The sequence below is a fragment of the Rattus norvegicus genome, chromosome 14 (genome assembly GCF_036323735.1).
Source record: "Rattus norvegicus strain BN/NHsdMcwi chromosome 14, GRCr8, whole genome shotgun sequence".
In the NCBI taxonomy this organism is placed as follows: domain Eukaryota; kingdom Metazoa; phylum Chordata; class Mammalia; order Rodentia; family Muridae; genus Rattus; species Rattus norvegicus.
Window position 1 is genome coordinate 71,999,462 of NC_086032.1, and position 72,089 is coordinate 72,071,550.

The window sequence follows — 72,089 nt, forward strand, 5'->3', positions numbered from 1 at the left end:
TGGTTGCTGGGTCGCAGTCTGTTATGTCTTTACTAGATTGTTGGGAGTGTGAACAGAGTTTGAGACAAGCTATGCAAGGCTATAGAATGCTTGGGGCTAGTGTGGCATGGGGCCACGATAGCATGGCCCACAGGACGTGATAACAACCGACAAGGGGACAGTGTGTGAAAGCGGTAACAGAGAAACAGCAAGAGTGAACGGATCTGTGCAAAGTGAGAATTCACTGGAACCGGGACGTGCACCCTTTTTAATTGTACCGCAACATGTGAGAGCTAGGTGCAGAAAGGGGCATGCGTACAAGCATGGATGATACAAAGGGTTCCCAAGCTGAAATACTGAGGAATTCTGCGCTTGTTCCTAGAGTGTCTCCCACCCTCACCCTACACTGTGGAGTGGTTTGAGCTTCTTAAGACATCGATGCCTCTGAGTAAATTATAATTTCCACTGCTCCCACTAGTGTGAATGGTGTGAATTGTAGAATAAGAATTCACAGCTATGCCAATAACTTAATAGTTTATTAGTCAGTCAACAATATTACAAATATTTAAAAATGACTTAATATAAATAGTTGGCAGCAAACTATTCCATTACAGAGTTAAATTACCAGTACAACAGACAGACTGGAGATTTAGACACCTGGAAGATAACAATAAAATAAACTAAATTATTTAACAAAAATTTTAAGCTGAAGGCGTTTTACCTAGTGTCCATAAAAGCATGGGTTCTCTTTTTATTTAGAAAAAAATAAAAAACGGCTTTAACACCCCATTAGGAATATAAAATAAAATCAACTGAAAATATTAATTTGCATATCAAAGAACCATTTATAGTTACAATCCAAACACTCCATAAACCACTTGTGCGATTCTATACAGAAACTGGGAATTAGAAACTAGTTGCTTTAATATTACAAAGATTTCAGCTCCAAAAATAATTCAACATAAAATAAACTTTAGCAATTAGTGTCATAAAATTATATATTTTCACATAAAAATACAAAATAATATTAATGACAAGAATATGAAAAATTATTCCAAGTATTTTACTACTATTAAAATAAAATAAAACCCAAAAAAACAAAATAGAAATATGCATGAAAAAAGTCTCTCCTTTTGTTAGCAAAACACTATCCAAAATAACTACAATCATTTACATCAGTACAAAGATTTCTGGGTTTAAAAAATAGTTGCAATGACAAAAGGGGCATCTTTTCTGACAGTAAAAAATGACACTGTGGATAAAGTCTGCAAAATATGCAATGAAAAAAATAAATTTGCATTAAAAAGGTTTACACTGTATCTTTATACAAACATTAGAAACAGTATTGCACATCACAACACAGAATCGAGGTTAGTCAGCCTTCCAAAATGTGTTATATTCAAGTTTTGTGGCATCTTTGAGGAGAGGCTCGTGCAGCCAGATGCAACAGGGATAAAATATCAAGTGTTTTCCATACACAAATATATAAATGCTAAATGTTTCCTTCTTAACAAAAAGTGTGGATTTTTAAAGTACTTTTTCCTCCACAGTCATTCATACTTTTGGGCAGCAATATGAACATTTAGGGAACACAAATGAAAAAGCTTTGAAAATACAAAAATACAATCAAAATTAATAATTTTCTACAAAAATAGTAAAATAAATATGATCTGTAAATTAAAAAAACTCTAATACAGTGTTTAACAGTTAGAAAATAAGAATGTAGTACATAAAAGGAAAAGGAATCCCCAAACAAACAGAAAACGAAACAAATCAGAGGTAGGGGAGAGGCAGGGAGGGACACAGTATTAGACCAATGAGCTTTGCCCTAACAGGAACGAAGGTGACACAAACCAGCATTTCCGTCACGTTCACCCTGGTAGGAGAAGGTGTTTCTCTTGCATTTCCCTTCATTTCAAATATTTACTTCTGTTTAAGAAGGGAAAATGATTTTCGGCATCTCCAATTATTTTATCATATAATTTATTTTAGAGTTCATTATTTAATACATGAAAAGGCTCTTCAATTTTAAACATTAAGCAGAAATTATGAAAATAAAGTTAAAAATCTGCGAAATTAAATATCTAAATAATTAACATTGCAAAACTACTGATTTCTTTTCTAAATTCCAAAAATTGAGGTATAGCAAAGGAGATGTCATCAGTCAAAAAAAGTGTGCCATAAAATAGCTGACTGTTGGAAAAATCTCTCACAGAGATATAAAAGTAGTGCATAACAAATGTCAAAATGGATCAAGGTCTGGCAGGGTGAGGGTAGAAAAGAATGCTCCAGAAACTCTGGAGGGTCGTGGGGAGTAACAGGTTGGGACACGGACAAATAAATTAGTAAAGAGCTCCTCTGAAAACAGCGTCAACGTCAAACACTAAAAACTTGAGCCACAACCACAATAAAACAGCAGAGTTAGACATGAACCACGCGTTTTTACAGTACAAAAAAGCATACCATCGACAACCAATGTTGAGATCAGCACTTTGCTCATGTGAAGGATTGTCCCAAGGGTTTGCTGCACAGGCCATACCCTTGCAATTTTCTCTCTTTAGAGTCAAAAATCTTAGTTCTGCATTAAAAAAATAAAAAACAACAACAACAACAACAAAAAACAACATTTACCATGTGGGGTGCTTTGCTTAGACTGCAGGGTAACTCCTACATTATTAACACAGCGGCTAGCTGCTGTTAGGATGCTCTAAAGAGGAAAGCCACCACAACGAACCATGTTCTAGGTCAGAACCGTGCATTTTTCCACGCAACTCCCTCAATAAAGAAAGAAGAAAAAAATGCAAGCAAAGTCATTACTGAAATTCCTTCATCAAAGTTAAAAAAGCAATTCTTAACCATTAAGAATAACAGTGCTCCATGCAACAGTGACCCCAGTTTAGACAGAAGACCCCAGGTACATAGGTCAAACATGTAAGCAAATTTAAGCCAGATTTCACCATTGTCGTAAAGGTAAATTTTATGCAACTAGCCATCTGTTATATTTTCCCATCTCCATTTTGACTTCACTAAAGTTCTGTGTTCTTCTATAAAACCCTCTCTTTATGTATGGGCTTTCCATGGGTCTCACATTCGGTGACTGGTTAGCAGTGTGCTGGCCATCTTTGGTTTTTAAAGGATGTCTTAACCATGAACTATCAAAGGGGCTAAAATCAACTTTCTTTAAAATTCCTGTGTTTTTCTTTTATTCAATCTTTTATCTATACTATATCACTGCACATGAATTAGAACCGCACATCACAAAATTGCACAGGGATTACAAATATTACATCCAGTCTGCATAAAATCGAATTCCACTACTGACCAGATCACAAAATGGCTGCACTCTCTAATCTAAAACTAATTTGCATATTGTACACATGTAGGACAACATTTTTAACTTGAAGTCACAATAATGCATGCAAGTTTGCTTTTTTGTAAAGAAACAAATTTTCTAATTTGTTCATGCTACCTAGAATTCAAGAGAGCTTTTTGAACATCTGCAATACCTCACCTCATTAGTTAATGTCCGAGTGCATGCATATGGTGGACACAGGTAAGTAAACATGCATTGTTTCACATTCTAAACTATGGCAGTATCGGCCATATTGTGCTGCCTGCATTTCATCCGCAATGCAGTGTGTCTCTAACGTTTTCAATCCCGTATTAATAGGTGACATTTACACATAACATCTATATAGCAGCAAAGCTAATACAGCTTGTGATTAAAAATGTTTAAAAATAGCTAATAAATCAGATTATCTTGAGGTATTATTTCTTGCAAGTCAAAATGGAGAGCAACAAAATCAACCCTAATTTTTAGTTTATGTACACACTGAAAACAGCAACAATAAAAATAAGCATTTGTAGCAGACATATTCCATCTTCACTATTATTTTGCTACCTTTGGTAAAGTACTGGGGCAGATCTTGAAGTTAAAAACCCATGTTAAGAAATAAGTGCACGCTTCACCCACTGTATAGCAGCAGACTGTTGCCCCTACGCAAAACATTCTCATATCTAATTTTAACTTTACATATAAAAATAACTTGGAGAAAATACAAAAAAACATTTTATTTTAACATGAAAATATCACAAAAATTAGTAAGCCTGAGATGTAGGGTTTTGGTGAAAAACAAGAGGCTTGTAGTGTTTTGGCTGCTGATAACGATGCATGTCTCGGAGCTGGGTGAGAAGCAGAAGAATGCACTTATTTCTCCTGCACGCAGTGTCTGCAGCACAGTAAGCCACATGCACCCTTTCCTTCCTTGTCAGACGGAGGCCGGTTTGCTAAACTTAGTTCCAGCGGAAGTGGATCTGACGCGGGCGATCAGCACCTTCCTTCACCAATGGCTTATGGAACTCGCGTCCCGCACGAGAGTGGATATTTGCCCAACAAAACTCACAGTAATACTGCAGGCAGGTGACATTGGCACAGAAAAAGGGGGCAAATTTCCCACCGCAGCGCGCACCCTGGCACTCGTCACACATCTGGTCATCTAGCACATATGGCTTCACCTCCACCTAGAAACAGACAAGAAACAAAGCCCCTGTCGAGTCAGCTTCAGAAATAAATATTTGGAATGATTTTAAATGCTCACAGTGTTCTAGAGAACAAGAGACAGTAGGCAGTGTCATGTGAAAACAGCTTCCCCAAGAACGAGGCTAAATGCCAGCCAGTCTGCCTTTGTGCTGACGGCATTGTGAATCAGGTTTCACATTTATAACCGGCTGTGAGCTTGAGTGGTTAAACACTAATTCATTTATTTCAACATGTTTCCTTCAGGGGTGGCTAAGTGCTATTTTACTCTATTTTCCAAAGAGAAAAGCCACTTTAAAGATGTACGACATTCTCTCACTTTTGTAGCATCTTTGAAACACCTGCGTGCTAGCATTAATATTTCCAAATTGTGAACAAAACTCATAGGGGATTATCAGCCCGTTATGATTATCTCCTCATATTTTTCCTTTATCCTAGGATCATCTGTAAGGTGGTAAAACCCAACAGGCTAGGATCGCAGCAGCCTCTCACCGCAGGCCAGAGCGGTACCTTGCTTGCAACACCTGCTGCAAACACGTCAGAGCTGTGGCTAATGTGATTCCGGAAATGCCCAGACTTCTTTACAAACTCTTAAGAAATAAAGCCTCACTGGGAAGGACTGATCCAGCAAACCATGTTTGATTTAAGTGGGCTCCAGACAACAGACTCTTGACCTGTCTCCACATCTTCAAACTGAGAAGGATACTGGTGGGTGGTGTTGGGAGGGTTAAATTCCACACAGAAGTAAGCACAGGACTGGGGGTCACCGTGGGAAACGAACCTCCTAGGCTGTTGTGCCTGGCTGACTGGATGGCATCAGTGTTTTAGAATAATTATGTACAATTCACAGATTTTAGTGTGAAACAGGTACGTAAACAGGTACGTAATAGCTTGTTCTCTTGTTTGAGGTGGTAACCAGTGTTCAGTTATTCAGTAGGACAGCCTTTCTGCTCTCGTTCGCAAGACTTCGCAGTGTTTTGCGGATGACCCAATCTATGCTACTAATGGACTAATGTTTTCAATTTTAGGTTAAATGACTTACAGGAATGAATGCAGTATCTGAACTTTAGTTTTTATAAATGAAAATTAGCTCTTAACTAGCACTTCCCATGGGCCAATTTCTCTAAGCACCTGTGGACACTTGAAGTCCTTAACCCAAAGACTAAGCTGCCTTCCTCCCCACGTATAAACTGGCACACAGAGAGGTTTGCCTGAGATTAAGGCAGACATGTTGGTCCCAAGCACTTGGTCTTGGGCACAGGCTTATATAAATTGCCTCCACAGGTAGTTGGGACTTACAGGCTGATAAAAATTTTTGACATGGCTTTAGAATCATATCTACACTTTTATGTAATGCCTTAAAGTTCACCAAGAAATTTATATTTTACAGATATAACCCTAGGAGTCAGAGGGAAATACAAGTGTTTGAGCCATATTATTAACTCCAGCACCTACTAAGTAATAACTAAGCACAGATGACTTCTGGTGTGTCACTTACGCGTTTATCAATGTCACCATGCTGAAGCTGAACAAACCGAGCACTGATGGCAGCAATGTAGCTCTGCTGATTGGAGAAAGCCACTCGCCCAGCACCTTTCGGGTATTTGAGTTCTGGATCTGTATCGATTCCTGCGTAACACACACCACCATACAGCCGGTCCATGATCATAGCAAGTTCCACTTCAAAAGAAAAGACATTCACATTGCAGGTGAGAAGGCAGTAAATCAACGACTGCAAACAAGAGACTGCTAACGCACAGCAGCTGGTACGAGAGCCAGAGCTCTGCACACGACCGGCCAGCAGGCATTCTGTCACTGATACACTCTCAGCCTTAAAAACACAAAACGAGGGACCGCCAAACCACTCACACTGTCCTATCCTCTGGCGTAGTAGAACAGTGTCACCACCTTTTTTAAAGCCCAACTCTTTGGCTACCTACCTCTCATTCACTCTCTTTCTAGAAGGGCACAGCTTTGCCTACCCCCTCCTTTCTACACTGCAGCTTTTCTCTCACATTCTTTTCTACCCGCACAGGTTAAGTTCCTGAATTAAGTACAAATTTGTGGAGTTTGAGTTTCACACTCATAAACGCAACTGTCTACCAGACAACTTCTTGTGATCTCATAACACTTAGCAGGCTGAAAAGGACCACTCATAACACTATCTTCCTCTATTTCATGAAACATGTTCCAATGAGTTTTTGTTGACTCGATTGTGAAAGAGACAGAGAGAGGATCAGGTTACTTAGTCAAGATTTCTGACTTCATCATTTTATCTCCACTATACAGATAATGCCATAGAGCTGCTTTTCAGAATACAGTGAGAATCCAATCTGCTCACTTCTATCAGTCATACTCTGGTTAAAAGCTAGTATCATTTTTCGTTTGGTTTATGGAAACAAGCTTATCTGCTTGTCTTTGATCCCTCCTTTCCCATTTATTTTCAAACCATTAGAAATAATTATTTTTTTAAAACATCATACTAGACACCACACGGTTTAACTGAAATTTCAACTTCAGATTTCTGAATGGCGCCAGGAACTTCTATTGAGAACCCAGACCCCATCTCCTTTTAACCTGCCTTCCTTGCTGTTTCTCACAGCTACCTACAAGGTAAGCAGCCACCCTGTAGCATCAGACCGAAGATGGGTTCAGCCTTCTATTTTCTGCCCAAACATCAATTATCTGCTGTTCACCTGGTTCTTCCTGCCACACAAGAGCCCTTCCCATACTTACTAAAAGCCTGCTTCCCTCAAAAATAATCCGGTCATGTGACCTTTCAAAAAATATGTGTGATTCTGGCTTAAAAACTCCTCTTATTCTGGGGACAAATATCAATTAGTCTATTAGACTTGCATGATCTAACTTCTATTGATTTTTCTAATATATTTTTGTATCTCTCTTATCGTTCTGTGAATTCCAGGTCAGCCACTCTGCTTTATAAACAGTCCTTCCATGAATGCACTCTGCTCTGCACTCAAGACTGTCACCACGATGTTTGAAGGCTTTGAGACATTTGTCTGCAACACACTCTTCATAATGGTCCTACTGCGACACTCTAGACAATCTTTTTTCCTTAGCTCAGATATCTTCTAGATACCACATCAAAGCATATTCTAAACATGAACATATATAAACACACACACACACACACACACACACACACACACACACACACACACACACACACACTTCTATTCCCAATCATCATTCTTTGCATCAGCCATCAAGTTCTTTAAGCATTTATGTATGTGAATGGTTAATTCCTATCTCCCTGATTTAAAGGCTGCTTTCAGAGATAGAGATCACTAGCCTTTCAGATGGTATGATACTATATAGAATATATACACAGTAAATCTACACATCTGTAATTATATCCTACGGGATATCCTTCAAATCTTTGGTTCCTGGTTACTGAGAAACAGACCTTTATAATTCATTCATCTAAAATACTAATTAAGTTAATAATTCAAATGCAGAAAAATACATACTTCCATAGATTCCAAAGTCAAGAACTGAGAATTCAAATATTTCTGATTTAGAGATCCTACTTACCAGCCCTTAATGGCCTAGGAACACCTCCAACAAAAATTGTTTTTCGGGGATCCAAAGGCTGAGAACCATCCATGACAAAATCACTATCACTTAAATTCCAAGGACGGATTTGAACCTACAGAGAAAATTATATTTGATCTTACTCCTTTTACTGTTTAATTTTTAAAAATGGAATCTTAAATTTTTAAACAGTAACTTAAAATACTGTTTTGGAAACCTGCCTTTATGGGGCACGGCTCCGGTGGTGTTTACTTACAGGTTTGTCTTTGATAGTAGGGCTGGAGACACACAGGTAGAGCTTCCCATCTTCTTCAATGCAAGCGTCAATGAGTGCCTGAACCGAGCTCTCCTCTTGAAAGAGGAGGAAGGCGTAGCCTGGAAGAACCATGAGAAATGATGTGCATGCCCCACAAGTCACTTTACCTCAGTTTACATACTGCCCATCAAATGGGTTTGAATCATCTTCTACAGGAGGACACAATATCCCATGGGACATACACAGGCTTTGGGGACGGGAGAGGAAAGAGAGAGAAGGAGAAAGACTGACAGCAGCCCTGACAAGGTCCTATGGCAGTCAGTGAGTGTACCGTACCACAGTCCAGCCCAAAAAAACAACAATCCCTCTGGTTCCATGATACAACGGTGACTATGAGGCCAATGTAGCCTCATAGCTCTGATGCAGTACGAAAGTGCATCATTTGATAAAGTATTTGATTGCATTAAAAAAGTCATTAAACATATCTGCATCAAGAGAGACATCCATAGATAAGACTATGCAAGTTTAAAACTATAGTCATTCACAATTGGTAGGAAAACTATACATATTCTTAAAAACAATGACAAGTTTTTTTATGGAGTTAATTTTGATATAAATAAGTTTCAAAGGACTATAAATATTCTATAATAAACAACCGCTATTCCAAATACTAAAATAGTACTTAAAAGTAAAATTTTTAAATTTTGTGATGTTTAATATTTTAGTATTATTTAATTTTAAAATATCTTAAATTTTATATTTTAAGTTTTTAATATTTTGTTATTAGGAAAGATATAGCCATCATCATAATTAAATGATTATAAGTAAACACAAACATAGAACAAAACAAAAAGCATTAGGCAATATTCCAGGACAGAGGCACCAGAAGCTCATGACAAGAATCTGCTCCAGTGAGAAGTACCAGACAGACCATAGGGCTTGGAAGAGGACGAGAAATAACAGAAGCAGCTAGAGAGGTGAGATCTGGGTACACGCCAGAGGGTGGTGGAACCAACTGGAATGGCAACGTCACTGCACTGACTCTCCTAATGGCTGCACTGGTTTTGCTGGTCCCCAACAGTGAGTGAATAGGTGAAGAGAGATCTTCCTCCCCATATCCCCACAAGCATTTGCTGTCTTTGGTTTTCTTGATAATCATTCTATTAGGGTGAGATGGAATCTCAAAGTAGTTGTAATTTGCATTTCTCTGATGACTAAACTGTCACATCCTTTTAAAGTGATTTATTGGCCCTTTGTAGTTTTATTTGTAGAAATAAATCTATGCCTTCAGTTCCTAAGTTCATTTTTGGTTAGGTCACATGGTTTCTTTCTTGTTGGTCTGTTATTTTGAGTTCTCTGTATATTCTAGATATTAACCCATGTCACATGTCTAGTTTGAAGCTTTCTCTCCCCTTCAGTAGGCTGCGCCTTCATCTGCCGCTTTCCTTCCCTGTGCAGCTTGTTCATTTCATTAGGGAGGGGCCTATCTCCAGGGCGCCTGGAGTCCCATTGAGGCAGTCCTTCACATGCCCTGCCTGGGAGGGTTTTCCTACCTGTTCTGGCAGTAAAGCGGGAAGTTTAAAAACAGTACTTGACAGTGAATCATGCTACCATGGGTGCCATGCTACCATCTGAACACTTGGGTAATATGTAGAGTACTTCGGTAGTTTTATTTGTATAAAATATAAGGGAGTCATTTCATGTGCATCTAGACTCAGCACTGAAAATACTTTTCTGTAAGTTTGAATCTGCATTCCTTATAAAATAATGTTTTAGGCAAAGAAATATTCAAAGACACATTCATTCAAACTTATTAGATCATTAGAAAATTGTGAGGAAACTGTCAATCTTCTTAACTCTTAAATGGCTGCAAGTAAAACAGGAGTAGTTCTTAAAATCACTCTGCCTTGTTCAACTCAGGCTAATAGTCCCTACAAAGTATGAACTTTTTAAAAGTTCATTTCATTACTTGTGTATATGTGCATGTCAGAGAAGACCTTTGAGGAATCAGTTCTCTCTCTATATTTATGCACACCCTGGGGCAGAACTCAGGTTTGTGTGGCAAGAGCCTTTACTGCATAATCCATCTTCCAGGTTCAAAAGTCACAGCATTTATATTCAAGTCCTTACAATCAGTTCTAAAAGTAAGCCCCAAATTATTAATACTATTCCTTTTGCTCTCAGTCAACCTAGAAAATATTAATAATGCACTTCTTACCTTTTGGTGGGAAATAGGACTTGCTTTCTGCTTTATGGGGCCAATCTACTACCAAAGGTCCAAATCTCCGGAAGCTGGCAGTGATCTCATCTTAGGAGAGGACAGAATGTGCACCACACATTAGTTCCAATGATTCATCCCAAGAAATTCCATACTTCTTAGTACTTAGAAACTTTAACAACTAAAGTGTCTAATAGCTTAAGGATAATGTCAACAGGAAATATATCAAATGCTCTTATTAAAACACTATATAAAATTTATCCATTTCAATCAAAATGAATTCATTTTGAAGCAGCACACTAGACTAATGTAGTCAATGTGAATCCTAATATTTCATAGTTCACTTGAATATTAATATCTTTTAGTATATTCAATCATAACTAGCATTAGATTGAAACAAGTCATTATTATCAAGTTAACTAAAACAGCTATTGGTGTTCACAAGTAAAAGCATGTTTTTTGTTGGGATAAGGCAAGGTATACTAAAACAAGACTAGCTGTACTGTCAGTAAAGTATACCAAGGTTAACGTAAGCCAGATGGTTTCACCGACATTCAATACCATATGGTCAGTTTCAATGATCTACTCTAATATATGTTAGAATTTGCAGAATACATTTGCAGATGCATAAACCACACTGAAAATTATCTCCAAATTTAGCAAGACCTCTCTGTAGGCTCCTAACAAATGGGTAGATTTTCCATAACACTACAGAAATAGCTTAAATATTTAACGTTTACCTTAAATTACTTTTCTTTATTGTATTTTTATATATTTACTATCATTTGCATAATATTAATTTCCTATTTTATATTGTTTCTACTTCTTTATTGGATTTTGTACTGTTTCTGTATCTAAGTAAACTGCTATGACTAGAACATTGTGTCCGTTATAAAAATACTCACAGTGACATTATATATATGATAAAACTACTAAACCTTAAAAGTACTTGTTCGATTATTTTCATATTTCAACAGCTCAAAGCTGTATTTTACTCTGGTGGGGTTTTTTTTTTGTTTTTTTTTTTGCCTGTTTTTAAAGAAGGTAAACTTACCTTCATCAATATCTGGAGGAAGCCCTCCAACAAAAACTTTTCGAGAGAAGCGTTCTATTCGTTCTCCATTTTGATGAGCTGAATAACATGTTGGTGAATTTAACACACCAACTTGATCACTGTGACCATCATCCAACAAGCTATCATCTATTGGAAATAGGGAAGATCGACCTAAAATATAAGAACAAATACAAACTGACTCTCAAGGTAAAAAACAAGACAAACATAGCGATGTCAAGCTTAAAGGGTTAGACACTAAGATGACGCTGGCGTAAAAATGAATGGAAACACAGACAGTTCAGAGAGGGGACTTCAGTATGACTTAGAAATAAAGTTGCTGAGCTGCAGAAGTGGTTCAGGAGCAGATGCTTGCCTAGCATAGATGAGGCCCCAAGCCCAATCCCCAGTAACAAAAGAGTCACATGACAATAACTACAGCACACAAGAAACAGTCAATCTACAGCCCATTTCAAAGTTTTATGGATTGCAGCAGGAAGCTAACGTACAGGAAGCACTTAGGCCTGAATGCACAGCAGGAATCTTTAGAAATTGGTGGTAGAAAGGAAACAGCGGTAAGTCAAATAGATTAGAGGACACTGTGAACAAAACAAAACAAAAACACCAAGAAAGCAAGATGCTACAGTAAGCTGCAAGCTATACTTGTCTATAGTCTTTAAGTAAGTTATCATCCGTGACAATCATGACGGTGTAGAGGGGACTTATGTCCAAGTATAGCACAGTGTCTTAGGATTCTAGTTCCTATCTGAGCCCTCTTCACAGGGCACATCTAGTTCAAGCTTGTGAAGAAATGCTGATGTTAGATGTCCTGTATGCTCACACAAAATAAAATGATCTGGCAAAATATAGTACCTTTATCCTCAAGAAATTCACACACACACACAAGGTAAGCGCTATACATGTAAGGATGACACATACCTATAAGAAAGCCCCAAAATGCTTGAAGTAGAGTAGAGGAAAGCGATTGTGTACTGAATACCAAGGGAAGTTCTGAATCTCCACAATAGACTGGTACTGTTGGTAGGGATACTAGGTAACACCTGACTGCAACATGCAGAGCCAGGATAAAAGAAAAGACCTTTGAAGATAAAAGAATTTACCCTGAAGAGAATGTATTTTACTTAGTAGGGGGGTGGGTGGACAACACAACAAAATAAATAAGCAAACGACAACCACTCCCAAACAACTGTCTGGGTTCAGGAGCCCCAGGAAAAAATGTAACTTTCTATGAGGGAGGAAGTCAAACGAGCAGCTGAGATTAAGAGAGGATCCAAACTTCAAGGAAATGGAGTATGGGAAAAGAAAGAGAAGCAACAGTGGAGAGGAAAGAGAAAGAAATCCACATGTTGGTTGAATATAAAGGCGTAAATGTCAAACCCTGGTACAAAAGGGCATGCGTTAAAACTACACAAAAGCTTCAAGGGCTGACTGGGTGCTGAGAAACAAATGCCAAGAAAAGGTAGAAGCAGAGCACAGAAAAGTGATCTTTTCAGGAAAACAGATTTCCAAGAAAAGAATGTGTGCTATAACTGATGAAAATTCCAGAGCCAGGAGCAAGACAGATCCTCTGCATGCATGTAAAGCGTGGGACTTTCATCATGGAAGGGAAGACAGGAGAGGGAGGAAGCAAAACAGCACCAGGACAGAAACATCCATGAAAGATTAGGAGGGAAGAAGGAAAAAACAATCAGGGAAAATGAACTGATAATTTCAAGAAATGAACGTTGTGTTTGAGATTATCTGTGTATTTGATGGCAGCAGTTTTCACCAAAGTGTTTGGGTGTCATGCAGTGATATGCTGTATTGTGCATGTTTAGTACAATATACAGATCGGAGGAAGCCTAGTCTTCAGAAACGTATTATAGAAGGAACAAAGTTAACGATGCAGACAAGCTGTTCTTTGGAGATTAAATGAAGGATATATTTTTAGGACAAAGAGACAAGCATACATTCTATATAACATGCACCATAAGCTAGAACTACTTAAATATTAACATGCTACTATTTTGAAATATGTGACCCATGGTGATGTAATATAAATAAAGGAAATTCGGAACATGGTGTTCTGTGTAGACCTGGCTGGGGAAGGAAAGATGTGCTACACACCTGTGGCAATGAGCAAGCCAGTCTAAAATGGAGTCCCCAGGGAAAACGCCATGCTATGCTAAAGATTCTACAAAGCTGACTGAATGAGAGCGGAAAGTTGGAATAGCCTCCATGAGCCCTAAGCTAATACTATCCGTCAGACAGCATCTGAGAACTACAGCAGACACCTCTCGTTTTGCTGTAACATGCCTGTCAACACAGCAACAGAACCAGTCTATTGTGGAAAACTGGTTTCTTTTGGTCAAGCAGATGGAATCTGATTTGTGTGGATAGCGAACTCTCTAAGCTACCCAAAACATAACCAAGTTAACCTAGTTGTCAATCACCTAGCTGAAGTCCACCCTCAGGAGTACTACAATCCATTAAATCCATAAAGACATCTCCTTTAATGAGATGATATACTTCTCCTTCCCAGAAACCTTGCCCTCCTGCACAGTCTTTATGGGATGTCGTCATGTTTGGCTGGGTCTATGTACTGGTCTCAGAAAGGTGTAACTACTTCCTTTTCCTTCCTTTTCCAATGCTCACCAGACCCTCAGTACGCATTTTCTGGTACTTCAGGCTTCCTTACTCTTCCTCTAAATCATCTTTCCCCACCACGTGCTTATCTACGTTGTACTTGATGTTATGCTGCGTTAACTAGAGGTTCTCTCCTCTCATCTACTTCTCTTCCTCTAGGCAGCTGCTGAAATTAAGGCTTGGCTTCTCTGAGGGTTCTCTTTTAAACTCTAATGAAATTGTCCTCTTTGAGTAAAATTTGGTTTTGCTTGACTTTCAAATTTTTCTTGTCTTTTAATTCTTTAATCTGCAAAGAAAACAAACCTACACTCCTGAACCCCTGCATGGTACCCTAGCTGATTACTACTAGCAGTTTACTTGACTTTCTTTAGTTCTGTGACTATGAAAGCCACATAAAGTCTTCCACACTGGAACCCACCAGTAAAGAAATCTGAAGCACTGTTCTTTGGCCATTGCCATTCATATTTGATTCCCAAATAAACAATCTCTTCTTCCTTTCTAGATGAGAACTGTATTCATTGCTGTGTATATACATACATATACTTCCATATATACATTTACACATATATACATACATAATATGTATGTGTGGATACATATATATGTTGGATATAAGTGTGTAAAATTTATAGGCTACAACAGAAAAAAGATCCTACAGGAAACAGGAGTTATTCAGATAATATCATTTGAAATCAAATTTCAATTGTTCTGAAAGACACCCTTTCTGAGTAACAATTTAAATTCCTTTGTTATCAGAAATAAGGGTCAATGAGAAATACATGTTTATATTTTCTTTGAGATTAATAGAAAAAAATCTCCAACTTTAAATGTTTAGGTCAAATATCCTGTCTCTAAAACACTTGGGCCAGGGATGGTTCTTATTTTGCTATGGTTTTTAAATTTGGATTTTCAGATTAGGGTTACTCAACTGGTTCTCCCTCCCTCCCTCCCTCCCTCCCTCCCTCCCTCCCTCCCTTCCTCCCATCATTCATTCTTTCCCCTTCCTTCCTTTGATAAAAGCAACACTATCAATATCTATTAAAATTAATATTAATTGTGCATTAATTGCCCAACTTACCTTATTTAATTGAATAAATCTATATTTTAAAGAGAGTGAGATGAGTAGGGAAGCAATTGTTTAGATTTAGGGGAATTAAAATGATTATTCTAAATACTGGACTGAATTTAGATATACTAATAGTGCTAATATTTTGCACATAGTTTCAAGTATTTTTATGTGAACTTAACAGACAAATACAATAAACAAAAGTCTAAATGACTTTTATTTTGATAGAAGATATCGAATACTTAAAATCTAAAGAGGAATAAGAGTTAACCTAAAGCAACTTAAGCTCTTTGTGAACTACATGATGTGTATACTTACAACAAAGGCACTGTGACAATACTAGCGTCAATCCGTAACTGAGTACTATGCTTGCTATAACCAGACCCAGAGTGTATGACCCACTAACCACAGCTCAGCCGCACAGAGGATGCAACGCAATGCTAAGAACGCTTCCCACAGCAGCCACACATCACAACCTTCAGCTCTAGGAAACAGTCAACGGTGTGTTTCAAAAAGTAAAAACCAAACCAAACCAAACCAAACCAAACCAAAAAAACTCCAATACATTTTAATACTCATTTGAAAGAGGAAGTACAGAATATAGAGGTCAGTTGATTAAAAAATAAGTATATACAAAGATACTCTAAGTTCATCATTTTAGTCATTAGGGAAATCAAGCTGGATGCCTAATGATGTTGTATTATGGTTTCTTCTGGCAATCGTCAATAAAAATAACTGATAGAATCTATAATCGGTAATTTGGATACTTTCAGTAGGCAACTCTTAAGCCTCCTTGCAACAACTGTAATTCAGCTTACACATTTCAAGCTGAGTGGATTTTGTCGCTGCCGCTGTTGCTGTACATGTAACACCACGGCAGCACGGGATCTGAGCTCGGTTCCTGCCCTGCCCCATCTTATGGACCTGTGTGGACAGTGTGTGTGCAGTACATATGTGTGCATGTTGGAGAAGCCGATGCGGATGCTTTGCTGACATACTCAGACACTGTTGCACTTGAGTTTTCAGAGTTTGAACTTATTCTGGAACTTCAGAACAAACATTTCTCAACATGACAATGTGGGAGTATGGGAAGAAAAACGTTTGCATAAGTTAATCATTTTATACATTGATTCTAAGCAGGATTCTTCAATTTTTATGAATTATTCCATATTTTACTTATAGAATATTATTGTAAAAGTTTTAAAATATGAAAGCACATGTTTAAAGTTAGAGGGAATCTGAATATTCTTCCTATTTTCTAGGAGGAAAGCTGTAAACGGCCTCCAGTGTGAAGATGCAGGGATTTATTGTTTGATCATCATGGCAGTAGCGGTCGGTTCGGGATCGGCTTCTCTTCAGTACCACCAGTTAGAACAAGCAGTCGCTTACCTGGTACGTTCCTCCAAAGGGAAAGAGCTGCTACTTAATGTACAATTCTTTGAAGGTAGTTTGCCCCAGTAATAATTTTCCCCTTTTCTTACAAGACAAAGAGCTAAGGAAATGAATTCTAGGCTAGCAGTTTAGGTCTTTGAAAACTTAATTACCAGGTATATTTCCCTTAAAATTAAATTTATTGCAATTTTATTTTCTTTAAAATTCATATGGCAGGGTATGGTTTGTGTAACAGCCTCTTTGGGGCTGTAAATTAAGTTTACAAGCAGTACATTCTGTGCTATAACTACTCAACTCTACTAGTATGTGGCTCCAAGGTGACCAAGTGGGAACAAACAAACAGTAGATAATGCTAGTGCAGCTCCCAAAGCCGACACTGCTCGACTCAGCAGACTGTGCCCAGAGGCCATGGCCAGCTCCCTATGTAGAGCTACTACACTGATGGATTTTGTCATGCTTCAGGGATTTTGTCCTTTCTCAGATGACTATTACAATTATCAAAGATGTGGAAGGTATAACATCAATACACTCCACGAGATTATTAGAAAATCCTGGAAATAAATAATATATTCTATATTAAACTGCTGCTAATTCTTTGTATATAGTGGCAATATACCAACTTTTGGATTAACTGCCCCCCCCAACCCCAATGCTTCCTTAGTACATTAATTAAAATAAGTTCTTTATTTCTATTACTCAAATATTCCTATAGCATTTTTATGTTTTCTAGAAAATAGCTGTTCACTCCTCTATCAGAAGGACAGATTGTGACATAGAAATAGAACATTCTGAGTGGCAGGGCTTAAATAAGTCTATAGACCTACTAGTACAATCCTGACCCTTTTCCAACCCAGAGCAGGATGTTCATCCTCAGAACAGGATGGAAGAAACACTAAGCAACACAGCAACTACAAGGGAAAGGCCGTTTTCCCCATGTGAGGAGGGGCAACGTGCCCTCCTCTCCTAGCACTGCACAACTTCCGGGGCCCCAGGCTCCTGACATTCACAGATAGATAGATACCTCTGGTTTTGCTCATTACTTTTCTATAATTACACTTTGATCATCCCTAAAGTATATTTCATAAATCAATACCTAGAACCAGCTTGAGTTAAAGTTCTTGTTGACATTATTAAGGAACTGAAAATATAACAAAGACATTTATTTTGGCAGTTCTTTGGTTTAACTACAGCCAAGTAAGAAGCCTTTAAAACAGAAGGTGCTGCTCATTGCTGCAGAAAGGTCAGGCAAAGGTGGGAAGGAAGAAGACACTTCTAAAACCCACTGGTCAAGGGAGTCAGGCTGCCTTCTGACACTTGCTGCTGCCCCACCTCCACGGCATCAGAGCAGCACCAGTAACGCCAGCTCGACTTTGACACATCCCCCATGAGCAGCTGTATATATTCTAACAAAAAGGAATGACCAAAGGGACACACATCATTTCACTAACCTATCAAACCTGGAGCACAGGTTCATATTAGGGAACTCCTGGAGGCTAGAAGGGTTGGAGACTGCTAATATGTCAGTGTGAAGGGAAAATGGAGAGACAGCAGAAAGATAGCTGGGCCACCGTCTCTATTCCTTTTGAACTGTTTTCCTGGTGTGCAGGGCTTTTCTTTCTTTCTTTCTTTCTTTTTTTTTAATAAAATATTTCTTTTACTTACCAAGCCAAGGCACTTCCAAATTCAAATGAAATCTCATAGCAGCTAGTTTCAATGGTAAACCTCTCATCTGACCATCCAAACTGGAAGTGCAGCATGGATTTATATATAACTCTAGAGGACTACAACTCTATGATAGCCATGGTGTACAAACCTGAGGAAAAAGAGGCCACAGCTCCCAGCTGTCATGAAGAAGCTCCCAGCTCAGGACAAGAGAATATGGAGGCTTATACCTAGTGCTGAGGTAGCTCTGAAGTGGAGCACCTCTCTTTACAGCTCCCAAGGGGAGACATAGCTAGGAAGATAGCAAGTCCCTATCTGAGCAGCAAGGAATTAAATGTCTGTTTTTCTTCCTGTATCATCGTCTGCAGTTACTGAGCTGAGCTATAATAAGAAAACCACTGAGTCTGATACCTTGCTCTTAAAAATTTAGCACAGTCTTTATATCAGAATATGCTCAATTGACTTAACACAAGAAACTAGAAATAAAACATAAACAGTGTCTGACATGAAAAGAATTCTGCTCTATTATTTTTAAATCACCTGAAAAAATCAGATTGGTAAATATTTTCAAGAGAATCAAAGTTCCACACTTTACTGTCGAGTTATCTGGAACACAGATCTGAAAACAGAGCAACCTCCCCTCTGATCCAGCTCACTAACAGTATCCTTTAGAAAATTACTCAGCCTTACTCTTCCAGGTTTTTAGAAACTTAAAGGACCCAAAGATTCAGTCAAGTATCTGCAGAGCCAAGATTCAGCAATGAAGTTAAACTGATATATGAAATGGGAGCTACCACTTAAGAACATGAAATACCAAGCACAGGCTGTCAGTGCTCATAACTGGCTTCGCCTGTGTTGGAGAAGGCATTATCAACAGAGGGATACAACCACATGTGTGTCAGGTACAGCCAAGGGCACAGGCATTACTGTCTCTCTTCCATGGCTTCAGGGAGATTCAGGGGGAAGAGCGAACACTTGAGGTCGGGCTCACTGTTCCACTCAAGTGGGTTTGCTTCTTCCATGTTCCCTTCCCTTCCTTTCACGTCTACACATGGTAAAGGCAGAGGAGAGGTTCAGCGACAGAAGGTGCCCCTGCTCTTCTGTGGTGCTTGTTCAGCAGTAGCCCCATACCACAAAGCCTGGTCCCTTGGTCCTAGTAAGCACGCTCAAGAAATTCCTGTTGTAAGGAGGAGGTGGGAAGGGAAAGGGACATAGGTAGGAGTAGAGAAAGGGGCTGAACGGAATCTCAGCATCACAGATTCAATGACAGAACATGTCTGTCAATGACAACAGTAATCTACTTACACAGGTGTCACTTCCAACCGAGTCAGACAGAAACCGGGGTCGTTGATAAGACAATTGGTTATTGAGTAGAAAATCACATCACATGTCACTCTTGTTAATACTAACAACTTATTTAAGGATATATGCAATAGCCTTATTTTAGAAGATAGAGACATAATTTTTAATAAGAGTTAAAAATTCGGACAGTTTAAGAAGGACAGATTTTATTTAATAACTATTAGTATGAAAATACACCCTTATAGGTTAAGAGTTAAAATTTGAAAAGTTGGTAAGTGCTCACATCAACATGTGATTCTTCTTTGAGTTTTCAGACATTGTATGAAAAATTTCTGAGATCAGTAATTATGACATTGATCAACACAGCCCAATTAGAAACAGATGAACTATAGCAAACAGAAAGGAATTACCTCGTCTTCGCCCATAACTCCTTGCTGCATGTAAACAAAGGACAAATTGTAAAATGTTAGAACTAAAAATAAGCCCACACACACAAATATCCGCGATATGAAAAGCTATGTGGGCATTTAGAAAATGTTACTCTAAGACCGATGATAATGTCAGCACTTAAACTTGGCTTATTTTACCATTTACAAAGCACTTATATATATATACACATATATACAGATATACACGTGATATATGTCAGATATATTCTTTAAAAATATTTTATACATATGCCATCTGAGTCTAAAGCTGTAAAATCAGACAGAAACAGCTATATAAAACTCACAGATACTAGTTTCACCTAATCATGATAGAAACACTTAACAATTTACAGTTAAATGGTTCCCAAAATAGTTTTCTCAATCAATGAAACTAATTAGAACTAAATTCCTGTTTTTCTTCTTTTGATAAAATAGTATGGTATATATTGTTTGCTAGCTATGTAGAATAATTAATCTATGTTGCAGACAGAGCTGACAAGGTAGTACTAGAAAATGTAAATGGTCAAGAAAGTTCACTGTTACTGAGTTGTAAAACTAAATCCTGTATTCAAAGCTGAGTTCAAAGCCACTTAGGGAAACAGTCAGTGACTGCAGCAAATGACATAAATGACACTTTCCAGTCTTCTGACATATAAGAGCTGCTGACTATGTGTCTGCCTTTAGGTAAGAGGCATTCTAGCACAAATTAAAATGACTACTCTCACGAATGATAAATGCTAGCAAGATAAGCTAGAAAGGAGCTGGCAGTTTACACCATTCCTGAGGATAATGTATGAATGTGAAGTCTTCACAGAAAGTAAGCAGTGTTGAGAAATCTCTCCTTCAATCAGCACACTAAATGAGTGTTTTAGCCTGATAATTTTTATGACACAAGCAATAAACAAAAAGCAAATGCTAGAAGACTAAGGTCTTAATTCATGTTTACATTGGGGAAGCAAGAAACATTCAATGTTGAATAAATCTCAATTCAAATTTGTATTAGAAATGTCCTCTCTGTAAAGTATAAAAAACTTAAAAGGTCAAATGATATATTTCACATACGAAGTATGTTTTGCATTATGTAAGGCTATGTAATATATCTTGAAATGTACAGTAAGGCTGTTCTCTTAAGAAATGCTACTCTATGCTAATATGACATTAATTTTCCTATAATAATGAGTTGGGAAGAAAAAACATGTCATGTCTCAGTCATTTCAACTTCCCAGAAATAAGTGGGTAAGCATAAGTCCATCAGTCTTTTAAGCAGCTACCAACTAGCACCATCCCTGTCACTACAGTACACGCTCAGTCTGCTCTTGGGCGCCAACAGATGCACAGTCTATTTACACCTTACTTGACACGTGTTAGTGTTGCTTTTAGAATTCTGTTTAATTCGTCTAAGACTTAAAGAGACTTTAAAAATAGTTTCACCTCAAGGGGAAACTAATTGTAGAAGATCAAATCAGATTGATGAAATTAACTTAAACAGAGCTATTTAATGAAATTCCCTTAAGTCTTAACAGGTACAATAAATCTTCAAGTAGTTAACAGGTCCCACTGCATGGCAACACCTCAGGAGTTAAGTCTCTTGCTTTTCCTAGAGGTATCCCAATAATATTCAAATTAAACTTAAATTAAAATTAAATTAAATTAAAATTAAAATTTCAACCATGGTTCAAGAGATCAAAGATTGATAAAACAAATGAAAACTATCTTTAACAAATTTGAAATCCAAACATCAATTGTGACGAGGTTAGAATGTGGAGACTAATTCCTGACCTAATACACACCACCAGTCCTGCTGCTGTTCTTAACTGTTATACGGTAGATGGGACTACTCAGTACCAAAATGGTGAACACATGGGTAAATATGCACATCATCGCAAGTCTAGTGCCATCCCTAGTGTTGACATAATTGTTTAGGAAATTCTCTTAACTATCTCATGCTAGAAGAATTTCAGAAACCTGTTAAGAGACATTCTACTTATTTTTTGGACAAATTTCAGATTCAAAGCTTCTACATTATCGAAACTAGAAATGTGGCCACTATGATATTCAGTGGGTAAAAGTACTTGCCATGCAAGCCACAGGACTTGAGTTCAGCCCCAGGAACCCAACCTGGAACGAGAGAACAGACTCCTGACAGCCGCTCTCTGACTTCCACAGGGGCATATGGTACAGACACAGCCACACCCGACTCATGAAAGCATGCTAGGGGGGGGGGTGGGGGGGTTAATAAGTAAAACAGACTTGTCTACAAATGAAGCTAAACTATGGGAAACATGTCCTACCCTGTCATAGAAATCATCATTTTGGCACCACTGCACTACAAATGATGAGTCTAATACCTATTTCTATTACGTTTTTTTATGTGGAGTTCTGGGGTCTGAACTTCTAAATAAAAATACGATTTCAAGTGATTTATTCTTCAAAATATGTTTTATAAAGCATTTATAAAGAAATAACTAACTCTTCATAGATTGCTGGTACTCTTTATGTACAAAGGAGGCTCTGAAGCAGTTTGAAGACTTATACAACAGCCTATCGCGTTTGGGGCAGGTTACCAACGATGTTATTCAGGTTCTAACCAGACAGCAACACGGAACAGAACAGCTCTTTAGGGACTTGGTGCTCTTAACTACTGGTTCTCAGCTCAGCATAGCTAATTACTTCAGCATAGGAAGAAAAATACAAAATCAGCTAGAAATAAAGGTTAAAATTCTGTGGGTGAGAAGCTAAAACAACTATTATTTCTCTAACATTAACAGGGCAAAACTAAAAAGAAAAATACCCATGCTCCAAGTGACAGTCCTTTTCAAAATCCCACATCACCATCCACCGCACTCACTGTCCCTGGTGTGCGCAGCCTCCATATGAGGGTTACCCATGATTCCTCACTTCATAAAGGCTACCCATGATTCCTCACTTCATAAAGGCTACCCATGATTCCTCACTTCATAAACTGACATGGTAGGTTTAGAGCACCCACCTTGAGAAGCACAGTATCAACAGTGGGCTTGTTCTCGGCACAGGGCCTCATCAAGCCAAGCTGGCCTCAAGCTCACTACGCTGTTGAGGACTGCCGTGCACTCCCGATTCTCTTGCTTCTACCTCCCAAGTGCTAGGATGACACGCATCCACCACCATGCCAGCTTCGGTAAATTTCCTTAATTAAAAGATCCCTATGATTCATTTCAGCCCAAAATAAGGCAAGCTCTTGATCACATAAATGGTGTATTATACGGATAATAAATGCAAATTTAAACTCCAAAGTAGGTCCCTCATCTCATACTTTGTTCTGTCTGTTCCCCTTTTGTTTTTTGGTTTTGTTTTGTTTTTTTCTTTTCTATTTTTCGGAGCTGGGGACCGAACCCAGGGCCAAGCGCTCTACCACTGAGCTAAATCCCCAACCCTGTTCCCCTTTTGTATAAATGTATCTAATTTTCTTTTGGGAAAGTGGGGGGAATGCACACAAATATTTGACACACATACATTTTTCCTTACTATTGCAAGAAATGCAGATTTCTGGCATTGGTGTTATTTTTTTCCTGATATTACATACACTCAAAATATAAACATTTTAACTGTCATTCTAAATAATCAAAACTGCTAATTTAAACAGGCTATATCTGCATGCAATGTGACTTTTTAAAAAAACTGATGAAAACTAAATATAGCATATAACTGTGACTTACAATAATAGTAGTCGTTAGCCATCAAGTCAACGTTATTTCCAACTTATGTGAGGAACATGGTCGCTTCAGAAACGGGAGCCTCTCTGTGGTTCTATTTGTCTTTTGACTAGATAGATGGAAGGTACCGTGCACACCCCCGTGCACACCCCCGTGCACACCCCCGTGCACACCCCCTAGTCTGCAGCTGACACACCTGCTAGCCTCTGCCTCCTGAGTCCACAATTAAGGGTTCCAGGCTCCGGTTATACAACTCCATGAGCTATGTGGGTGCCAGGCTTTCTCTCATGCCTGGACATCGGAGTAGCAGTAGCTCAGAGTTATGAGTCTGGCAAAGGCTCTTCCTAGGGCAATGCTGCATGGTCAGCATTGATTAACTTTCTATTCCCCAAGATTTATTTAAGCCTTGCCTGAAAGTTTTAACCACAACACATAATTAACTCCTAAGGAGTTATAAGGCCTTTCTAATTTTAGTATATTTAATTTGTATTGTTTTCACTCTTACTTATATTGTAATATGTTTAATTAAAGAATTCAGATGCACTGTAATCACTGATTTCTGTCAGCTACATGTATTTTCTTAAAAATACTACTTAATTTAAATAGCCATACATTTGTTTAAAAATATATCTGTGTACCATTGAATTTTATCCCATCCACCCCATGGAACAAGTGTCCTACACTGCAGCAAACTTAACGGACCCAAACTTTGTCCTTACATACAACTTCTAATATAGCTTCTTCCTATTGGTTTTCCTGCAATAATAAAAACAAGTTTTCTGCTTTTATATACAATATCCTTGCAATAGCTGCAAACACCAGTTATGTTATCTCTTCATCATATGACATGTGAAGTAACCTCCCAGCTCGTCGTGTGCTCATATGACTCCAGTTCCATTCCTCTGCGATCTTTCCAACTGATTTCCATCATTTACTCTCCCCGGCTAATGTGTACTCATAGAAGCTGTTCTAAATATGTGCACTCAGTCCTCACACCAGTCCCCCGAGGCAAGCAGTGTGCTCTGGCTTACATATTAAGGAATAAAGTCAAGGTCAAGTCAAGTATGCCGCTCCAGGTTGTACAGGAAGGTGAGCTGGTGTCAGAGTCTATGATGCTGTCCACATACCTCCACCAAGCACGGTGCTGCGAAACGTCCTACTAAGTACTTATCTTTAAAGTGAGCAGGGTTAGCTATGCTTACAGTAACAAGGAGTAATGGCTCTGCAACTGAGCCAGCTTCTCCACAGCGAATGAAATCTAGACAACGAGACGCTCTACTTTCTTCACCAGTCAGGAGTATTTAGCAGCTATTTAATATAGAAGGAGCCTTGTGCTAACATTGCTTAATCCCCTGGTTTCCTGGGAACATAGCATGCTTATATTCTTAGAATATAGCTAAACTGCATTTGTTAAAGAAAAAATTTCCCCTTACTTCCGAGCGCTGTTACTTCCCTTTATTTGGTGACTTCCATTTCTTGTTCCTTAAGACTTCCTCACCCCAATTAAGAGACTCTTGTTTAACCTCTCAACTCTGCATTCCCAAGGAACAAACTATCATTGTCCTGACTTGAATACATATTGATATCCTAAAGTCTTTACCTTCTTTTCCTTCCCCAGTCCTTGCCAAAACAGCTCAAGTTTCCAAGTCGTCTTTCTTCACTGAGTAAGCATTATGGCCTCAAATGGCGACTACTAAGAGTGCTCATATTTAGAAGACAATAAAATAAAATAAGCATACTTTGTACTAGATATAACTTGCCTGAAATAAAATATTCTCATATTCTTTATGAAGAATAATAATTCAGTCAAGATTCATAGGGCTTTAAGCAATTTAAAAAAGCAATTAACAGTTTAGTGTAACAACAAGAAAACAAACCAAAAAGCCGAAACACACTGCGACACCATTGTGCCTGTCATTGTCCTTCTTAGGTGACTGACAGTCCGCTGTAAGCATCTGGGTTACTCCTCAGGCAACACCGGAAGTTTGCTGAGTAATGCAACTCAGACACCTTTGAAGGCTACCAGACTACCTTCTTTCAAATGTACTCTGACACATGAAAATGGACAATTTCAGTGACTTTTTCAGAGGTAAAAATAAAAGTGATTTATTTTTATTTCCCACACAGACTATTTAAGGGAAATGAATCTATATATAGTTTATTGTTCCAAAGCCTATCATACTTCACAAACTGAATGGACAGAACATTAACAGTAAGCTAGCTTGCTATTTTAAATTCAGTTTCAATAGCACCATGTTAGCTACAGAGAGAAACAGACAAGATGGATATCGAGGGAAAAGAGGAATAAAGAGGTCCCTGAATAACGTTTCAGGCATCCGCCTTCTATGGAAGTCCCAGCACTTGGGACTAGGTTACACTAGGCTGCTATGTGTTAGAGACTTAGTGCCTCCCAGATTGAACCACACCAGTGTCCCCATCACTCTACACTCTCCAGCAGACAGCTGAGTTCTCCTGTCAGTCACTACCGTCATCATCCACACGTCTAATTTTGCCGTGGCCTCACTTTCAGATTTGCTTCCACAACTTCATTACATCTTATTCCAACAAAGCTTTAATTAAATAAGAGCCAAGCCAGCATAATAATGTGATTTGAAACAAATAGTTCTCCCTCCTCTTTGTCCTTCCTCGCCTGCATCTAATTCAAAATTACTCCTAGAAGTCATGCCCATTCCCACTCCCACGCTCATGTGTAAGTTACATCCTGTGACTATAAATATATTTGTCCAATATAGGAAAAGAAACTTCAAAGGTTTTCTTTTCTGGCTGGTAAACTTCTAACTTCTAGTTAGAATATGTTAAATCAGTGTGATTACTATATTTATAAATTCACCACTATATTCCTTAAAACAAACATAAGGGTTTTACTAAGTACTAGGGGTCTATGCACTTTGCAAGTTTTTATCTCACTTAATTTTTATAAACCATGAGATTCTATCTCCAGTTTACAGAGTGAAAAATAGCAAAGTAAAAACAATATTACTTGTCCTAGGTCAAAGCTTGAAATAGAACCCCAACATTCAAACAGGAATTGCTGAATTATAGTGCTACAAATATACTTCCCAATGACTTTGGGGGAGACACACAAATGCCTAATTCCCACAGCATTTTCTCAGTTTTGTAAAAGTTGAGTTTCATTATGTTGCCCAGAATGGTGTGTATCTGATGGGTTGCACAATGCTCAGTCCAGCATCCTGCTGAGCCGGGACTATAGGTGAGCACGGCCATGCCTGCCCACAGGCTTATTTTATAAACTGACTAAAGTGTCTGTGCAGAGGAATGTTCAGGAGAATGCACATACAACCATCTTCACTTGTAGGAACCAAATGGAAACATCAAATCTTTGGGAAAACTTACCATTTAACATTAACAGATTGTCGGTTCCTGGATGAGGATAGCTCAAACGACCTTGAAAAAAAAAAACAGGAAAAGAAGAATTTGAAGTTTATGAAGCTCTTTGAAAAGAAAAAAAAGGTGAGGTGGGGGTAAGTAGGGTTAAGAAAATAATATTAATCACTGTATTTTTAAAACTAAAAAGTTAATCTAGAAGTCATCATATATCAACTTTGAAATGTGAAAACAAAAGGAGAAAGGTAATCTTGGTTGCCAAGGCGTAAGATCACAATGTGATTTGAGATCAAATGAAAACACAGCAGTGCTTATCTCTATCTGAAGTTTAAAAGCAGCAAGGGTGCCCTAGTCCTGCAAACATAAGCACACGTTTTTTAAATGGACCCAAACGGTTTGAAATTTTCTTTAGGTTTTTTTTCTTTGCCAAAAATAAAGCTTCAAGGAAATGTATCAATAACTACAATATGAAAAATGAGAACACCTTTTAATTTTTTACTTAATGTAGTTTTATACTGTCATATTTAAATAAATTCAAAGAAGACATCCTAGGCTATTAATACATAGAGGTGTGTCCCTCATTTAGAGTTTAAAAATTTTTTTATGAAGAAAAATAGAAAATACTAAGGTTTGTAAGAACAGCAACAAAGTGTCTGCTCTAAGTCACTCTTCTTGAAGACTCTCTATAAAATTTGGAGACAACAGTTTGCCTCAACGATGGTATACAGAAAACATACTATATATCAGTGAGCATCTGCACAATCGAATATTCTGTTGGATAATGCCAACACCGAGGATGACCATTATTGAAGCTCATTAAAATGCAGAGTCTTTTCCTGGTATCTAATTCTGATGTTTCATTTTTAAGGCTACATTAAAATTTAGTGCTAGGATTGCATTCTAGTCACCTCGGCATAGCTCTCCTTTAAAAGGACAGTGATTCAACATGAAATCACTGCCATCAGAGGAGTGAGTGTAAACTTTTGATTTTGAAATGATTAATTAGAGTACTCTATGCACCCTTACTCCCCTAGCCAAAAACTCTGACAAGACTTGACATATCCAAATGTACTCTACGAGCCACAGACTGTAGCTTTTGTCGTATTTAAAGCAGTGAATTGATTACCTACTAATATTAAGAATTGGCAGATATTCCAATTTTGAACATAAATATATACACATGCACATATTAATGATGTAGAGATTCACATATAAACATGCATAAAATAATCTCTTGAACATTTTGAGTTCTGATTCCAAACAGTGAAGAAAACTAAGCCATTTTCCCTTAAAAGGTTATTTTACCATCTCTTATTTACTCCCACATTTCATGAAAGAAGATATTAGTTCACTAAATGGACTGTTAAATAAAGCTTTCATACTCTAGAAACATATGATTATGTCTCCTGTTCTGAAACCTTGGTATAGAGTGAGAATCAGAAAAATTCACAGAGAACGTTCAAAATAGAAAGATCTAGGAATACAGTTTCATTGAACTGAGTTTTAGTAACATGTCACAAAACTTTAAAGGACTCACAGTTTATTTTAGACATCAAGACTTTCTTAACATGTTGTATTTAATCAAATTTAGAGAACTATTTAAAGCTATCAAAATTGCTCTTTTCTGACTGTTGATTTAAAATAGTAAATTTCTTCAAAAGTGGCAACCTATATGGTTGTTGTGTACAATTCTGTCCTGATAAAATGTAACACACAAAAAGTAAAAATGTAAGATGCATCTTTCCTACAGTATAGTCAAAGAGACAGAAACACAAACTTCAGTAACATTTACTCACTGCTGCAAGAATTATGCATGTATAGCACATCATAAAACAAAACCCAAAGGGGTGTTTATCTAAACCCAGAAATGCAGCGCCGTGTGCTGCAACATTATATTAAGTAAGTGGAGCCTTTTCCTGAGGTTTTGCTCTACCTAAAGACAGGTGACTATGTGTTGACACAAATTTATTCTCTAATAGGTTCACTATTCCCTTGGACTGTAAAAAAGAAGTCTTGACATTTGAATGGATTTTAAAAGGCACAGAAAACAAGTTCAACAGAAAAAAAACTATTTGCAAATGAGTATATATATGTATACTTGTTCTAAAGTATTAGAAATCACAATGTAATAACTCTTCACAATTGAATGAGCAAATATAAACTCAAATTATCATCCTCTACTACATGTAATATACATTTTAAAGTTAACTTTCATAGTTATTTTTATTTATGTGATCAAAACCAGAAGGTACCTGCCAATTGAAATAATGACCAACATCTGTGGGCTTATTATATGCAAGGAGCTTCTACAGATCTCAACTGCCAATTAGTCTTGCTAAGAATCCCTTGGATTTCACACTATTTTCTTTCTATTCTAATATGAAGACATTATCACAAGAAAGATTGGGTCACTTTGCTGAGGTTTCACCACTGGTGGAATGTTTGCTAGGATAGGAACCTATCCGGCTTGATTCTCTTATTGACTGCCTTGATCCTGACTTCCTATTGATAAAACAATATAGGAAAGGCATGCATAGAGGGTTGTAGGCCATGTAAGCTTCAGTACAAAATAAAACAAAATGATGCTGCTTTGAAATAATCCCTTGTGATGAGGCTACATGGCTGGTGGTACACAAACTGACACTGGTGCCTACCTAGCAACAACGATTTCTTTTCTGAAAAGAAAGGCCCAAAGCATAAAAACTATACTTCTCAGCTTTTGCCACACTGTGTAAGATCTCGACAGAGAATAAAAGATAAAAGTGGGATGTATAATTTTTGGAAAATATCCTTTAGCAGGGAAAGATGTTTGTTCTTTTGTTCTGTTTGCTGAGACGCAGACAGATGGCTAAACTACAGGAGTCCTAGGCCAGGAGCCAGATAACAGAAAAAGTGAAAAGGAACTTAGATATGTTTTAGCCACTATCCTATTGATGTGAAATGACACCATAACCAAGGAAGGTACTTCTAATAAAAGACAGCATTTAATCAGGGGTTTGCTTACAGTTTCAGGAGGTCAGTTCTTTATCATCATGGTGGGGAGCATAGAAAAATGCAAGCATACGCTGGAGAAGTATCTAAGAGCTACACCCTGATGGACAGAACAGAGCAGTGGGTAGGCACCAGGCGGGGTCCCGGTGACACCTCCTCCACGGCCACGCCTGCTCCAACAAGGTAACTTCTCTTCATACTTCCCAGTCCACCAAGGGATGATGAAGTATTCAAATGAGTCTGAGTCTACGGGGTTATTCTCATTCGCCTGCCATATTCTGTATGTTCCACTTTACAAAAAGACCCTCCATCTCATTGAAACGATTCTAGTTTCCTGAAAACCCACAGGATCTGAGCTTACAAAATCTTGAGGAAAGTCACTCCTTATAATTATAAGCAAGCTTGTAGAATGACCATTTCACAAGGGTTTTAATACATCCATAAATAATGAATATGTGCTATTTCTATGCAATTTCCTTTTAGCATTAACGTGGGCTTGGTGGGGAGGCTTAATGGGTAAAGGTACTTGTTACCAAGCCTGAAGGCCTGTGACCAATTTGGTGGAAGGAGGGAACCAACTCCCACAAGTTGTTCTCTGACTTTGAAATGTGTACTGAGCTATGGATACACGCCCATGTGAGCGCGCACGTGCACACACACATTACATACACACACACACACACACACACACGCGCGCGCGCATGCCTTAGCTCATGTTGGCCATTTAAATGTATATTCAGCAAGTGGTTGTACTGTCAATTACAAACAGGCTACATCTTGCTTGGACAAAGTAGCAGAATCCAGTCTAGTAAGCAGCTGGCACCTCATCCTCTAGAGGGATTATGCTGGCCTTCTTGCTGCTTCTCTACTGTGTCAGGAATCCTCCCGTTGGAGGGTATTTCTACCTCTGATTTCTGCCAAGGGTCTCACCGTCAGTCAGATCTCTAAGTGCTAGGTGCACCATCTACCATCCTGTTCCTGACAGCAGCTTCTTGCTTCCTCTATCCCCACATCCCATTTAAAAAAATAATCTAACAGCTTTTCACCACTGCTCTTAAAAAGAGATGAAAGATTTACTAAGAGCAGGGCTCCCGTTTCTGTTACTGTCTTTCTAGCACTACAACAGAATGACATATAATGAGCTCTCAGATATTTGTTGAATGAATATATCATTTTATTCTATGATGTGAAATAAAAATTTGACTAAAAGCAGTTATCTAAAGACATGCTGTATGTTGATAGCAGAAACAAAGTTAATGGGAATAAGAAAACAGAGACTTAAAGTGGTGCTTTTTAATCTTTGCTGAGGTAATTTTTCCCTGTCTTCAAGGCAATTTTCTTTAATGAAAGCCTGAGTATTATCTTATTATTGGTTTTCTCTCTGTATTTTCAGTTCTAATTAACCACGGCCCTCTTCTAAACAGCATCATGAATTCCCCCACACTCCCATTCTTTTCTGCCCAGCACATGCATTAACTCCTTGGTCTCATGCATCCTGCGTTATCTGCTATTCACCACTCATACTCGGTAGACATCTAGCCACTTCCCTCTGGATGACGGTCATAACTGCTCCTCACTACTGATGGGAAAATTGTCATGCACTTTGCCCGCATTCTTTATGAAATGACATCACACCCTACAGTCATAAAGATCCTAGGTTACAATTAATATTAGACCAAATTAAAAAAAAAAGGGCACAAAAGCACAGTGGTTAAAAGCACCAACTCAAGACCTACCACGTTCTACCACCACTTTTTAGCAGCTGACACTTAGCAGTTATTGATAATAAGCTACTGCATCCAAACATGTGTTACATGCTAGCTGGAGGAAAACATGTGTTTGATATGTGTTCAATGTAGAGGTATTTTAATACCCACACCTATGAATGCCTACCTCAAGATAACTAGCACTCCTTCTTATGAACTTTCAATAAAGCTCTGTGTTTGCTTTAACTAATCCAATATTATTTCCACGATCTACACTTCACCTTTACTTCTAGGTCTACACAACTTATATAAAGTTCCAAAACACCTCTTAGAATGAGTGTAGACCTTACCAACCTTGAATAATTCAAACTTCTAATCAGTTCCAGTGTGCTTGACGATAATTTCTATATCCCCTTCCCAGAAATCTTTATGCATACCCCTAAAGCCTTAGAAAGAAGATTATAAAAATGCAAAAGATGCAAAGACCAGACCCCAAGGAAACAAGAACAACACTCTGATTTCTAACTAATAAAAGCCAATGTTTGCTAGAGCAAGTGCTCACTCTTAAATCAAGTGCTATTATAACTCTCATCTACCCATTGGATGCTTACCTCTCTGTCCTAGCATCACTGTATACTATACCTATACAAAGAACACCAAGAATTGTGACTCTAACTGCTCCAAGCACAGTGTAACTAAGAGAAAACAAGAAAGAAAACACTAAACTCAAGTCTTTAGTTATCTAGTAAGATAATGTGTTAGTCATTCCATTAAAACTAATATAAAACTAATATTAAAATCAAGTTGAGGTAATGGCTAAACCTTCTACCATGAAAGCATTTGTGAAAATGAAAATAATGCTGACAGCTACCAAAAACAATGAATAAAAAATCTACCATATCACCATCCCAGTTTTTGCTTTCAGTTTAGCATTGAACAAGAGATACTCAACAGTTCATGTTTCCACCATGCGGGGGATGAGTTCACGACCTTGGGAGTGCTGGGCAATACTGGACCCCTGAGCTGCATCCCTGAGCCCTAACACTTTATACCACACTGTGGGAAAGGCTCTGTGCGAATGTAAAGTAGGCCGGGCTCATATTGGGTAGATTAGGGATGGTAAATACAGTTTGGACTGACAATATTTTTGATTATAGATCTAAATATACACGTAGTCATAAAATCAAACATATTTAGTGTATCCTGTGGACGTACAGATTAAAAACTCATGAGATTTTCATTTAAAAGGTACAAATATATAAAATACTAACTGTAATGATACATGCTATTATACAAGCATGAATACCACATGTTATGATTCTGAAAGTGCTAAACAGATATCTGTAAAGAATAGAATTATAATGTTTACTTATAAAAATAGATACTGTACCTCTATTTGCTTGGCATTTCCATAGATGTGAAGGCAAAGTAAAAATAGATACATGGCTAGTGTTCTGATGACATAGTCTCATTTGATACTTGAAAACAAAGAAGCTATTATAGTTGAAATAAATGAGATAGTCTGAAGGAAATCTGGCTCTCTAAGGCTTTCACACCATATAATCTAACCACGTAGGGATGCCCCAGCTTCCTCAGTATGGAAGTACAAGCTGCCCAGGAACTACGGCCTCCCACTTAAGACATGGAGGAAGCAGTGCTCTTTATTTGCCTCTTCAACTTTGTCAATCGACTAAAATGGTGCACCAGGGCAAAGATAAATGGAATGGATCACAGGAGAACCACGTGAACATTTGTTCTGGAAGCTGTAAGTTTCAGAAGCATAACTGACTCCAGAAGCCATAAATCACTGAAGACACAACCCCAAGTGACTCTGTGCATGGGGAACGTCATCAGGAAGAAAGCGGTCAACTGGCCAGAATCTGCTCTAAGAAACTCTGGCTAACCCTGAAGGCAGAGGAGAAAGCAGGAACACCAATGAATGCCTGTTAACTTTTAAAATCACCAGACAGATACTCTGCCACCTTCTTGGTTCTTCACAGAGGACTACAGAGCTAGACTGACACCCAGGTCTGTTCCCTAGATCACATGAAAGATCAAGATACAGACGTTGTTTGTACCATGGGCTTACTGCAGTTACACCCAGCCGCATGCACAGAGCTTCCGTCCCACTTCAGCAGTTTACTTCAATGTATGGATCATAAAGGAGTTCTGTATCAGGACAGCTTCCAGTGTGAGAGGAAAACAAAGGAAAAACTACATAGAGAAAGCAGAGAAAGCACTGTAAACTTAAAAAGCTCTCCACATAAGAGTATCCACCAGGCAACTAAGATCAAATAAGGTTAAAGGCATATTAGCAAAGTTCTGAAAATTATTCTAAGAGGATCATAAAACTGCAGTCACATGGCACGAGAGCATCTCTCCCAGTGCTCAGTAGTGAACCAGTGACATCACACAGCTCTGTACTCCTTCCCAGCACCACAGAAACACAAATCAAAACAATAGCAAAGTATTTTTTAAAAAGACAACTATTTGTGGAGCCAAACAAATATGTAATTCATAAAGTAAGCAGAACGGAGGAAAGCACATGTGCAACATGTGACCTATTAATTGTTATGAAACTTCCGGTCTGCAGGCATGGAAAAAATCAGAGCTCCAGAACTTAAAAAAAGAAGAGACAATCATGCAACAGGCTTCAGAATAGCATCACACTTGACAGGAACCCGGGATAAAAGATTAAGTCATAATACTGTGACATTCCAAGCTGAGAAAGTGTAACTCTATACTGCTCTGCCTTCTTCTACAAAGAAAATCAGTGTGCTTGTATTTATGAAGGTTCAAAATTTACGTCCTATCGGTAGGAAGAAACTGTACCACAGGCCCAGCCAAACAACGTCAAGGTATCTTTAGACAAGGACATGGGGTAAACCGCACCCATACCTTGGGCTATTTCCTGTCACACAACTCAAAAGGAGGAGGAGGAGGAGGAGGAGTTGATGGTGGTGGTGGTGGTGGTGGTGATAAGGGTATGATTTCTGTGGATCTATTATGGCTGCCAGCTTAGGGTTTTTACGGATTCCCAAGTGTATGTACAAGCGGGTCTCTGACTCTTCTGCCTTCTCTTGGGCTCTTTTCCTTCTGTTCTTTTGTCTTGTCCAACTCCAATGTGTTAGTTTTTTTGTTTTATCAAATTATATTGTGTTATATTTATTAATTATATTCCCTTAGGAGCCCGTTTGTTTTCTAATGAGACAGAAATGGGGTGGATCTGGCTGGGTGGGGAGGTAGGGAGAAACTGGGAGAGTGGAAGGAAGGAAAACCATAATCAGGATATACTTTATGTGAGAAAGGAATCTATTTGTAATAAAAGGAAAAAAATTAAAAAAATAGTCAAGATTACAAAAAGAAAAGGGCATGGAGATCACAGGACATGGCTTCCCAGGATGAAGGAGATTGCAGAGCTATTATGGGTCACAGTGACAGCTACACAGGGCTATGGGGACATCTCCAGACACATGCAGTCAAGTCATGTGCATCCTTACCTGATGTGTTTGCACATTTTCAAAAATGCTGTACAGTTACACAGAGGAATCGTGGGATATATCAGTGATAAATGTTTAATATATTTTATAATAACCATGAAGACAGAATAGTGAAAATGCTAAGGATAGGTAAGCTACAGGACATCAAAACATAATACTAAAAGCTTTTAAAAAATTAAGGAATCCACTAAAAAATGCAAAAGTCTCCAAGGATGAAGGGCGAGGGAGTGTAAGTGTGTGGCCATACCTGACTTTAACCGCTGGCCATATACATCCTAATTTTAAAAACACTTCCAAGCTTGGGAGGAGAGATAGTGAAGATTACAAATTATATACAGAAAAGTAAGACTGAAAAACTATACAGTAAAATGCCAATATTTTTGCATTACTATTAGTAGTATTAAATTTTATGTGTTTCTAGTTTTCCATTAATGAGTAAATGCTTTCTGTGATGGGAAATATTTTAAGAGATTAAATATTATGCTGTTGAAGGAAAACAAATTCTAAGATACTGCTTCTCATATAGGAAGCCAAAATTTATATATACCAAATCATCCCAAGTACTTCATCTTAGCATTATACAGTATGAGCATATGCTATATATAAGAATTCATTAACTTGTTCATTTAAAGAGATATAAACTTCTATCTTAAAATCACAAGAATGATGTGAAGTGACTTTCAAAAGAGTATTGTATATCTGCATTGGCCCAAGGCACTGTAGTTTCTGTATGATAAGGCTTTGGTTTTGAAAAATGAAGTTCTATAGTGTTGTAATTCAGACATTCGTTTACAGTCAAAGATGCTGAGAGGAAGTAAGCGCACCCACACTGAAGTACTGCTGCTGACAGAGACAGTTCCCTGCGAAGAAAGAAGGCTTTAAGATCTGTGCCCTGCTGTGCTCCAACTAAGGTTTCTCAGACAAGAACTTTCACTGAGTTTTAGCATTCCCCATTGAGACTATAGATACTCTCACTGATGCCAGAAGTCTAGATGCTTGTAAGTTGTACTTTCATAAGATAAACTCAATTCTGAGTAGTTATATGATAAAATATTAAATTTCCACGAATATTATGAGAATGATTATTTTAACGTCAGGATGTATTTAGGAAAATGCATGTGCTGCATGTTTCTTTTTTCTTACCAAAAGCCAATAGTCATAAGAAAAAGTCAATAGAATAAGTGAAAATATCATGTGCTCTTTCATAAAACAACTGAATGCATTTCAAAAATCACACCACTTAAAAGCATAGAAAACACGTCTTTCCTGCCTCTCCTTTTATAGATTTGGTTTTCCATTTTGAGACAGGGATTTGTGTATAATTCAAAGGTGGCCTCAAATTCCTAAGGTCTTCCAGGAGGTAGGATTTACAGATCAGCCTCTTTTGCTTTTTGTTTTTTTAAAAAAGTCATTCTAGTATAGAACCTAAAATGTTTGAAGCCAGAAGTATTTTAGATATTGGATTTATTGTTTAATTTTGAAATATTTAATATTATAGTCATACAATATATTCTTGGGATATGAGATAAATCTAAATAAGAAATTCATTATGATTTACATATAGAGTCTAAAGATAATTTTGTATATTATTTCTATTGTAACCGTGTTTTCATTGTGACATGAGGAAATAATAAAAATTTCTACATAAAGCATCATTTTATATTTTGCAATTTTGGATTTTTGGACTTTTAATCTTCTGATTCAGTCTACACACATTTGATAACTGTAAAACTTTTGGCACCAGGAATCATACATAGGTGACTGCAGGAAACCACAGTCACTTTTGAGGTGGTACCCTCTGTCAGAGGGAATTAAGTAGAGCCTTCCAGCATGAATTCATAAAACTGTTTCACAAGTTTATCACTGATCTGTATCAATTTATTTTGCTTTATTAAATAAAGGTACTAAGCATTCCCAGTGTTTTGTAATTGTTTTTGCCTTGTTCTCCTATACCAGAGTTTCTAGGAATGGGTTTTTAATAAAATACACAACTGTGGGGAGTGGACCCGACATAAGCTTGAGATCCTCTGTGCACTTGAAAGTTCCCAAGTTCCAGAACATAATTTCTCACACTGAAGGCTTCAAATTCATCTAAGTCATTTGCACCTTTGCACTTTACTCTCTTTCATAAAAATCAATGGGAAACAAACAGGGCAAAATGGGAAGAGCACGAGAATCTGGTATTCCACACTTAAGAGAATCTGGTATTCCACACTTAAGAGGTTCATATCCTCAGGAGCAGGCTCCCTAACGTCAGCAGGGCTTCTTGCTTCCAGAGTCGTAAACATGGCAGTTTATCAGTAAGTAATAAAGCCAACAGTAGGTAATAAAATCTCAGGTTTTTTAAATCCTTTGAAAAGCATGTACTTCAAAATATTTGTTGGCATACAATCACATTCGGAGTCCTTGTTTGTGAATTTTCTAGAACTATTCAGGGAACAGTAGAAAAGTCATTATTACCAGCTGAGACTGATCATCTCAAGAACTGTTACACAAACTGTATTTCTCCCTATAGTCTTTAAGTCAATTTTTATGAGCTGAAATTCAATTTTTTATTTTTACAGTTTGAGGGAGAGCACTGTGTTTAAATGCTTGCACAGCAAGACCCTTCTTTTTTTTCCCACAAATTGTTAGGGGCGGGAGGAGGGAAGGTTTAACAATGATCTGCCTTGTTCTGTTGTTTAAAGGGGAATGCACTGACTCACACAAACATGAAAAGATCACAGACTATTTTAAGTAAATATGCAAATATAAAATGGTAAAATGATGAAACTATACTTGGCAAGCGTGATTTTCTCTAGGCACTTAAAATTCCACACTTATTCTTCCTTTGGAAAGAAAGCAGTTTGCCCAGAACCAAAACCGTCATTAGAAATAGTGTGTCAGCAGAGAGAACACGCTGCAGATAAATAAAGCAGTTGGGTCAGAAGCATTCAGGCTCAGGAAAGCACATCACAGTGTGGTAGTGTTTCTGATTCCCCAGCAAAGGACAGCACATGCCTGACAACAGTGCATGAGCCAACAGTGTCATGTGGCCCTCAACAGCAAGCTCAGACCAGTTTTTCAGTTCTTCAAAAGTTACAATCTCACATATGCTTTTCATGCAATGATACTACTTCCTCCCGATAATTCTTCATTTTTCTACTCTAGCTGCGTATCAGGATTTCCTTTATTCCACACATACGTTAGAAATAACTTTCCACTTACCATCTCTACACATCTTCTCCATGGTATTTCCAACCTCTATAGATTTATGTATATAGTTATAGTTTGGTATACGGTCTCTATCTTTCCCTAGAAGGCTATACTTCCCACAGGGATAGAGAACATGGCTTTCTTCACAGTGCAGTAGGCCAAGGACAAAGTTGGCACAGTCAGTTCCATCTCTGGCTGCCACCACTTGCTGTCTGTACATCTCCAACAAGCTGAGAGAGCTATCCATTTGCTATACTAGACCATAAAACCCTCTGTCTTCACTTTTGAAGCGGGTGCTGGAAAAGGGAAATGGCTAGAGCAAAGAATTGTCGGAACAGGGGGCTAAGAGGTTGCTTCTGTGATTGTAGTCACTTAGTTCTAAGTGAGATCAGTACTGTTCACACTCTACTCTGACTCAACTATTTGCCCCCTGCTCATAACCACTTTGAATAGTTTGTTTTCCTTTAAACTTATGAATAGAAGTAAATGAGAATTTATAGATTTGCCTTTGACTCCTCAAGAATTCAGCTTCCACAATGCTTCCCACCAGTTCTTGCCTCTTTACATCTTGAGCCATATCTGGTCAGTTGTTAGGATATCATGGAAATGATGGAGAGACATCTGAGGCTAGGCTCTAGGACACAGACATTTATACTTATCTGTACCATTTACTCTGGGTAGCAGGGGATTGGGGATAGGATGAGGTACACCAGCATCCATGCTGTGGCAAGAATAAAGCAGGCCTGTGGAGAGGTCCACATGGCAAGGAACTGAGGTTTGTTATCCCAGTAGCTTCACACTAACTTCCTAATCACAGAGAGGAATCCTTCAGCCTGACTGAGGGTCTAGACTGTAGGGTCAACGAGCCTCTCGACTGCTACCTCATGAGACCATTAGCCGAAAATATCAAGTTGCTCCCCAATTTTAACCTTTAGAAATTATATAAGATAGGTGATTATTGTTCACGTTTTAAGTTAATTTTGAGCTGTTTTGCAGCATTAGACAAGTAATATAATCTCTTGTTACAACAGAAAGAAAATGAGGAGCTCATTTCAAATTTTGCATTCTCCATATCCTGTCTATTGGTAGATCTCTTGAGGAAGACAAAGCAAAAAAACGGTCTCAGGAGATATTTTATGAGAAACACATTTGCAGTCTGTCTGTGTCTGAGGCAGGGGAAATGATTTTCTGAGATGAAAAGACAAGAGAAGACAAGGTGCTGCCCTGAATCTGAGGAAGGGAAAGATGGGGAGACAATGATCACCCTGGATACCCTGGCTGCTTTCTCTATTTGCTATCGCTGTGCTTAGACAGACTGTGTGGGTCTAGCATCGCTATCCCGTACAAATGCTATGGTCCTAAAGTGTGGAGAAAGAAAATACTTAAGGCCGGAAACATGGCATGAGCCAGCAGGTGGAAGAAGAAAACATCAAGTAGGAGTGTTCAGCTGACGGTGTTGATAGCAGCACAACGGCAGCACGGGCAGCCGTACGTCTTTGCACTATGTGCAGATGTTTTCCCAAAGCTTTCCCCTTTTTTGACATAATACATATGAAAAATAAAATATTCCAGCTAGAAACAGAAACTGGCAAACATGGTGAGCCATAAACCTTGCAGAAGGACTATAATCCTGCTTTTCTGGAGCCTGAGATGGTTTTTCTAACAAATTGTCTGAATTCCTTGTAATTTTTAACCATTACTCTCAGCATCGTTCTGTCACTGCATTTCCCTTCTGGGCCTCTTTAGATGCCCTTCTACTATGTAAGATGCCTAGGCTAGAAAAAGAGATGATGAATAGTGTGGCAATGAACATTTTCTCTATTGTCTTCCGGAAGCCATGTCAAGAAAGGCCAAGAGAAATAAAGAAAAGCTTTTCGTCATCCATGGTAACAGTGAACTATCTTGACTTTGTGCTAGGAGTTTTTCTCTCTAGAGAAAACAGAATTTTAATGAAGAAATTCATAACTGTAAGCTGTTGTGTTTTCTTGTAAGCATTGTGTTTACTTCTGAGACCATCTTGCTACCTAGCTCAGGCCAGCACGGAACTGACATCTTCCAGCCTCAGTCTCCTGAGTGCTAGTGCTATAGTCCCGTGCCACCACACCTAGTGTGAATTCTGTTTTGAAATGGACGATGCAAGGGAAAAATACTCACTGTGAAAAAGAACAAGATCTCATACAGAGGGCCTAAAAATGTATGAGAGGCAAAGATCAACAGCAAAACCCATGAGGAAACAATGAAAAAATCCAAAGCATAACCTTATTAGTTTGAGGAACTGCCAGTAGTGTAAGTCAACAAACAGCCCGGCCCTTAAAATGAAAGGGCTGGAAAGACAAAGGGACCTGAAGACTCTTAGACATCTGATCACTGTTATCAACTTACTTGACAAGAAAATGTTGTCTGTGGGGCAAACAGTTCTAAGAAAATTACCTTTGTAGATTAAAACTGCAGATTTAAAAAAAAAAAACCATGACTCTGAGTCAATGAGGAGTTCTGAACTAGAAACAACAGTTAGTATTCTAGTGAATTCACAATACACTAACTCTGCTGGCTCCATACTGATTTGTCACCTTGACACAAGCTAGAGTCATTTGGCAATAGGGAATCAATTGAGAAAATGCCTCCATAAATTTGCTAATTGTTTGATTGATTGGGAGAACCCAGCCTATTACTGATGATGTCATCCTTTGGCAGGGGGATTGAACAAGCAGTGAGAAGCAAGCAAACAGTGCTACTCCAAGGTCTCTCTTCTGCTCCTGCCTTCGCCACCGCTGGGTTCTTGTCCTGAGTTCCTGCCCCGACTCCCCACTGATGGACTAAAAGCTCTAAGATGAAATAAACCCTTTCCTCCCCAAGTTGTGTTGGTTATGGTATTTTATAGCAATAGAAACCCTAACTAAAACATAGACAACTAAAACCTCTCTTTCCTCAGGGTGATACAATTACAAAATTTTCGCCAGTAATAAAACAGACAATAAGAAACAGACAATAACACATATGAAGCAAGAATGTTATGAAGTTTCTTCATTTATCAGTTAGTTTTTATATGAGTGCTAGTTTTCCGTAAGCAGACAAACCAATATATGATATAAAATCGATGCTAGAAAATGCTACCTACCCTTGAGAGGATCGTGCTCTGCTCTCATGATATCAATAAGGGAATTTTCCAGAGAGTGCATATTCAAGCTATCATACATCCTACTTCGATCCTGGAAGACAGAAAAAGAAAAGATATAAGATCTATGTAATTTTAAAGTCAAAAACATAATCTTTCTCACATAAAACAGGACAATTTATTAATACATTATTACTTAACTTATATCCCAAGAAAATACTGATACTTAAGGATCTTGTTAACTAAAATGTCTCTTATTGAGGGAAACAGTTTTAACACATTCACCTCTAAAATATTTAAAAATTAATGTAATTTCATTGGCAGTATAAATGAATGCAGTAAAATAATCTCTGATCATTTTTGCAAACATACAGAAAAATCATTTTCAGTTGCTTCATGTTTTTCTCATATATTTAGGAAGGCAGATATAGGCACTTAGAAAATAATTATCTTGGAAGAATTTAAGAATAGCACCACACTTTAAACATCTATCAGGTACTTAAAAATTGATTTAGTCATCCAAATTGTAAAACAATGAATGTGTAAACATCCTATACACTAAACTCAAATGCAGGATGCTAATATCAGAAAAAGGATGGATGCCTAGAGTATTTACATTCAAATCTCTCTCCAAAGTGCTTCCACAGCTTACAGTTCTTCCTCTCCTAACTCCGCTGCAAAAGGCAGGCAGGCAGGCAGGCGGGCGGAAGCAGAGACAGGAAAGGCAGTCTTTGCTCACATTCCCACTTCCCCAACTCTGAGAACTTCCTTCTGTGTTGTCAGTAGCCTTGTTTGCTCAAAGTACAATCCCCTTGTTTGCTTAGCAGAAGTTCTTTGGTGCCTATATATTTAATACTATGTTTTGTTCAATACAGACTCAATGATTATGCAATGGAATATGTGGGAAACTGGCCTAACAAGTACGGCCCATACCCTCCAAAGAGTCTGGAAGTCTTTTCCTAAAATATGTCAGTGCCATCCCATCAACAATGTTATTTGCATAAATGTACAAATTCATATATACGTGGGGGAAGACCACACTCAACTCTCAAAATGATCAGCACAGGAAACAAGAAAAGAATCAGAAAAGTAAGCCCACAGTTTTCATGGAAACAGAAGTACAACACTGTTTAAGCTGGATCCACATGCTACAAGTGATACTGTAAGTCTTTAGGATTATATGTACCCATAGGTAGATTAACATATATCATTTTCTTTAAAAAAGGTTTATAGCTTTCATCATTTTCCGAAGGGCCCAACAATCCAGAAAATATTCAGAACTAGGTCTTTGGAGAACTGAAGAAAAACATAAGGTTTGTCTGTTTATTCCCCTTTTAGGTTTACTTAGGATTGTGTGCTTTTTAAAGCTAGGGAGCCAGAATCAGCACTGTAGACTAAACAAGGTGCGGTCAAGGCATTAGGAAGGGTGAGTAGTAACACGGAATGATGCGAAGATGCTGGAGAGGAGGCTCATGTCCTAACTCAGCCAACTACCACCCAATTAGTGACCTTCAACTGGAAGATCCTAAACACACAACATACCCATCCATCTGGAATGTTCTCCACCAGAACAAGTGAGCTTGGAAAGGGGGGCAAAGGGAATCAACGAAATGTTGCAGTGCTTTTCTAAACTGAACATGCGTCAGAACTACATGGAAGGTAGTTACTACACACTGAGTCTTATTCAGCACTTCGTAGGGGAGAGTGAACCCACTGGCCAGACCACATTATAGACAGCATTAAGCTTTGTGATCTTCTACACCACAGAACCTCTTTATACTCTGGCTCCATCTTGTAGAAAATAACCATGTCAGAGTAAATGGTGCCTATAGGTCACTTAACATCATAGAAGAAAATTAAAAGTATTGTAACAATAAATGACATAAAATGGAAGACAGAAGATGACCTCTGTGCAAACAAGACCAACATAGTTACTGATGTCTTCATTTTCACTGACTCTGTTTCTATTCTACAATGTGTACAAGGAATGTGTTTATGCTTCTCCCACTAAACTTCTAAAGTAATTAAAGCTAGGGTCCTTCTAATCACATATCTAGCTCTCAAATGTCTTTTAAATACTTCTTTATCTCTGCCATAAAATCTCTATAAAATATATAAGTTGAGCTATTTGAGTAAAAGGCTACTATTAAAATAGTAATTATAAAGGACTCAATCCAATCCTCTCTAGAATCTGCTAATTGATTAAACTGGGCCAAGTATCAAATACCAAAATAGCTTTGCTAGCAAATGAATTTCTTGCTACCGAATGGAAGACATGTTATAGCTGAGAACTATCTTTTCAAGACAACAGTTTAAAACAAACCACATTTGATGATTTATATGAGGCTATAAAACAAAGGATAAGATAAGGATACCAGCAAAAGATTTATTCATCAAAATTGTCATCAGTTTAAAACTATAAGGAAAATTTGAGGCAGTTTAGAAATAAAGGACTGTACTCAGCAATCCTGACATGCTAACGAATACAGAAAATCATGGCAGTGTATCTTCAAGTTATCGTTGCCTGGCTATTTAAGTGTTACTAAGGCATTTCAGAAAAGTCAGATTCTGAGAAACAGCTCACAGAGAACCTGTTCTACAGTGTGATGAGGTAAGTGGAGTGTTACAGAACTAAGAGGAAAGTGCCGTACAGTGACAAGAGAAACAGTGACTGAAAAGCACACGTGCTCTGAAAGTGTACTCTCTCTGTTACTACCTTTCTTTGCCCATATATTAGCCACAGGCTCCTGTGGGGATAGAAAGGCAGACAGATTAAAGAACTGAAGTTGAGACAGTAAGTACCCTGGGAAAGCACCCCCTACTGCTTTTCACCTTTGGCCCTGTGTGGGTTTAAGGCTCTGTGATCCTGAAGTTCAGGGTCCCTGAAGCAAGGCCACTGTATCACAACCTGCTGGCCTTGCTCTCCTACCACATACCGATCCTCAGGAAACCTACAAAAGAGTCAAGTGACACATTTCCCTAAAACAAGATATCCAGATTGTGATTTATTACTTTATATCAGTTTGGATGTTTGATCAGTAGAAAATATCTCCAGTTAATTCAAGGTAGTTTCCAGGATATACAGCAAATATCCAGCACTGGATTTCTGAAAACTGCCCACCAAGTTACAGACCAACATATTTAATAGGTTTCTCAGGACGTACTGCAGAAGTGACACACATAAAAAATAAGCAATAAACAACCTTAGTTCAAACGAAGGGTACTTTGATTTAAAATGTATAAGAATTCACAAATGAACATACTTTAAAAAAATCTTACTGAAAATTCTATTTAAAGGAAATTAATAAGTAACAGTTTTAAGCATGATTTCTTACTAAATGCTAAAAGCATGCTCAAATTAATGAATTTTGGACACATCTAATATACTAGAAGCATTAGCTATAGCTTCAGTTCTCAGGAGATAGAGGCAGGGACATCTCAAAGTTAAGATCAGCTTGAGGTATATAAAGTAGTAGCATCTTATTCTCAGAAACAAAGAGAAAAGCAAAAAAGAAAACCTAGCTTAAGAGAAATCAGCAGAAATATCTAACAGGGGCACGGGGCAGGGAGCTCAGTGGGTAAGGTGCTGGCCTCACAAGCAAGACCCATGCAAACTATGGCATGGTGGAGAGTTCTCGGAATCCCGAGACTGGGCAGGAGGAGAAAGGAGGGTGCCTGGGGTTCACTGGCCAGGTGTCCTTGCCTAATTGGTCACCAATTCCACGGGATGACACCTCTCCAGCCTCATGTCCATATGCACACATACCTGCGTACACACCTGCACTAAAAACACTGAGAGTTTTTAAAGTCAGGAATGTACATAATTTACATATACTTTAAAAATATTTTAAATTTGAAAATTTTTCCATAAAAAATATTTTAAAAAATCAACCCATAAAACTTAACTTGAAACAAATGACATAAATTAATCTATGAAAATATTTTTTCCATTTACTAAACTTAATTACATGTTCAGATCTTGTTGTAAGTCATGGCTGAAGTTTCATGAATTAAGGTATTAGGTCTGTAATTTATTATAGTGTAGATCTCATTCATTTCAGACTAAAGGAAATAAGTTAAGTGGTTTAATGTAATCATACAAAAAGCGTATGATCACAAAAATAAAAGCCCAAGATATTAAATTAATCATTCTAAATATTTAATCTTTCTGAACGCTGAGGAATTACTCCACATTTTATGCTGCCAGTGTCAGTTTACCTAGCTTCTGTTGTGTTTTTAAGAACTCCAAATGCCACACAGTTTTATGGAAAAATAGAAACAGAATAGAATGTATAAAAATGACTGAGTACTTAAAGAAGGCAAAAAGGTTATATATACTTATTTTATTTGAAAACAATATAGGCTGGGGATCAGGAAAACTGGGAGACCAGGGAGGAAAAGAAATGGCCAAACAGACCAGAGTCTGTATAGGAGCAGGCCTGCAAAGGTTCTCCTTTACAGACAAGGCTATGACCTAGAGACGAAAGCCCAGAGCCAGTGGTAAGGATACAAGATGATGATTCAGGTTTGGACTGCCTTGCCTTCCAGTTCAGTTCAATTTGCATCACCTATTTTCATCCACCACTGAACTCACCATCACGCCATCACAGCACTTCTGGACAAATACTAATTGCTCTCAGTTTACCAGAAAGTCTATCTTTAAGTGTCAAAACGGGGGAAAAAAACCTATCTAAAATCCCAAGTTATAAAGAGGTGTGGCTTTGAAGCCTAAGTAGGAAGGCTAGAGTATTGTACTCGCATCAGTTCCAGAAGTGAGTCTGACAAGCGCTCAGCGGACACTTCAAGCCTTTCCCAGCACCTCCATACTTGTGAATGCTGCTTGCACCATATACAGAGCCCATTGCTTTTGTACTTAACACTTCACTCTGAACACTTTCCCTTTCCACCTTGAAAATCATTACAGTCGCTTTCCTCTCCCAACGTAACTTCTTTACAGCAATCACGGATTCAGTTCGAACAGCATGACCGTGCTATCAGAACACAAGTGAACTGGGGCTGAGTGCAAGGGAGAGAAGCAGCAGCAGAGTGGCAAGTTTACATTAACAAGATAACATGCTGGAAACCACAAGATAACTACTGTTTTTATGCTGAGATCCTAGCAGGACAACTTTGATAACTAGGCAGGGCTGGTCTACAACAGCAGCTGGTGACTGATTACTCAAGTTACTTCTAGCCCTCCAGATTGAAAGGCTAGCTATAAAATGTTATCAATCTGCCTATACAGTCTTCGTAAAACTCAGTTCACTATGATACTGGAGGCAGAGCCTGAGCTATGGATTACACAGCTTCACTCACTTAACTTACAAAATCTCAACTGAAGGTCAAACTTGGGATCTCTGAGAAAAGCTGCTCATATGTAAGAACTGAGGTTTCTATGTCCTCAGTAATAATCCTCATCACCTGGTACCACTATACATTCAAATTCAGTCTGCAGAAAGATAGCATTTTAAAATCACAAAGATATTGAAGATAATGTGTAGGATAAAACCTATAATGCAGAATAAGAATACTATAAGGTTGTTTTTATAAAGATAAAAAAACTGAATTAAAAAAGAGCTGTTCTGAGATATATCACTAAACAAACAAATACATCAAACATTTACCAGATTTCCTAGAATATGAAACGTAAAGAATGGATGTTGAATAAACATGAGACTACATTGTGATTGCAGATAATTCTGAAAGAAGCATTTGTTTAGTTTGACTGATGTTTAAAGTCAGGTGCTCTTGGATACATAATTAACTCATTGTAATAAAAACAAATTTGTTATGGTTTCGAGACTACCAATCTTTTAAATTTGAAAATAAATGTTTCAAAGAATTTAAATCAAATGACATTGAAAAACTAAATTGCTTTAATAATTTCTGGCAATATGCTTAAATGGGATAAGTGAAATGCAATTGATCACTCCTATTCATAATGTAAATGCTAGACTCCTAGCCACGATCCTGAGAAACACACACTGTGCAGCCTACCTGGTCTATTCTGGATGTTCCGGCTGCAGTGCACCAACTATCTTGGAGTGAATCTGAGCCCCAAGCTGGCAACTGCAAACTAGATCTCACCTTCAATAGCATAGAAGTTTGCATCAGAAATGAGCAGTTCTCTTCCCCATCCCACCCAAGAAAAAAAAAAATAGAAACGAAAAACAATCACACTATCTTAAATTTTTGTTTCATCCTCTAACAGTTTTGAGAAAAATTGAATTTCATTTGAAAGAATCACAAAATATTAGCAGGCCTGACAAAATGATTTCCATTAATATTATTAGGCCATCATTAGTTGGAAAAACAATCCCATACACACACGTCTGTACTTATAGTCACTGAACCAGTGAGGTAATTTAAATTAGATTCAGTCTTAATATTATTGGGCCACAATCACAGCTATATTAAGAACACTGTAACATGTACACAGCTGACCACAGAAAAACCTATGCACAACTGCAGTTACAGTTTTTTTTAATCTTAGCTATATAATCAGAAAGACAAATTTTGTTTGTCTGTTTAGAAATAACAAGCATTTTTAAGAAACTGCCTGCCAGTTAAAGGCTTCAATCTGTATGAAAGAAACAGATTTTAAAATTTTTGGAAGCTTATTTCAATTCATTGTGTATTTACAGAGAAATTCTTTGTTTTCTCTGTGTATTTTACCCTTTAATAATTAAGTGATACTCTTAAAACTTAGAACGTTAATTTTGTTAATCTTCCTACACGGCTACTGATGCCTCCAACCACCCCACGTTCTATACTGAAAGATAAACATTAGAAATGATGACATTTACATACCATTCTTACCTGTAAGGGTAAGAGTGTGTTACTATTGTTGTCTGTCCTGAACACATTATCTTCAATCCAAGATTTTGGAGTCAGTGATGGAGTAGAGCGAGTGAATTTCGGTGGTGCTATAACATTACCCGAAAACGGTTTCTTCAACGGAGATATCTGATTCATAGTCCCTGGAATTCCCATGTTTCCGCTTCTACGGTGATCTCTGCCATGCATTGCTCCCCAGGACATGCTTGCAGTGCCCCAACCACTGCTCTGATGGTTGCTCCAAGGAGATTGTTTCAGAAGAGGCTGAGGAAAAGACATCTATTTAAATTACAGGCCTTCGAGAGCAAATAATTCAAGTTTTTAGAACTACGAATTTAATAAGACCATAAAGAAAGAAACACAAAGCCAACAGAATATTTCTTAAGGAGCTTACAAAAAGAAGTCTTCGAATTTTGCTATTTGACAGCCTATTTACTTAGAGTTAGGGAAATTTTTACCCTCCTATCTACTATAAGCAGTGACGTCTCCTGATAGTTACTAAAAATACTCTTTAAAGCTGAAGTTAGCTTTGAAGATCCTTAAAACAACCAATATTCTACTAATTCAATCAGTATTAGTTAAATGGTCTTACCGCTGTGGAAGCAAAATTTTTAGACCTTAGGCTTCCTAAACAGCTTGGGCTACTCTGGGAAAACCAAACCAACCAAACAAACAACAACAACAACAACAAAAAAAAAACAGTGGTAACATTCAGAATGAATTGAAGATGCCTTTAAGGGACAGGCCAGTACAGGGAAGGGGAAGGACAAACCTCATTTTCCTGAATTGTTAATTTAACTTTCAAGATATTTTATTCCAGTTTTCTTTTAATTTTCTTTTTCACTTAATTATCCTTGAACTGCTAAGCAATTATCTGATGCTACCCATAGGTGGATCCACTGAGATAGACAAATAACCACAGGCTTTGCTTATTTTTAGTAATCTTAATGCAAGTCTGGCAAGTTCACTGACATTTAAAAGCAAATTATATTCCAATCTAGAGCAAGAAAAGTTAAGTCCTCAAAACATGGACAATTCACAATACCTTTTTACAAAGGAACAGGAAATTGCTAGCCTTTCTACTGTCAAGAAGCGTAGACTGAATTTTTCCGAGAAGATTCAGACAGTGGAACTATAGACCACGACTTTTCTAAAACCCAATAGATATGGTAATCATAAAATTAAACGTTCCCTATAAGAAAAATTCAAAATTTTGACATCCGTACCTATGGATGCTACTGCAGGGTTTTCAGCGCTCTTTTAATCATGCACGGACACAACCTCCTCCTTCCACATAGCTGAAAAGCACAGCCCAGGAGCCAAGGCACAATTACCTCATGCACTACGGCCTTATTTTGCCTACTAAATGACTCACAGTTCAAAGTTCTTTTTCCAATGACCTAAAATTCCATATGAAAGCCATGTGATCTCTTCCACTACAAGGTAAGCCCCATTTATTTTTGTTTATGGGAGCATACTGCAGTTAAATAAGAAATCACGGCAGTATGTCCTGCTAATGTTCTATTTTGATTTGGGGAATTCAAAATTATCTATCAATTTCAATGGCAAACTTGTATTAAAAGAAGAAGAGCCTGACACACAAAAGACAGTTGCTCATAAAAACCATGGGAAATGGTGTATTACTTCAAAAGTTGCTATTTCCCCATTCTTGGGGCACAAGCTGCAATCCAACAAAACTGCCAACTTTTAATTGGGTTGATTTCGATAAACTGTTCATTGTTACTGTGGTTAATTTAAACAGCATCCATTCTTGAAAACTTTGGTCAACAGAAAAGTTATGAGAAGGACCAGTTAAGGTCAAGTTTTAGTTCCATGACAATCTTTCATCTTGACATTGGACTTTGAGTGATCACCATAGTAAATGCTATCTCCACTAAACAACAACGAAACTCTCAACATCAGCGAACTCGGCGGCCACCCAAAATCTACCCTGGGCGGGGTTGAAGTGGGGGGCAATAACAGAAAACATCCGGAGTCAGAGAGGGCACGGGCTAGCCAAGAGCCTGCTTGATGTCCTTTCCTAATACCACGTACCCCGATTCCGGTACACACCCATGTGGAGACATCCAAGAGGAAACACATTTATCCTAGATTCAAGGGTGCCTTGGCCTTCAACCTTTCAAGATGTGACCAAACATTAAAAAGAGCAGAAGTCGAGAGCACTCCAGCCCGCGGCCGACAGCCGCGCGCAGCCTGACAGTTCCTCCCGGCCTGTGACAGCCCGCGGGTGCCGCTGCAGGTGCCGCCGCTTCGGCTTCCCTAGCCCAGTGCAGAACAAACTCCAGAAGGGAACAACCCCTGCTCCGGTCCCCTCGGGGTACCCTGGGGAAGGACCGGCCCCAGCCGCTCACTCTCCGCCCGCCCTCCGGAGCGCGCTGCCCGGGCCCCGGGTCCGCCGCCATGCCCGGAGCAGGGCGTTCGAGGGGGCGGCCCGCTCCAGTCCCCACCGCCGCCCGCCGTACCTGGTGGTGGTTGTACGAGTTCCTCTGCTGCAGGAAGGCGGCTGCGGCTGCCTGGTGCTGCTGCTGCAGCTGCGGGCTGACGGGTGACCTCCGGCTCTGCGGCTGCTGCGGCGCTGCCGGCGGCGGCTGCTGTTGAGGTAAATTCATGGCGGGCGGCGCGGGCACCGCGGGAGCAGAGAACGGGCCGCCGAAGCCGCCGCCACCGCCGCCACCGCCGGCCGGCACGCTGAGCCCCGCGCAGCCGTGCGGCGACACCGGCGAGAAGCTCGGGAAGAAGGCCGGGTTCATGGACGACGGCAGCCCGGGGTAGAAGCCGTTCTCCGAGTCCGGGCTGGGCGGCGGCATGGCGCTCAGAGAGCCGCCCGCGCCGCCGCCGCCGCCCGGGGTGGCAGCGGAGGAGCCCGGGGGCTGTGGCTGCGGCGGCTGCTGAGGCGGCTGCTGCTGCTGGGATGGCTGCTGCTGGGGCGCCGGCGGAGGCTGGGGCGGCGGCGGCGACGCGGTCTGCACGGACCAGGGGGTGCCGAAGCCGGGCAGCGGTGGCGGAGACGCGGAGCCGCCTCCCCCTCCGCCTCCGGGGGGTCCCCCGCCCCCGCCGCCGCCGGGGTGCGGCAGGTCCGGGCTCTGCAGGCTGCTGAAGGCGCTGGTGCCGAGCGCCGCGCCGGGCAGGAGGGTGCTGGGACTGTTGAGCAGAGGGTGGTTGGGCGACTCCATGGAGCCCGGCGCGGGGTTCACCGGCGGCGTCGAGGGGGGCAAGCCCGCATTGGGGGGCTCGGCGGCGCTGCCCTCGCCCGCGACCGGGGTCTGGCGAGGGCTTCCCGCGCCTCCGTGGCGGCGCCGCGGAGCTGCGGGCGGCGAGGGCGGGAGCTGCGGGAGCTGGGGCAGGTCGGCCGGGCGCTGCCGCGGGGCGAAGTCCTGCGGCGGGAGGTGCTGCGTGTGCGGGAGGCTGAACGGCTGCGGGCGCTGGGCGAGCGGCGCCGACTGCAGGAGCGGCCCGGGTGGTGGCGGCGGCGTTGGCGGCGGCGGGCTGAAGCGGCCGGGGCAGTGGAGCGGCGGCGGCGTCGGCTTCGCGTCCGGAGGGTGGGGACGGTGTGGCGGACTCAACTCTTTCCTCTTCTGGCTGCTCAGCTGCTGCTGCTGCCGCTTACTGAAGTCCTGCGGGGAGGAGGTGCGGCAGCAGCAGCAGGAGGAGGCGGAGGAGGAGGAGGGGTGGTGCAGACTCGGTTTGAAGTCCTGGGAGGGGAGGAGGTGGGTCACACCCGCGTTCGTGCCGCCGCCGGGGTGGTGGCTGGGGAGCTGCTCTGCGGCCGCCGCCCCCGAGAGCGGCCTCGCCGGCTGCTGTGTCAGCCCGAGCAGCAGCTCATCCTGCACGGCCTGCTGATGCGCCACGAGCGGGGAGGAAGAGGAAGCTGCGGCTGAGCTGGCCGCGCCGCCGCCCGAGGGGATGGCGAAGGGGGAGGCGGCCTCGGAGAAGCCGGTGACAGGCAACGGCGGCGGCGACAGCGGGCCGAAGGGCGTGGCGGACGGCCCGGCGGCGAAGGGCCGGTAGGCGCTGCCGCCGGGCGAGGACCGGGGGCTGCCGCTGCGCAGCAGGGCAGTGTGCAGCACCCCGAACCCGAAGTCCCGCATTTATCAGGTCGGCGGCCGCGGCAGGAGACGCACCCCGTCCCCTGCCCCGCCTAGAAAGCCCCGGGAGCCGTGGCGGCGAGGCCGTGGTGGAAGGATGGGGTCAATGGGAAAGGGACACTGTGACTGAGCCGGGGCACCGACTTGGGCCCCCGCTGCCCCTCACGGAGGCCACCGCCACCTCCCGGAACCGGCTCCGGCACCACCGCCGCTGCCTCGGCCGCCGCCGCCCTCGCCGCTTAAGAACCCCGGAACGTGCGTCAGCAGCCACCTCACAATCGCACCGCCCCTTGTCGCGCGCCCCGGCACGCGCGAGCGCGCCGCCGCCAGCCTTGCCCCGCCCCGCCCCTCATTAGCATGCGTTGTGGACCCTGCGAGCCAGGCGGGAGCGCGCGGCGCGTCCTTCGGTCCAGGACCTTGTACGGAGCCGAATTGGGGAAAGCCGGTTGAAGTTGGGGGAGACGGCTAGTGGGTCTCGAGCACCGTGCGCGTGCGTACGAAGGCGAGCACGCGCGGGCGTTGCGGACGGTTCCTGGGCAACCGCCCCTCCTGTCCGGGTCGCACGCGCCCCCTCCTCAGTCCCCGCCCTTGCCCAGCCCCTGGGGTCACGTGAGGTGCGGCTGTCCCAGACCTGCTCCCAGGACTAGGGCGCTAAGCTGCAGGAATCTTGGAAGGTCCCATGCTCTGTGTTCAGGTGCAAGCCGCGCGCGTGCTGTCACCCACCCTTGCCACAGCGGGGTTTTTCTTTTTAGTTTGTTTTTCAGAGTAAAATGCGAAACACCGGCGCCTTTTAAAGCAAACATTTTAAGTTCAGCAAGGAGAACAAGGTCTGGGAACTGACAAGGCTTTGCGAGGTTATTCGCACAGGCAAGCGCTGAGTAGGTTCTGGGACCAACCAGCTCCTCCTAGCCTGGCTGCTGCAAGCCCTGGGTGCGCAGTCACCAGGACCCAGGAGTGCGGGACTCCTCCTCTACAAGTCCTTTCTGGTGTCCCCTCCCTCCTTCCTCCTGGGAGACTCTAATCGGAACATTTCCGAAGCTTTATTAATTTTCAAGGGAGAAAGATTTCTCACATCAGGGGAAAAGGAGGTAGTGACTCAGCAGCGGACTTGTTGAGGCTTGCAAAATGGAAGGGAAAAGGTTTTCCATGTAGAGCCCTGAGGAGCGCTGGAGGGGGACTTAATCCCATGTAATTCCTTCCCACAGGAACATTTTACAAAGAGAAAGGCAGACTTAACTATGTAGTTCAATAATAACTGATCCACATGACACAAAGTAAGAATTGTATGTTCTTATTTTTTTAATTTTAAGTTTTCCTAGTGCTTAGAAAAGTGAAATTCCTGAATGGATTCCAGAGATACCGACTGAAATCTCAAGTTTACAGAAAGTTGGTTCAGACTGGACAAATGATGTTCTAACTTACTATCCTCTTAAGGAAGTACGTGAATGTACCTATTTCTGAAGCCCCATTCTCTGTCATTTGAATGTGGTTACTCACATCTTATTTCTAAAGTATGCAAGTCAAATAAGCAGTAAAAAAAAAAAAAGAGAACAGCATTTCTAAGAGAAAATACTTTATAAGGTTTATGTGTGATAAACTAATAAGCTGTTTCCCAAAAACATATGTTGTAGAATCCATAAGTACTTCAGAAATTAGCCTGATAAGCCGAACGCTGTTTAAAAGTTAATCTCAAGATCATATTTAACAATCAAGGTAAATATTGATCTGGAGAAGTGCCTCCTTTAAATTACAGAATGTAAAAGGCAGCATACATCAGAATAAAAAGTATATCAATAATGGCAGTGAGGTCCGTGCCTGTGATCGAAGCATTTGAGAGGATGGGGCAGGAGAATTACAGAGGTCAAAGTGAGTTTCCTGCCAGTCTGTCTCAACCTTTGCCCAAAGATCTATTTCTAGCTCATCTATTGAAAATTTTTACGTAGTATTACTATATTTCTACACGGATAAAGCATAAAGTAAGGAACTAAGGCCAATTAAGTCTTAAGGGCAGATATAGTTTTTTCTTAAGTAAGAGTATATTTGATTGGTAAACAGAAGCCTTCAAAAGAAACATAAGCATTCCTTAGCTCAGTCTACGCTCAGTACAGAGTAGAGAGAGAGGACTTATTTAAATTCTGCCCCATCCCCTTCTGCACCAGTATTTGAACACAAACAAGACTGCTTAGTGCTCTAAGTGCAAGGTTTTGTTTCAAAGCATTGACAGCTCTCTGAACTGGACAAGGGCCTTCACGTTTGTTATTCGTGAGGTCAAACTTCATTTTTAGTACAACAGATCCCAAATCCTATGTGCCGGGCGTCCTCCACTCAATAGTTAAACACTTCAGAGAGTGTTGTGAAGGCCCCATTTTTCATAGGAGGGAACGTTCTTTTCTAACATCTAAAGCTTTGGAATTGCTGAGCTTGTCATGTATAAAAGTGTCCAGAGAGAAAGGTTTCCTGTAATGTGTAGGTGGGTGATGGTGGTGGCAGTGAAGGGCCTGTGGTCTTACAGTAGGTTCCAAACTCAGAGTTTAGGAGTCTATATTATGATCTTGTTTTCATTTGAAAAATATGTTTACCCCAGGACCATTAATTAAGGTTGATTCAGACTAGACTAAGATTAGATGCTATAAGCACCATCCTCTTATACATGTAGATAACTCCTCATTCTCTGTTAGCTAAATATGGTTTGTGTTCTTGGCACCACAAATGTACCTAAATCAAAATAAGCAGTTCATTCATTCACTCCCACCATCATGGGCAAGCACTAAAATGTATATTTTTGCTTCCACTTTATATGCACCCAAACCCACATATGTTTGTGCAACTAAAAGACATTATTAAGCAATCCTTATTCTTGGTGAGTGCAAAGAATTCTGGTTTTAGTTTAAATTTATCCAAATGATCTCAAATCACAAATCTTTTTTTTTTTTTTTTTTTCGGAGCTGAGGATCGAACCCAGGGCCTTGAGCTTGCTAGGCAAGCGCTCTACCACTGAGCTAAATCCCCAACCCCTCAAATCACAAATCTTAAGATTCATAAATATATATTGAGACAAAAATCCAAAGCTATAGTCCTTAAAGACCTTATCGTACTTTCTGCTCTATCTTAAAACCTCTCATCAGAACTCTCCTAGTCTTACCTTCAGCTGCTAACCTGACTTCTTATTTCACTGAGAAAGGAAGGCAGTCACCTGAGGTCTGCCTCTGTCCATAGATGTTTGACTTTCCTACTTGCTACAATTGATGGCCTGTGCAGATCTTACACTGACACACCCACCCCCTCCTACTCAGGCCCTAGCACCAATAGTTCTTTCCCCCTCACTTTTATCATCATCACTCTCCTCACTCAGAAACACTCCCAAGTGTACACACTTGAGTGAGCTGCAGTGTGTAATAGTCTCAATCCTATAATCCACAGAAAACATAAGAATCATGATGCCCTTTTCAAAATGAAAGACATCATGTCAGTCACATTACGTATACTTTCTCAGAGTAAGTGAATGCTCTTAATAACCAAAGGTTTCCCCTGATTCCCCTTACCTCCTTCTGATCTAGAATGGGGTTTTAAACCAGGACAAGTCAGCTTAGCTCATTGCCCTTGCAGGCTCTACTGTCTAGAGTATCAGTCCCCTAATAACAACAGACTCACTCCATTTTTTTCTAAGCTTCTCTTTCACTTATCTTAGGTCTTTGCTGGTGATGATTAATCTTGGTTGTGAACTTTATTGGACCTGGAATCAACTAAGAGACCGAACTCTGGACAAGCCTAGGAGAATATTTCCTAGAAGGCTTAAATGAGGGCAAAGGCCCTTTCCAAGAGTAGGCAGCACCTTCTAGAAGTGTCCTAGACATAAAGAGTTCTAGAGAAATGCGGGGTGCTTTTCACCTGCCCCTTACACTTGTGCATATATCTGACCTGATCCCACCATGGCTGTTCTATCTTTCACAAATCCCAACTCAGCTTCTTTAGCCTTCCCACAAGCACAGGAGACTAGGAACACTCTAGGATTTTCCAACCTTCAGCAAGTAGATAGGCCTGCTGAGGCATTGTCTCACCTTGTGTACCAAACAGCTAACTACTAGGTTCTCAGCATCTCCAGAAGGCAAACAGCCATTAATGCACTAACCATCCCATATCAGATAAGCCAATCTAATCATCCCCTTTGTAAACTATATTTACTCCATCCTTCCCATCCCTCTAGAGGCTTCTGACTACTGCTCATGTTCATTACTCACGCAGTTCATTACTCTCTTCCCCCCCCCAAACACACTGTAAAATCACACCCCCTTTCAGGCTCCCTATTCCTCATAGGTTGTGTGGTTTTTCTTCTCTGTCTGAGAGACTACTTACTAACATATAGTTAGGAGCTTTAGATTAGACCTGAAACCACGGGGAAAATACATTCTCAGGTATGCTCACTGCAGCATCCTCATTCCCTACAGGGCCTGATCCATATGCAGAAGTCATTGAGCACATGCACTGAATAAAGAGTCTCTTGCTTTGATGAAGACCCACGTAGGAAATAGCAGCTGTCAATAGACAGCGGACTATGTACCTGTCAATTACTCATTTGCTTGCACGAGCTTCCCAAATGCCGCACTAATGCTACTTAGGATCCAGAAGCAACCCAAGATAATTCTAGGCACCAGTAGGATCAAGAACAAATAGATAAGAAATCCTAGGATTGTAAGCAGAGAAAGGATAACCCTGAATCCTAGCAGCCTAGAGCTGGAACATCAGCCTTCCGTTGTAGGAATGTTGAGAAGCTTGAGCAAAAGGAGGAGTTGACACTAGCTCCCAGAATCAGTGAGCCAGATCAGGAAGAATAGCACATGCCTACTCAGTGCCTAGTCTCTCAGATGCTTGTTTCTCATTCTAAAAGTGTCCAGCAACAAGGTTGATTCTTGGATGAGGCTGATTACTTCTGTTTTGGGGTTAAGAGGGAAAGGTTAAATAAGCTTCAGATGGTCTCAGCTTCCGCTCTACTGACGGTCTCCAGACTTTCTCTCTCCTACTGTAGTTTCTGATCTCCTCTTACATTTTAGCCCTTTCTCTAATTTCTGCTGCCTTTTTCTCTGTGCATCTTTTCAGGCTAGAATTCCTTGCTTTTCTTACCTCTACGTACTCTAAATGATCTCATCAATGTTCCTGTTTAAAAATATCTACAGGCTAATATTTTCCAAATCTGTTTAGCCTTGAGATTAAAGACATTTTCACCTTCCTCTTTTAATTTTAGTTTACCGTGACATTTATGTTCTGGGACATAGAAACGCAATGTGTGTTCCTGCCTGCACTAACGTCTTCCTTCAACCCTGCCTCTCCTCAGTTGGTCTGGGAGGTCTCAGAGTATGCCATCACCACAGCACCAGTTTCCCAAGGTGGAAACATGACTCATCCTCTCCCCCAACCCCTCTTGCCCTGGAGGTCAGTTCTGTTGCAGACATGTTTCTCAGACAAGTCTGTCACAGTTCATCTCCACTCTTTGCCTGCACTTTTTTCCTCTGCCCTGCCATCAGCCTTTCGTTCCACTTCCTCTCCTCAACCATTTCTCTTCAGTGCTCTAGAAAACTAACTACCTTCCTGCCATCGGTAACCACCTGTCTAGGCATCTGAACAATAGTTACTTCTTAGACCTTTGTGATTCTTTCCAGTACCACATTCAAATTTGTAAAGCGGGGTAGAGCGTTAAGAACATATTTGCAATTTGCGTCTTTACTCTAAAGACTTGTCCCTGCCCATCCTTTGTGTCTTTCCACAGCTCTGCTTCTACACATGGTTGGTATGCTCTGAAATGCCTCTCCTTCCTTACCTAGCTAACAGTGTCTTACCTTCTAGGACTGGCGCAGATGCCTTACTGCTTCTTGAATCCCTGTGGTAGGGTTGGGCCTCTTTCTATGTTTTCATATTGTGTAGCAATTATTTTTCTAACAGTTGTCACATGGACAATAATATTAGCTGCATTTCTCACACTTGTCACAGTACTTGAATCGTGAGTGCTTAATAAATCCTTGCTGGTTAGTAATTACCTAATGAAATCTAATGAAGGAAGGATGAAAGTAAGCAAAGGAAGATAACAAGGGAGGGAGGAAAGAATCCCAAAGCACACTTGCAGAATGATGTAGGGCATTACTAACATTCCTCTGATGGAGAAAAACAAAATCTTCAGTAGTCCATACAAGCCAGAAGAACAACCAAGGATTACTAGAATATGTTTCCTTCCTGATCTAAAACAAATGTTTTATTCTAATTGTTACTGTAATTGAATATAATAAGCTCATTGACAGAATCATCTAGAATCTTTCCCAGATGAGAATGTGTAACTCACAAACATGATACAAGATCCTTAAGGAGAGATTTGTTATTTAGCTCTGATGCTCACACCCAGGCAACAGGCATTCAACCCTTGCAGCAGTCCTGCCAGATCTTGGCTTGACCCTCCTCCTCTGTTATGAGCAGTTTTCTTGCTATAGTCTTCTCTCTCTAAGTAAGGCCTGGCCAACTAGATTAGGTTGTAAACAGTTGAGTTGGTGGCCATGCTTTACATAGTCCTTTGTTTTCATAATCTTACTGGTTCATCTTTGTGTTCAGAAACTAGTAACTTAGTTTAGTCTATAGCAAACATCCTAGTCCCAGAAGTTACAATAGAACTGAAAACACAAACATTATTCTGTTTATACTCACAGAAGCTGTACATAAATGTTGTCATTGAAAGAATTATGATAATCCCCATCCTAATTGTATGTGTAGAGTCATTAACAGCGCGATTCTAGACTGAAACTGGCCAATAAACTGGAATAGGCTTGATGCAACATAGTCCTGCTTGGCTGGTCATGGGCGGAGTCCGTGGTGAGTGCAGAATACTGAGTAGAGCAGAGTTGCAGGAAGACAGTGTACCCAGATACATCTCAATCCTAACCTAAATGAAATGCGATTTCCATCTTTATTCCCTTCTCTTTTGGTAATATCTTTTGAGTAGATGGAACAAATAACAGTTCTGTCATACAGCATTGAACAGCCAAAGCTCTGAAACAGATTTGGGAAGTTTTCATAAACCAGTTTTATTCCACCTTCTTCCCCTTTGTCCTGCTCCCTTAAGTGGTTCTTCAGCTGGAACTCTGGTAGAGTCGAAGAAAGGGCTATTTTTTAGCAAGAATGAGCCACAGTAACAGGCCTGCCCTTGGAAACAATGGGATGTTTTATTTTGGTTTGCTTTGGTTTTGTGTGGTGCTGGAGATCAAAGTCAGAACCTTGTGCCCTGGGCAAGCATTCTACACCTGAGCTATGGAGGTGTATTCCTCACTATTCAAAGGACTTAAACTCAGAGTGTTGAGGAGTTAGCCACACTCTTAACATTCATTGCAGCTTTATTTACAATGCTAAGTCAGGGAATCATCCCAAGAGTCCATCAATGGACAAGTGGATGAAGAGAAAGAAATATTGTTATATATTCACAGTGGTATGCTCTTGGGCCTTTAAAAGAGATTATCCTAGGTGAGACAACAAGACACATAAAAGTTAGACACCACATGCCCTCAATTGTACCTGTCATCTAAATCAGTTGAACTCATAAAAACAGAGAACAGAGTGTGGGTGCAAGAGGCTAGGTGCCAGGGGAAGATGAGGAGCTGATGGGCAAAGGGAAAAAGGTGCTGCAGGTAAACTTGCAATGATAAGCAACCCAAGGGACCGCATGCAGTGTTCATTGTCTTGATCCACTCATTCTATTGCGTACATGTTATTGTGTTTGATAGCCTGCTCAGTGTAATGAAAACACCTGTTATAAACAAGGGAGGAAGGACTTATTTCGGCTCATGTTTTCAGACAGTTCAGGCCATAATCACTTGGCCCCATGTGCTTGGCAGGGAATATCAGAATGGCATGAGTATGTGGTGAGGAAGCCCCTTTCAGTTCTCAGCAAATACGAAGTGGAGGGCAGGCATACTGTCATTCAGCTGTCTTCCTCTTCTGGGCTCCCAGCTTGTGGGAAGGCACCATCTGCATTCCGAGTGGGTCTTTCACCCTCGATTACTCTTTTCTAGAAATGACCACATAGACGTACCCAAAGGTATGGCCTCTCTCCCAGATAAATCTAAATCTAGTCAACTTGACAATGATTAACTAATGCAATAACATCACTGTGTGCCCATAAATATTACATGCTTATAATTGTAAAGTAGCAAATGCTTTCAAAACCTTAAAAGAAGAAAATAAAACAAGTCATTTCTACAATAAAATAAGGATGAAGGAATAATACTTTAAGCCTTTGCAGTAACAGATGAATGAAGAACAGGTGGCCCTAGTGAGTTGAGAGAGAAAGCATTTTATTTTCAAAATATGTATCACACAATAACTCAGAAATACTCATCAAATGTGCCTTTCTATTTCTCTCTTGTCTTATTAGAAGAATGAGCCCTGTCAGTGTATGTTAGATAAATTTCATTTCGTTCTCATTTCTCCCCACATTCTGTGAAGCATTCTCCTTCAATTGTTAAATTATTCTATGCAGAGAAAAATAAAGGTTCATTTTTACTAAATACTCAATATTTGGACTCTATATGAATGAAAGTATTGCATCTATTAGATTTGATCTTAGTATCTGAGGAAACCCAAAAGACAAATTCCTGTTTATTTTGGAAGCTATGAATATTCAATAAAAAGGAATGTGTTTAGCAGAGGGCATCACTACCTGGCATTTGTACAAAGATTGATTATACACAGTACAGAGAAAACATTCTGAGCAAAGAGTGACGTTGGACCTTGTCCTGGTGAAATCGTGTCCTCATTGCTGTCAACTCCATTTTACTCTCCACTTCTCCTGTGTAATCCTAGAGGGGCCTTCAGGAATGTATCTATGTGACATCTAAAATTCATTTATACTGTGTATCATTCTAAATCTGAAGAATATAACCTATAACAATAAGAACTTGCCTATTTTTAAAAAGAGTAACAGCAAGCTTATATAGAAAAAAAATTTAAAATATTTTCATAATGACATAAATTGTATATAGGAGCGTTTTGATGTTTCTGAAGTCCATGCTTAGTCTGTATCAAAGCAGTGTTGTGGTGCATCCAGTAGGATGTAGAGTCAAAGATAGTCTAGTGCCACACACCTTTGTACCTTTGGTAGTAAATGGCAAACCTAGGGGTTGTAATCATCTGGGTAGTGACAATCTCAACTGAAATGAGGATATTTATGGACATTTAAGTAAAGAATGGTCTGTAGTATCTGACAAGTCTAAATGTTCACATAAGCGAACCAAAGAAAACAACTTATGCATCATCTGCCATGCTTATGGGGGAAAACTAGGCTAGAAACCCACTTGGGTGAGCACAGCGGTAGGGAACTAAAAAATAAAAATGAAGTCAGTCACTAAACAGCATACGGATGGATGGCTGTCTTGGTAGCAGTGTACCTACTGCAAATAGTAGAAGGATGAATCCAAATGAAAACTGACTCTAAACTCCTCAGATGTTCTAAAATCAAGGAAAACAATTTAGAAAGTTAAATAAACCATTGGAATGCTTAACCCATGTAAGGAAGATCAGTGATGTAAGTAGGGAAAATATTACCTATAAAGACAGATGCAGTTCAGAGACAGTAGTGTCCCCTACGTGGTGTTATTTGTTAATCTAGGCAGGTTATCCATTATCATCAGACTCTCATAAATAACAGAGGAAAACCTGTGAAAATGCTTCATACAGGTGGAACATAGGTCCTCAAAGCAGGAAACTTCTAGACCATCATAGTTCACTAGGCATGTAATACAAACACAAGCTGGACCACCTATGTAATGAGACATTTTCTCATAGCAGCACTTTAAATGTTGTGCTATGTTTTGTTAGCCTTATATATAAAATATTATTATTCAGTGGCTATGCAAGTTATCACTTCATTGCTCCTTCTGAGTCTATTGGATGAATGTGGGCTGTCAAATCACCATGTGCTGTTTTACACCACAGTAAGCTATATTACATTGAGTTTTAGATTTGAAACCAACTGTGCCTTCCTGGGATAAATCCCATTTGGTCATTAGATTTATACTGGTATTATTTCGTTGGGGATAATTTTGAGAGTTCTTCTGATAAAAGCATTGTTAAGTGGTTGTATCGTTAGGCAGCGAGCTGTATCACCATCGTGGCATCTCTACACAAACCGAAGACATCCGCAATGCTGCTGTGTGACACAGCCTTCCTGGATCTCTGTGGTCCAGAAAGTCTACAGATGGCTGAATTATCATTACAGGTCGCATGGATGTACACGCATAGGGACACTGAATAGTAGATGTTTCTTTCTTGTGATATTTTTGTCTGATTGTAGTATTAGGGTAAATAATGCTAACCTCAAAGATTGAGAAATATTTCATTTTTGTCATAAGAATTTTGAAAGATTAATAAACCTTAAAGTTTGTGGTAAGATTCAGAGCAACATGGGACAGGGCTCTTCTCAGCAAAATATTTTAATTGCTTTATTTCATCTCTTTGTCTTTTTATTGTACTCAATTGTGGAAAATGAACCACGAAGTTTACAAATATTATCAAATACCTGTTTGTACCTTAAGATTTGAATTTCAGTTCACATTTTTGAAGACTACTGTTGAGTCCACGGGAGTCATTGCTTTGGCTTCTCAGTGTACTGACCTATTTGTTCTTAGGTCTTTGGTCTGTAGTAACAACATTTGTCTCAATGCTAACAGGGCCAGTTTAGCTCTTTTGGATTCTATTTTATATGGATTCTGTTTTCTGTTCCTTAATTCTCTACTTATGTCTTTGAGGTCAAAGTGTCCATTGAAGATGTCATATAAGTGAAGTATTGTTGCTCTATTTTGGCATTTTCTACCTTCTAAATAAAAGGATTTTTTCAATGAGAGGAATGATAATAACCATCATTCATAGATTATACATACATTATTATTCACAAATTAGTGAGGTCTTCCATAATAACATCTTACTTTCTTTGTATAATCAGTAAAATGTAGTATTTCATTAGATCTGTATTAATTTAATTTTTGTCCTCTACAGTCTGTCAGAATTTGTTTTGTATTCTATTTGTCAATATTTTATGTTCCTTGCAATAGAGATTAACATGTTTCTTTGAATTGAAATTCCAGAAGTTTTCTGGAAGAAAGTGTGATCTCTCTGGTTTTATAATCATATATTTGGTGTTCATCCTTCATGAAGTATCCTAAATATGAACCTATTAGTTTTATGTAGTATATAATATGTAACTAAATTTTATATAATTTATATAGATATATAATACATATTATATATATGTATAATCAAGGGGAAAATAAAATACAGGTTTGAGTGAGGTCAAGGAGAAAAATAAGGAATATTTAAAATTTCCAAGTTTTATAAAGGAACAGATTCTGATTTTTAACAGGTACTTGTGGATGCAGATACCAAATAGTTATGTGTCACTGGATACCTTTCTAAAGATCCATTAAATTCATTTAATGTAACAATGTCATACATAAACAGAAAATTATATCTTTTGCAGCACTTTCAACTTATATTTTTAGATGACATAGAATGCATGATATGTTTGAAAATATTTAACTGCACAACTGTTTTTAAAATATGTAAAGTTTCCTCAGGTGATTTGTAAGGAAAATAATCAAAAGTCATAGGAAATAAAGACAATCCAAATATCTGCCTTCTCTTTGTTTTATTTTCAATTCTAATCTTTCTTCCATGATTGAGCAAATGAACGAATGAATCAGATGCTCTAAATGGTGTCAAAATATTATGTACTTGATAGCTAAGGGAAGAACACCCCTGGAGCCATGTTTTCCCCTGGCTTGGCTAGCTCATTATTGGTTGGTTGGTAGAGAAAGCTGGGTCTTGGTGGCTACGGGGAAGGGAAAAGGAATACTTCATATCTATAGTTCTTCCGAGAGAAGACCATCAGAGCTAGCTAGTTTTAATAACATAAGACCTCAAAAATAGACTAAACCAAGAGTACCTAAGTTGGCTCCACATTGTGTTAAGGCTCATTCATAGCAATAATTAAATTCTACAAGCATTTCTTCACTGTCTTCTTGCATGGGACTCTGTTAGGCACTGATTGTACAAAAGCTAAGGAATGGTGTATGTCCTAATTAGTTAGTTGTTATTTTTCTTGTCACAAGCTAGAGTCACCTGAGAGGAGGGGATCTGAATTGAGAAAATACTTCAATAAGATTGGCTTTTTGGAAAGCCTGTGGTACATTTTCTTGATCAATGATTGACGCAGGGAGAGCCTAGCCCACTGTGGGTGTTGTCACTCCTGGGTAGGTGATCTCCCACAAATTACTTTGATTCTGGTGTTTATCCAACAGATAAAATCCCTAACACAGTGTTTAAGAAATACACTTCAAAAAGTATCTTTAGTGAATATTTTCCTGAGCTTAAATTATTTGAAATTGCTACTATTTGTTTATTTTTGATTTTGGTTTGCTTTGTTTTGATTTTTTTGAGACTGTCTCTCTACATAGCCATGACTGTCCTGGAACTCGCTATATAGAGCAGGCTGCCCTTGAACTCAGAGATCACCAGTCTCTGCCTCCAGAGTGCAGCGGATTAAGGCGTGTGCCACCATATTTGGCTATTTGTTCATTTTGACCTCACCAAAAAAATCGTATTCATATGGCTTTACCTAAGTAAATGTTAATACAGGTAAGAGATAATAATTCTGGAGAGATTAATTAACCAATGAAAATGACAAAGAGCCAGCAACCCCTGAGCCCAGTTGGGAAGGACAAGGCAAGGTGAGTGGGTAGATAATGAGAGATAAGGACTGTGTAAGTAACTATCAACAGGAGTGAGAATAGGGAGAAAGGCAAGGTGCGACTCTGGAAAGAAACAAGCTTTTTTTGTGTGTGTGGATGACTATGAAGTGTGGATGTGTGTAGAAAGGGGCCTGGGGCTTCTGTGAAATATTCTGGGGAATCAAACAGACATAGTTGAGCAGGCAGGGTAGGCTGCTGGAGGTTTTCTGAGACTGGGGGCACTGTTGATGCACGCACACAGGATGGGGAATGGAGTAAAATATTCCACAGAATGATTCTGTTTAGGCAAAGGACTACATTTGAGGGGTTAGTGGACAGACACACAGGTTAGAGAGAGGGAGAAAAGAGCTTGCTATGTGGATGCATCCTAGAATCAAGAGTTCTGGTCCATGGGTCACAGCTCTTATCTGTGTGTACTTGATAACTAAAGCCAGGAAAATGTATGTGATTATTAGGGAAAGTCACCACAGAACAAAAAGTCAACAGGGTAAGGCGGAAAATACAAAACAAGGGGTTGAATGAAGCACTTTGTATGCTTGTGGTCAAAGCTTTTGCTTGTCTCTACCATCGACCTAACTGAGCTACAAGGCAGGAACTAGAATGCATCCTTTGGCATGCTCAATGGTCCTTGGCTGGATCATACCCCAGATTTCATGGAGGGTTTCTGAGGTTCTAGACTTCGTGCTCAGTGCCACACAGGTACACGTCTACTCTGTCCTTCATAATAGCTCAAAGTGTGGATGATGCCGTTGTCTGGATCCTGAACCTGTTCAAGGTCATAACGGAACCTAAATCTAAGTGTAGGTCATGGGATGCCAAAGACTACCAGGCAACTATGCACTAAGTTTAATGTAATGGATGAGTCAGAGTGACTTCTACTTGGCACTCTGAAGCATTGAAATACTTTCTTAAAGACTTTGATATCTTCAAAGTGACTTCATTAGTTGGAACAAGAGGTTATATTACTAATGTTTGGTTAATGACAACTGAAATTAAGTAAACTCATAAAGACACATGGCCAATCCACTATCTTTGGAGTTATAGCTTTGTGACCCTGTGACTATTCAGTCTGGTCACTTCTGTTGCATCTTGTTTGGGCCACAGCCCAGGGAGAATCTCCTGAGAAGAGCTATGGAAAAGCTCTGGCCCAGCAAACATCTTTCCTCAGTTCTTAACTTTATTCTGGTAGGACTCCAAGTGTCTTGTCAAACTCACTTGTGAATTCTAACATGGCCTTTTTTATTAATAATCAAGAGCACTCAAAATTCAGGCCCAGCCCACATGGAAAGAAATGATTGTTTTTTTTTTTATTGTACCTATAGACAGAAGATAGTGTGTTGACTGATCATTCATTCATTCTTGCTGGGGACATAGCCTGGAATGCCTCTCTAGGCACAATGCCAAGGGTCAGTCTGCAGCTTGCAGGCCTCAGCCTGAAACCCTCTATAGTTCATTTACTGGAGTGGATATGCTGTGGCATCTTAATAGGCAAATGGAAATGAGACAGACGGGTTCTGCACTTCTGTAGAAATTTAATCTAACCCACAACCACTCACAGGCTTTTCTTCGATAGGAGAGCCTCACAAAAGATTTTAAAGGAGCCCAAAATGAGATTTAAATAAGTCCTACCCTTCCTTGTGTTCACCTAATTCTTCTGTAGAAAAAAAAAAGTCCTGTAAGTAGATATATTGGTTAAAATGCATGCATCTTAGGGAGGTCTGTTTTGAAGATTTCTCTGACATTATGCGAGGTTGCCTTGTTTGCCAAGCTTCTCTGTTGCTGATATGAGTAGTTCATGAAGCAGCTGATACCACTGAGGAGTCAAGGAAGAGGAAGGTCCTGTTCTGTAAGCTTAAACTTGTTTGTTTATGTAGAAGGAGAAATTATACAACCCATGCGGCCAGTGTACCTTGTCCTTTCACTTGTAAGTAGGGTTGTTGGAACTAAAGCAGGGGAACTAAGGCATATTCTTATTGCTGGAGGAAAAGAGGAAGGAGTAAAGGAAGGAAAGGGAAATTCAGCAAATTTTGCCTGTCCTGCTAAGCATTACCATTCATTATGCTAACAGTTTGTAATATAAAAGGTTGACTTCCTTTGTTCTGTCTTCAAGGCTTTTAGCCCACTTTGCAAATCACTGTGACTAATTCTGTGGCTGTCCTCACTTCACAGGGGCAGTTTGCCAGTGGCATAGAGCTCACAAAGGGATTGGTCATCAGAACTCCAGCCCACACTCCCTAGTGGTAGAACCCCAAACTGGTAAGGAGTTGTGTGACTATTCCCAGTGGTCAACTTGACTATATCTGGAATGAACTACAATCCAGAAATGGATCTTGAGCCTGGAAGACACATGCTTTTGATCCAGATCTTGTCATGGGATGATACACACTTTCAATCTGGATCTTGAAGCACAGTGGCCCTGAAAAGCTTAGGCCCAGGCCACATGGTACATCCCTTTAATGCCAAGAGACAAGCAGATCCTCTAAGTCAATGAAGTTAAACTAGCCAACTCCATAAAAGGCTCTGATGATTGAATAAATATTTATAGTAAATAAGTAGCTCAAATATAGTTCAGTGGCAGAGCTCCTGCCTAGCAAGTGCAAGCTGTGACTTTGACCCCAGCACTGGGAAAAGAAAAGTAAATAAAACAGAGATGCCCGGGCAGAGGTCAGACTGACTTTATTCCAGCCTCCAGGGGCAAACAGGAGGACATGGTTGGGAGGGAAGGGAGAAGAGCTTGAATGGATGGAGCACAGGTATGTGAAGGTCACTCAGGAAGGCTGGAGATGAGGAAGGGATAGCCAGAGAAGGATAGAGGGATTCATCCCTGAAAACCCACCTCCAGGAAAAAACCTCAACATAGCAACTCATTTCTTCATGCTCATCATGATTTTAAGATTTCCTTCAGCCTATTATATAGCTCCTGAGACTGAGGTTTTCAGGAATACCAAATACCTCTCCTAACATAGCCCATACCCTGGAGAAATCAGCGCATCGTCATATGTTACAAGAGATAGATAGATACATTTTTGAAAGTTGACTACTTGTTTAATTGGCATCATATATAATTTACAGTATAAAAATACTATGTGCCTATATATTATAATATGTACTATTTATTATGGGTTAGCACTACTTGCTAGTTATACATTAGAATTCCATTGGATGCTTAAAGAGTTTGGTATCAAGCCCCATTTTAAGAAATTTTGATTTAGTTCATTTGGGTAGAGCTTGAACCTCAGTTTTTCAATAGCTGCACAGAAGATTATACTTACTGAGACTGAGAAACACATACATACATATATACTATATCTATATCTATATATGTATAATATATTAGTTGCTTAATGTATTAAGCTACATATTCTTCAAATATTGTAATTTTTGTCTGAGAGTAGCATTAGATAGGCTAAAGTAATTCATGTTTTATATATGAAAAATTGAGAACCCAAGATTCTATGCTTTTCTCAAGAATATGTTGAATATGGAATGCATCCATTTATTAAGCCATAATTCCCATGCTTACCACAGTATAAAAGTAAGTTATCATGTCATTCTCAAGAGAATGACTCTTGAGAAGAAAACACTAAAGATGAATTAAACACATACTAATATTCTCACAAAAGATTAAGCTTAGAATGAGTAAGAAACACTAAACACAAGCAGCTACTTCTGATTCTAATGTTGTGTTTGTGTGTGTGTGCGTGTGCATTTGTGCATGTGCGTGTGCATGTGTGTGTGTGTGTGTGTGTGTGTGTGTGTGACAGGTCTTTGTGTGCATCTTTGTGTGTATGAGTGTGGATGCATACCACCTGTCCAGTGTTTTCATGTGGGATCTGAGGATTGAACCAGGGGTCCTCATACTTCTGTGGCAAGCTTTTTATCCACTGAAGCATTTTCCCGGCCCCTATTTAAGGACTTTTGAGTATTTTTAACTATGTGCTGAGGGATGGTTTATACTTTCTGCGTGTCATTTCATGCTACACACTCTATTACTACTACATCTGCAGGTTTAGCTTACAGCTTCCTCCTGGAGTTATTTGTTTTTTCCCACTGCTCAACTGATATCATCACTTCAATGTTTCCTAGGTACCTCAAAGCAAAATATCCAAAATGAAGCCCTCAGTTGCCCTCCACTTTAATTTAGTCTTCCCTATCTCAGTGAATGACTCTGTTCTTGTCTGGTTGAATGCACACTAGAATGCTAGAGCTCATTTTTGATTGGTTTTTGTTTGTTGTTTGTTGTTTTTTCGTTTAGAATGAACTTGCTGTTGTTTGCTCCAAGACCTGTTTCAGATCCCCTTCTCACCTCTCCCTTCCTCTTCCGGCTCTGGATACTCATCCTCCAATCTGTCTTGAAAAGACCCCTATTGAAGGAATCAGAGAAAGAACTGGAAGAGCTTGAAGGGGCTCGAGACCCCAAAAGTACAACAATGCCAAGCAACCAGAGCTTCCAGGGACTAAGCCACTACCTAAAGACTATACATGGACTGACCCTGGACTCTGACCCCATAGGTAGCAATGAATATCCTAGTAAGAGCACCAGTGGAAGGGGAAGCCCTGGGTCCTGCTAAGACTGAACCCCCAGTGAACTAGTTTATGGGGGGAGGGCGGCAATGGGGGGAGGGTTGGGAGGGGAACACCCATAAGGAAGGGGAGGGGGGAGGGGGATGTTTGCCCGGAAACCGGGAAAGGGAATAACACTCGAAATGTATATAAGAAATACTCAAGTTAATAAAAAAAAAAATCAAAAAAAAAAAAAAAAAAAAAAAGAAAAGACCTTGCTGATATTTTCCTCAGTGATTCCTCACTTCCACTCTTGCTCTCCTTAAGCTCCTGCTCCAACCCACAGCCAGTATTACGTGCAGGCTCAACTTCACCTGCGTGTAGTCCGGGATAGCTTCCTTCCCTGTGCCTTTAAGGATCTGCACATTCTGTCATGCAACCCAACCTCTTAATTCCTGTGCTTACCTGCACTGGACTTTACGTTTTCTGAGTACCAAATGCTTCCCTAGGATGTAGAGCTTTTCTCTGCTGCTCTTTAACCCTTATGACTCTCCTTCCAACCTCAGAACTTGATCTTCATAAAGGCTTATCTAGGCTGGCTTGCTTTTGAACCATCCATTCCAAAACATTCCCCTTCTAGAGATATCCCCTATTTCTTTAATAGTGTTCTTATCACCAATATTTAAAGGTTTATTTTTTTTTAATGTCTGCCTTCCTCATTTTTACCTTCGGCTGGCCCTGTATGTGCTTATGACACTGAAATGTTTGTGATATATTTATATTCTATATTAAATAAATATAAATGTCATGAATCTTTTATTTATAATTAAAGAAAGAATGGTCTCTTTCTGATATGTTAAGAGAATAAGCTGTTATACTAATGATTCGTATACTGAGGTTAATGCAGTAATAAAATCATTGGTAAAAAGTACAGAACCAAATTTTTGTTGTCAAAATTCTGCTTTAAGTAATCTTTAAAAGAAATAGCAAAAAATCCCAACTTCCAATATATGCTATTTTATCAGAAAGAATGGTAGAAAACCAAAGACTAAAGAAGTCTTTTTGTCCAGAAATGGAAGTAGTATGATGTATTTAAACAAAGCCAGGAACTAGGGAGAAAATGCCAAAAAATTGTTTGAAGAACTTCGGTAGACATAGTTGAAAGTCTTCTGTATTACACAAGAGCACTGGGATTTTTATCACACAGGGAGTAGGGAGATCTATAGAATAAAGGGGCTTTTAGCAGGAAAATGATAGGATACACTTTGCATTTAAAATCGTTTTGTGACCAGTGTGGCGTACAGCTTGATGAGGGTGCTACATAAGCAAGAATACCAATTAGAAGGTTGGAGGAATAACATAAGAGCACACACGATGGTAGTGGCTACTACTGACTCCTGTTTCAGTTTGGGCTTGCATCTTCTACTTACGGACCATATCCATATCACCATGGTCCTTGTACCTATGTTTTTAAGGAATAAATATATTTTTTAAAGAAACCCACTAAGCTATAGAGCATTTACTATGAAGCGTAAAGGAAGAATTGGATGTAAAAAATACTTGGCATAGTGTTACAAATGAAAGCTATTTTTATTTCAAGTAAGTCAATTTAGTTCACAAAGAGAAAATTCATTTTCTAGTTCGTGAGCTTCCATAAGCAGACTCCCAAGGAAAAATGAATCACTCTTAGGACCATAGCACTTTCTGTGCTCCTATCATAACACTTCCATTAATTATGAGTTGTTTATGCATCAGCTTTTCTTCATGGCATATAAATCCTCTGGCGGCAGAGACGAAGTCTTATGAATCTTCGCAACTTGGTTTTTGGTAGACAGGAAGTACTCAGAAAAATGTTAATTGCATTCATAAGTGAATTATTAGTTAACAGGCAAGTAAAAAGGCAGGCAGTAGGGAGCTGGTATGGACTTCTCCGTTAGAATATAATATAGGGACAGCATCAGAAAGTGCAAAGATTGAGTGTGATTGGAGACCTCATATTTTATTTATCCTAGAAGATATGTACAGAGATTTCTGTGTTTTCCAAAGACTGTCCTAGTTTGGTTTTAAGTAAATATTGAAGCAGAGGGAAATTGATTAATTTAGCTAATATTACTGAGTTTAGAAGGGATTGAGTCAAGCCAGTCAAGTCTTGTTTAAGGTAATTTTAAACAAGGAAGGACATCATAAACACTTTATATTTTTAGAATTTGAAT

The 72,089-nt window shown here is 39.6% G+C and overlaps 1 protein-coding gene across 18 annotated transcripts; it reads right to left on the reverse strand.

Annotated features, from left to right (window-relative positions):
- Positions 1 to 496: 496 nt before the first annotated feature.
- On the reverse strand, positions 497 to 56,551 carry Cpeb2 (cytoplasmic polyadenylation element binding protein 2). Of its 18 annotated transcripts, XM_039092805.2 has the most exons (14): positions 50,978 to 56,551; positions 48,468 to 48,758; positions 47,655 to 47,744; positions 41,661 to 41,751; positions 27,160 to 27,210; positions 22,169 to 22,210; positions 20,075 to 20,098; positions 11,600 to 11,770; positions 10,546 to 10,635; positions 8,328 to 8,446; positions 8,072 to 8,186; positions 6,015 to 6,196; positions 4,383 to 4,500; positions 497 to 636 (listed from the first exon to the last, which is right to left on the reverse strand). In XM_039092805.2, exons 1-14 carry the CDS (start codon positions 52,601 to 52,603, stop codon positions 629 to 631), a joined length of 3,018 nt encoding a protein of 1,005 aa, XP_038948733.1. In that variant the 5' UTR covers positions 52,604 to 56,551; the 3' UTR covers positions 497 to 628. The 18 variants fall into 18 exon arrangements, with proteins under 18 accessions (XP_038948733.1, XP_038948725.1, XP_038948724.1 ...); XM_039092797.2 differs by having other exon boundaries at positions 497 to 4,500; positions 48,477 to 48,758; XM_039092796.2 differs by having other exon boundaries at positions 497 to 4,500.
- Between the last annotated feature and the right edge of the window lie 15,538 nt (positions 56,552 to 72,089).

Excerpts from the sequence above, each read along its gene's own strand:
- Cpeb2 (XM_039092796.2), bottom strand. The coding sequence starts at position 52,603 with ATGCGGGACTTCGGGTTCGGGGTGCTGCACACTGCCCTGCTGCGCAGC. Across the intron at positions 48,759-50,977 it reads ACTCGTACAACCACCACCAG|CCTCTTCTGAAACAATCTCC; the intron begins GTACGGCGGGCG and ends TCTTTTCCTCAG. Across the intron at positions 8,187-8,327 it reads CTACTATCAAAGACAAACCT|GTTCAAATCCGTCCTTGGAA; the intron begins GTAAGTAAACAC and ends TTTTCTCTGTAG.